This window comes from Pteropus medius, unplaced genomic scaffold (genome assembly GCF_902729225.1).
Source record: "Pteropus medius unplaced genomic scaffold, Ma_sr-lr_union100, whole genome shotgun sequence".
Taxonomy (NCBI): Eukaryota; Metazoa; Chordata; class Mammalia; order Chiroptera; family Pteropodidae; genus Pteropus; species Pteropus medius.
This window is the reverse complement of record NW_024351732.1, coordinates 698,477-770,391: the sequence shown is the minus strand read 5'-3', so window position 1 is coordinate 770,391 and position 71,915 is coordinate 698,477. Positions and strand designations below refer to the sequence as shown.

Sequence of the window (71,915 nt, the reverse complement as noted above, 5' to 3'; positions counted from 1 at the left end):
CAGCAGGTCACAGGCTCAGTTCTTTATTCAAGGCAGCATTTCTCATTCCTCAGACAAAGAAGGTGGGGGAGGTGGTAAGAAAAGGAGAAGGGAGGGGTCCGGTCAGGAGCCACCAGTGCTAATGCAAACATAAAGTGCCTAGTGTGTATCATATACTGCTCTCTGCCCAAAGTGCCTTAGGCTCATTAACTTAATACTCATAGTCAGTCCATGAGGTAGGCACTATTACCATTCTCTTTTACAGATGCTAACACGAGGCACAGAGAGGTTAAGTAACTTGCCCAAGGTCACACAGTTAGGTGTTCAGGGCAGAATTTGGACCCAGGTAGTCTGGCTCTCTGCTCTTGCTCTGTGACTTTCTTGTTTAAAAACCCTTCACCTACAAAATCAAGCTGAGGCTCCTCAGCAAGGCATTCAAAGCCTTTCTCAAGCTCCAAGCTCCCTCTGCAGCATCCCCTCTGCCTACACCTTGCTTGGAGCTTGAGGCTGAATCTCCTCTGCTAGTTCCCCAGTTGTGTGACCTTGAGTGAGTCACTCTTCCTTCCGGGGCCTCAGCTCCTCATTGCTGAAATGGGGAATAATGATACCTATTCTCAGGCAGAATGGATGAAGTCACCTGAGTAAAGCACCCACTAAGTGCCTGGCATTAGTAGGAGCCCATACAGAGCAGGAAGAAAACAGAGTTCTCAGACAGCGAGTCAAGGTGTCTGGGTTGTTGGGTGAGCATGGAGGGGAGGGGTCTATTGCCAGGAGTCAGGGTGAGGAGGGGGCTGTCCAGAGAAAAATGTGGTCTGGAATGGCCTGGCCAGTTGCCAGCAGGGGGCCACACTGGCACTCAGCTCCCAGGGTAAAATGGCACCAGATCCCATCTCCCACTCCAATCTTTCACCCACCCATGGAGGGGCAGGCCTGGCTTGAGCCAGACCAGGACCCCGTGTCTCTCGCCAGCCCCCAGTAAGCCCCAGAGCCCGGGTATACCCCACAAGATGCTGGCTGGGGCTGCCAGGCCCTGCCCCTGGTGGAGAGAGGGCAGATACCACTCTTCCACCCCAAGAGGAAGCCTGAGTGTAGAGGCTGCTGTGGCCTCAGCACTGAGGGGCTGACATCTGTGTTAGGATGGGAGAGGCCTGGACTCAGCCTGAGATGATCTCATCCATGCCTCAATGGCCCTGTCCCCTGATCTAAACCTGACACACAGCCTACCCACGAAGGACCCGAGGCTTTCCTGGCTCTGAAGACCAAAACAAATTATTTCTCAAATGTGATAAATAATAAGGCATAGTGGGAAAGAAGGAGCCTGGGGTCCCAGAACCTGGCACACTTCCTGAACTACAAGTGTTCTCACCTGCAAAATGGAGAGATACTTCACCACACTACTGCATGAGCCTCAGGATTGCCAGGGGCTCAAAATGAGATCAGGTATGTGAATGTGGAAAACTGTAAAGTGCTCACAAACTCAAGCAGTTCCTATTTGAGATGTGTCGTGTCCATCGATTGCAAATGTAGCTATTGGAGCCATCACTACAGAAGCCGGTTTGGGTCAGTTGAAGCTTTCAACACCCACCCGGCAGGGAGCTGGCCCCACTCTCGGCCCTATGAAACCTTGATCTTCCACCAAGGAGGGAACCAGACAAGCTACCGAGAGGATTAATTCCAGACTGGCTCTCCTTGCTCACACCTACCACTTCCCTCTTTCTTAAAGCTGGAACCAGTTAGATGGGGATACAAATAGGGAGAACCAACTTCTGGTTTTGGGATCCACCCCCTGCTCCCCCATCTGATTCCAAGACAAGGCACAGGGCACGGAGCAGGGCACAGGGTGGCACAGCAAGTCCCAGATGTGGAACTATCTGAGAGGGAGTGGCCTGGAACCTGCTTTCCACCCACCCACTCGCCTCTAGGGTTCTGAGCCTGATATTTGAGGCTGCAGCCAAGCAGGCTACCTGGGAATTAAGAGGTCCCAGACACCCCCAGGGGTTCCATCTTCCTGAGCTCCCCCACAGCAGCCTCTAGCCCAGCACCTGGGGCCTGGTGTCGAATGCAAGGAGACCTGGTGTCTCTCCCCACTACCATCCACCCCGCCTTGCACTCCTCCCTGTGCTGAGGACTGTGCTGGTGTCAGGGAGGAGACGGCCTGATGGGCTGTGATTTTCTGGATCTGGGGAGAGAGGGAGCCAGATGTTAAAAAGGTGGGGGCTCCTGGCTGGCCCACCCCCTGTCTCCCACTGCTAAGGGCCCTGCTTCCTCCTCAGAAGCTGAGTGAGCTCTCCTAGGAGGGACGAGGAAAGAGTCCCTTCTCTACAGTCCTCTGGGCAGCTGGGAAGGAGTCTCCCCAAAATATTAGTGGGAGGCTGAGACAAAAAGAGGAAGAAAGAGAGAACTAAGCAGGGACTCTTACAGGGGCTTGGCTCCAGGGTCCTGGAGAGGCCCCAGTGGTCAAAATAAATGCCAGAGGCCTCAAGTGTCCAGTTTCAGGGTGAAGTTCCTTGCATCTCAGTAGCTTTCAGGAAGCTTCCTAGAGCCTCACAGCTCAATTCCATCTGTCCCCTCTGTCCCCTCCAGCTCTGGTGTCCTCCCTTCTTCCTCCCCCATCCCTCCTTCCTTTTTTCTTTCCTGTCTTCTTTTTTTCTTTCATTTATTGAAAGAATTGAATGGCTACTTTCATCCCCACCTTGGTAAGTGCTGTGGATCTCATGGTTCTGTCTGGCTGGGAATTGCGTATTTATTTTGCTGTGTGAATCCAGCTCTCTGGGTTTCTAGTGTGTTTCATCTCTCCTATCAAGCTGAGGGGTCTCCAGGCCAGGACTGCTCCTCCCTCCTCAGATTGGGGCTCCCCAGAGCAAGGCTTGTGTGCCCCCCTCAGACAGCCACCCCAGGAGAAGGTGGCAGGAGGACCTGTCCTTCCCTGCAGCAGAGTTGTGCTCGGACAAGTCTGTCTGGGGTGAGCATGCCAACCTCAGCCCAAATCCCCAGTTTCTAAAGGCAAAAAATTTCCTCACTCCTCCAGGCCTCTCCCCAGCCAAGAACCTCAGACTGGAGGCCCTGCCAAGTTGGCAGAGCTCGGAAAACAGCCACGGTTCCTGGGGTAGGGGAGAGGGTGAGAACCAGGGAGCCAGATGTTAGAACTGGGAGAAGAAGCCTTCACAGGTGAGGAGCTAAGGCCATCAAGGCCTGGCCGCAAGGCAAAGCACAGGCTGGAGCTAGCACCTAGGCCACGGGAGCTGCCGCCCCGACCTGGCAGAGCCACACAGAGTGGGGACTCCGATGCAGACGCTGAACAATTCCTACACTGGGCCTTGAGATGGGAGGGAGAAAAGGGGACCTCAGAGACAGGCCACCCTGCCCCTCCTTCCTGAACCAACCACCTCCGCTGGGCTCTGGGGACCACCTTCCTGTCAGCAAAGGGAGGAAAGAGTATCCCCAGGGTGCCTCTGGAAGTGGGGAGTGGTCCTGGCACCTGGTCCCCAAAGGGTGGCTGAGCAGGGAAGGGAGAAAGAAGAAAAAAGAGGAGGGATAAGGGATAAGGGAGAGAAGGGCAGAGGAGGAAGGGAGGAGAAGCTGCTGCCCTTGAGGATGAGGAGGAAACCCCGGGCATACACACGCACTCACGCACAGGCACGCCCATGGGCACACACTCACGCACAGGCACGCCCATGGGCACACATGGGCACGCGCATGCCCGTTTTGTTCCCTCTCGCTCTCACTCTCCGTTACACACGTTCTCTCCCCATCAGAGACCTCAGTCAGTTCGTACATACACAGTCACACACCCACTCAGGACTCACACGCTGACACACTCACTCATTCACATTCAGAAACAGCCTCTCATGACTGCGTGCACTCACATAACCATACCCTCTGACACACTTATCTACACAGTCACGAACCCTCACTCACATGCACACTGACAGGCACGCCCACACATAGCACATCCCCCACAGTCACTCATGCTTGTATATACGCTTTCACACATGCACATACACACACTCACACACTGTCACACATCCTTGGGCTGCCAGGCCAAGGCCCCTGGGCCCAGGTCTGGCCAGCTCAGGGTGTGTTTCCCCGTCCTTTGAGCATTCCCTAGGCCTGGCCTCGCCTGGGGCCTATCCAGAAATATCCAATATTGGGGTTCCTGCTATAATCCCTTGATTCCTGAGCTCTCATCCACCCAGTGGGCACCCATCTTTACTTAGAACCGAGAAATGGCCAGAAACACGTGTCCTGCCTGCCCCTCCCTGTCTAGAGCTTGGACCCACATGGGGGCCCAAGCTCCCAGCCTATCCAGCTTCCCCTCCCCCCCAGGAGGGGCCCTGGAGAGAGCACCTAGGACTACCTGTGCCTCAGTGTCCTCATCTGTAAAAGGGATGTGGTCATCTCATTCCACGCCCATGATGGAGGCAATGAGGCTCCCACGTGACCGAGAAGGGCACTGTCAGCTGGAAAACATTGTGTCCAACGTGGGCATTAGTCATGGATTTCCTATTATCACCCCTCCTCACAGCGTCCTTGGGAACAGGCCCAGGGAGGTCACGTCAGAACTGTAGCATCAAGGGAGTACTCAAACTGGCTCTCTCATCCCTAGGGGGTCCATCCACATCCAGACCACTCACTGCCCAAGGCTTGCCCACAAGGCCAGTCTCTCCAAGAAAGGCTGAGTCTGTGGTACCAGGAGCACTCAGAGTAGGAGGGAAGGAAGTTCAAGACTCTTCTGGTTGGGATGAAACCCCTAAGCCTGGCTGGCAGATACTGGTAGAGGTACCTGTGCCTGAGCAGGGGTCAAGCTCCAGCCTGGGCCCCACTGCCTTGGAGGTTGGGGATCTGTAGGATTCTTGATCTCCTATTTCCCATATCAGGCCATGGAGAGGCTCCTGGCAAAGGCCCTGTTTCTCCTGGGAAAAAGAATGGACATGGCACTACTGGCCATGAGTCACAGAGGAAGCCCACTGGGTGAGAGGTCAGCCTGGCCAGAAAAACCAGACCCTAGAAGAGCCTGAAGGCAGCCCAGAAGGAGTGGGAGGCACCGAGGCTGTGCTGGGCCCACAGGGCACCGACCAAGGAGGAGGCAACAGCCTGGAGCTGGCTTAGCTGGCTGCCTATGGGCTGCCCCGGGTCAATCTCGACAGGGGCCGCGGGGTGGGGTGGAGGCCCTGGTCCCAGGTTCTGGGCAGAAAGGGCACCAATGAGGGCAGCTTTCAACGTAAGGAGCGGGTGTAGATCACATTAAAAAGAAGGGAGAAAGAAAAGGAGAGAGACAGAAACAGTGCTGGATAGAGATGGAAAGAAGATATGGCAATAAAGACAGAAAAGTCCACAGTTGGACTGAGAAGACAAACGGGAGAGAAGGGGAAGGAAACCACTGCCTGGGGGGCCCGGGGACCAGTCTGCGGCGGGTCCCTGATCTAGACAGGACGTGAGAGCGAGGCAGAGAGCCAGAGGACCGGGAACAGCGGGAAGAGAGAGATGGAGAGAAAGAGAGAAAGGGTGAAAAAGTAGAGATAAAGGCGAGCTGGATCCAGAGCAGGGAAGGGAGTGAGGGCATCGGCAGCCGGAGAAGCTCTAATTATGGGCTGGTGGCGGGTGGAAGCAGAGGGCAGCCTGTTTGAAGTCTGTGGTGAGAAGCATCAAAGAGAAAGGAGGGAGGCCAGCAGGGTGAGGGGAGACACAGGAAGGGCCACCCTCTGTTCAGGCCCACCTGGACCTCCCAGTCCCCACCCCACCCTGCCCCAGCACCCCGCCCTCCTCCACCCATCTGCTCAGGACTGGCCAGAGGTCTGAGCCACCTAGTCAGTCACAAGTCTGGGACTCGGTTGGGCCCTGGCCCCACAGCCCTCCCTCTGGGCATCCCCAGGGGCGTGGCAGGCTTCTGGCCTCAGGGACTCCTGGAGTTAGGGACAGGGGTGGGCTTCCCTCATAGTGCCTACAGCTACAACCTCCCCGTCTCCTAGAGAATATGGGCTGGAATCTCCCAGCCCCCACTTTCAGGGTCCTGAGGTGTGCTCCAGACAGCTTCAGCATTCCAGCACCAGCCCTCCCGATTTGTCTTTCCATGGATCCAGAAAACTCTGGCTCTTGAGATTCTAACTCCCACCCAGGCACCGGATTCCAAACTCTTTTGGCCACAAGGAGATGTCCCAAAATGGCCTCTGGCCACCCCCTGCCTTGGGTCAGCAAGGCAGCTGCGCTGGAACCACTACAGGATGGCTTCTGCAAAGCATCTGTCTTTACGCCCCTCCTCTTCTGCCCATTCCAGAGCACTCCACGCTTCTAGGCTAGAAAGTCCTTCTGGTGGTCTCGCCCGAATCCTGCGGGCTGCCTCGTATTTCAGGTAGATAAAGGCCAGTGGGCCTCTGCACAGTGGCCCTAAGAAAACTTGTAGGTCCTCACTGGGCTGCATCTCCTCCTTCTCGAGTCTCCTTCTCTGGAGGCCTCACCTACCTCTCTTTGATGTGTCCTTCTAGCTGCTGCTCCTTGGACCCATTCTCCTCAGCCGGAACCGACACTGCAGTGAGAGGGGTCGTCTCAGAAATGAGAGGTGGCAGTGGGCAGAGGAGCCAGGCCAACTTGAACAGGAATCCTGATTTTACAACCTCCTAGATAGGTAACACTGGACACATTTTTTAAAGCTTCCCAAGCCTTGGTTTCCTCATCTGTAAAACAGAAAGGATTCTCCCTACCTCGAAGGGAAATTGTGAGAATTTAAAGTGAAGATGTACGTGAGGCTCGTGGCATGCAGCAGGTACGCAACGCATGAAGTTCTTGTCATACTTGTCATCCAGAGTCCCACAGGGAAGATTTTTCCCAAGAAGAGAGCAAGAGAGAGAGTCCTCTTGGAGCCAAGAATAGGTCCAGCATCCGGGAAGGGACAGAGAAATCATTCCACAGCTCAACCCATCTACACCCCTCCCCGCACCAAGCACACTCCCTCCCTAACACCTCACCTCCACATGTCTCGTTACAGCGTGCACTTGCCCCCTCTCGTTTGGAGGACCAGGTTAGGGTGTTTTTGCCAGTGTCCACCCTCTATCGTCTAGCACCCTCTTGCATTGCCGCTGTCAAAGTCTTGCCAGCATCACACCACCTGGCAGGTGCCAAGCTAAACTCTGTGACTCTGGGTCCCTCTGGTGCTGACTAAATCTCAGGGGAACCTGCAGGGACAGCCCCAGACGTTTTGTAGCTCCAGATAGAGTCCCTGACCCTTGGGAAGGAGCAAGTCCACCAGAGAGATGCAAGAGATGCAGAGCGCTCTGTCTGCACTCTGTATCCATCTAGCAGGAGACACTGTCCTTCCCAGCATGGGAGGAAGGAAGATGATGGCAGGTCGAGAGGAGAGTCAGGGCTGCTCTCCCAAGAAGAGCCATGCCCATGTGTGTGACTGGCAAGTCACAAGTGCTCAGACCCTCAGACTTCAAAGGTGAGAGCCAAAACCAACCCTTGAATGTCACATAAATCAGTCTGCAACCAACTAGTATCTGCTAGACTTTGCTGTAACATGGTTTCTCTCCATCAGTCCAGACAACTGAGAACTGAACAAAACCATTCCCTACGTATGACCTGCCTTCTAAAGGTTCCTCCAGGCCTGCCACAAATCCACTCACACACCTATTCACCCACTCTCCCATCCATCCCTCCCTTCCTTCCTTCCTCCATTCGTTCTTCCATTCATCCATCCATCCATCCATTCATCCATCCATCTTCTATTCACCTTAAAATCTATTCGTTCAACTGCCCACCCATATATGTATCCATTTACCTACTCACTTACCCATTCATCCAAACACCGCCCACTCACCCATCCACACACACACCCTCTTCTATGTATTTATCCACCCTCTCACAGTAATACATCCATCTCCATGTATTGACCACCTCTGATATTGAAGGCACCAGTCAGATCCCTAACCTCCATGGCCTCTCCCAGTCACTGGGAAACTCCAGCTTTCTTCTTGACAGCATACTCCCATGGGATGGGTAAGGCTGGTGCCTCACTGCCTCCACTGAAGACCGAACCAAAGGAGGCAAGCCCCCCACTGCAGCAGGAAGGGACAAAACCTATAGAATAACATTTTGATAGAAAATATTAATATGGAGGGGTTTTAAGAACAACCCATTTGGCAGGAAGAGAAGGGAGTTTCCATACATGCCCCCAAAGCATGGGATGTACAGCAAGAACTGTCTATGGAATGGGGCCCCGATTGCTTAAGGATGGGGTGTGACTCGGGGAGGGGCAAGGTCATCTCACTCTGCTCCCACTGGCCTGTCTCCATTCCAGTTTCCCAAGACTGCAGACTCTTCAGGGGTGGAAGGACGGGGTACTGAGAAGGCAGAGGCCCAGCCATGGGAATCACAAGAGGTCCAAAGGGTCTCTCTTGACACTTACACAGTAGGACCCTGGGTTCCATCCTGGCTCTATTGCTTACCAGTTGTGTGACTTTGTGGAAATCCTTCTCAGAGAGCCTCAGTCTAAACACCTCTGAAATGGGAAAAGTGCCCTATCTGTTAAGAAAATTCAATTAATGTGAAAGAACTTTGAGAATCATTTCTAGTTTTGCACAATACAAAGAAAGCACTAGTCTTAAAGCCTCGAAGTCATGAGACAATGACTCTAACCTTACTAGTCATTCTCCCTGATGAAAGCGAAGCCACGGGTAGCTCTCCAGAAACACAATGAATAACCTAGACCGATGTCCTTCCCAAGTCTCCTCCATGAGCTCCTTCGACCCCACACTGAGACAGTGTTTCCCTCTCTAGGGTGGGCTGAGTCCTCACCAGAGGGGAGCCTACACCCCACTCTCTCTCAGTGCTCACTGGCCTGATCTCGTCGTCCTCCAGGAACGCAAAGGGAAAGCATGGAGGGTCGGAACTGCAGTCCACTGTGGGGTAGGGATGCAAGGGCCCAGAACGAGAGTCAAAGACACGGGTGCCAACAAAGATGATGGCCTGCCAAGTGTATGCTACAGTGACTGAGGGAAGACCTGGCCCCTGCCAGCAGCGGAAGGTGTGTGCCTCAGGGCCCACTTCTCTGCCTCCGCCACGGGTGCTGGGCGCGCGCGCGCACGCACACACACACACACACACACACACACACACACGCACACACACTGCAGGGAGGGCTCCGTGGGGAGGGCTCCGCCCCTGGGCTCTGAGGTGTTGGTGCCAGCCGGGTGGGCTGGCATGAGGTGGGGAGAGGGCGGCGCAGGGCGGTTAATCCCGCCAGCGTCTTCCAGACGCCCACAGAGACCAGGGTGAGCTCTTTGTCTGAGAAGAGACGACAGAAGGGTGGCGGGCAGGCAGGCAGGCTCCTTTCTCTTTCCAGCCTCCCGCCCCGGGGCAGGTAGAAGCCTGCCGTCTGTGGGGACGGTGGGTCTGTCGGAGGGAGTGGGGGTGAGAGGATTAGGGGAGAGACAGGAGCTTACGACTTGTAGGGTTCCCTCCCTCAGGCCCAGAGAACTTGTGGCTTTGGGGTGAGGGTCCCCAGAAGGGCAAGGGGGCACGACCCTCAGCGGGAGCAGGACTTGTTTGCAGTGGGAAGCTGGCGGGTGGCTGGGAGCCCAACTGCTCATTCGTATACCCGGTCACACCCAGAACGACTGTCCACACACACACACACACACACACACACACACACACACAATACAGCCCCAAATCAGACCATATGTGTGTTTACTCGCAGCCTCACACACACAACATCCAGGGGGATAATTATGCAACCTTGCAAGATCACAGTTATACAGTTTAAAACAGCTCTGGGCCCTCGTCTACCACCACACTCACAGGCTGCCCCCCAAAAATATCACCATGGGGTCACATACTCTCCAATTCACCCACGATGGGGCAATGCCACGGTCACTCATGGGTCGTCTCGCACCCACACACCACCCGCCACAGCCTGGCCACACGGTCTCCCCATGGCACAGGGTCCTGGCCCACCGGCCCCATCACACAGTGCCCAGTGAGTGCCCACTGCCCAGGAGCACATGGTGCTGAGTCACACCCACGTGTGCCTCTCGCACACCTGAACACACCACGTAGCACCGCTTGGCACCACATGGTTGCCTCTCTGTGTGCCCATTTCTTTTACTCTTTTCTGATGTACCTGCCCTGTAACCCTCCTGCCTTCTCCAAACATCGATGCCAAATATGTCCATCTTTTTAGAGGAAACAGAAAGGTCACCCCCTTTCTATCCCTTGAACTCTGCCCCCTGCCCACCCCTTCTGACTGAAAACAGGTACTCAGACTCCCAGGCTGGAGCCAAACCCCTGCCATGGATGTGCTAGGCCTAGGCCACGCCTGGGCAGGAGGAGGCAAGCAGCAGGTCTCCCCAACCCAGGCCTGCCCCTCAATACCTTGAGGACCCAACAAGCCTACAGAGGCACATCTTGAGCGTGGCACTCAGACTTGGTTGGCTGAGTTGGCATCACCACAGTTCCCCCCAGGCACAAAGATGGGCAGGGTCACCTTTGCCTCTCTTCTCCCTGACCCCACTCTCTGCCCCACAGCCCGTCTGTCTGCCTTGCAGCCCATGAGCCCCGCGTTGGCAAGCTGAGTCCCACTGTGGCCAGCGCCTCCAAGGATGAAAGACCTCTGGCTCCTCCAGAAACCAGGGCTAAATATACCCCTCGCCAGCTTTCTTGTGCCTAACTGGAACCAGCTGGACAAGACCCACCCTACTGCCTGCAGGACAGGCCGTGGACCGGCGGACGATGGATAGATTGTCGGCAGGCGGCTGCCTGGGACCCGTGCCTGACAGAGCACTGGGATCAGCGGAGTGGAGCCTGGAAGTAGATGGAAAAGAAAACCATGTCTCTCAGCGCCCCTCTCCTCAGCCCCGTCAGAGAGACAAGGATGCTCCCCGAAAGCATATGCCACATAAGACGGAGCCTAGCCCATGAAAAATGGGCTGCTTCAGAGCCTCGGTTTTCTTATCTGTAAAATAGGAATAAAATAGCACCAACGTTACAGCGTTGTTGTACACAGGGAAGGAATTAACACAGGCGGAGTACCAGGACAGGACCTGGCACACAGTAAGCACTCAATAAACGCTGGTCATTATTACGAACATCTTGAGCACCCCTCTCCGGGCCTACGTTGTCCTAAAATTGCTGTGGTTTCACAATCTTGGGCACACACAGAATTGGAGGCCCAGGGCAAGTATCCTCAAATCAGCGGAGCTGGGGGCACAGGGCAGAGGGATGGGCTGGCATGGGGCAGAGCAGTGAGGGGAGCAGGGAGGGGTCAGATGAGCCAAGTCACACCTCCAGCCCACCCTGCCTTAGGCCTGGCCACGTCTTGGCTCTCCTCCCCCACCAGGACTCCGCCCCAGGCTGTGGTCTGCACTGTGGCTGCAGCTCCCACGCTGCGGCCCAGTTTAGCGGCTCCAGCCGTGGCCCCAGGACAGCCCACTCTCCGGCCCAGTCCAGAGGCCTGAAATAGGAAGGAAGAGGGGCCTAAAAATAGCCCTAATTACAGAGGGGCCCAAGGGGGTGGGGGGCGGCGGCTCCTCTCTGGCTCCTGGGCACTGCCACAGCCGGCTCAGGATCCTGCTCAAGCCTTGGGGAAGGGACCCCACCCTAGGCCTCCTGTCCCCAGCCCACAGCCAGCCTCCCAGTGGGACAGGGAATAAGGGGGTGGGGCGGGGGGATGGGCCAGTAGGGGAGCTCAGCCCAAGTTAGGACTAAGCTGGTCCCGTCTGCCTTTAGGGCTGCAACAGCGCACCCCAACTGTTCCCCATACATGAGGGTCGCTGAGCAGCTCCTGACCAGAGAGTAGCCACAGAGGGCATTGCCCTCACTGAGCCTACGTCCTCCTAGTCCTGGCCCCAGACCCCTCCAGGAAGCCTGCCTTGACTACCTTCACCCAGCTCTGGCTCAACACTCGTGTGGGCTCCCGGAAGCTACACCTCTGTCTCTTCCATTCAGTTGGCTCCTGGGAAGAGTTGTGTTTCCCCATCAGCCCAGGGGCACCCAGAGGGCAGAGGAGCTGCCTTTTCTACATTTCAGCCTCATAAGAGACAGAACATGAAGTTACATAGAGAGACCACAGAGAAAGAGAGAACCTGGTCCCACATTAGGCAAGTGCCTTCACTTCTCTGGGTTTTAGTCTTTTCCTGTGTAAAGTAGGGATGCTAACCAGAACCTCACAGGGTTGAGGAGTAAATGCTGTAATGTGTGCAAACTCCTTTGCAAGGTGTCACCCCAAGGGGATATTAGAGCATCTGCAGGGAGCTGGGAGCTCCTGGACCCCACCCTGGGTCTGCCCATATTTTGCTGCTTGTTTGCCTCCATGTACAGTCCCAGGAAGGCACTGGGCAGGGTGTAGGTGTTGTGAAGGGTTAAGGGTAGTTAATCTTCCTGGGTTTGTTGGGGCTGGGGAGTGGAGGGGACACCCGCAGTATGGATGGGACACATGATGCACTGATGCCATCTGGTGGCCACAAATGGCAATGCCGGCCACTGGGTTGAGAGGAGAGGAGGAGGAAAGGGGCTGGGGTAGAGGGTATAAAAGGAAAGAGGGAGACAGAGAAAGGCATGAGGAAGAGAGGAAGGGAGGAGAGAATGAGGTGGAAGGAGAGAGGAGACCAGGGGCCCACGGCAGAAGGAACATGCTGAAGACCGGGCCCTCTCACATGCTGCCACGGGCCCAGGCAGACTGAGGCAATGGGCCAAGAACATTTGTCTATAGCCTCTAAGAGGCTCCCAGAGGCCATATGGGACCCCCAACCCCAGCACCTGGGTATGAGCCACGAGACCTGAAGGCTAGGAGGCCGAGATCCAGCAGGTCAAACCAGGTGTTACTCTGTGGGACCGGCCTTCAACTGTTGGCCCCCAGATTCTAGGGATGGGGTGAAATGGTCCCCGTGAGCACTGGCCAACTTGGTCTCTGGAAAAGGTTGGCCACAGCCCCCACTCCCAAAGACATGTGTGGAGGCGAACACACATCTGCACATGTCTTCTGCAGCACACACCCTGCAGACCCCACGGTGGACACCCATGACATGCACCTGCATTATGCAGATGGCTTGCGCTGGGTGGGTGGAGTGCTTTGGGGCCCCCACCTCACCCTCTTCCTTGCTTCCTCTCAGGAGAGGGAGGCAGAGGGTGAACTTGTTTACCACTTCTGCTCCAGGCAGTGGTGATGAGCTCAGACTGGCCCATTGCCTTCCACGGGCAGGGCTAGGCCTGAGTCACGGGGGTCAGATGACTGCGAAGGCTAAATAGGTCCCATCCTGTAGCCCCCAGGAGCTGCTGGACACCCCACCCTTCCCCTGATGGAGGGCCGCCCTTCCAAAGTCACCAGGCATTCCTAGGCACACAGGGCGTGGGGAGGGTCCCCAGGTTCAGGCCACCACTGGCCCTTCCCCTGACCAGAGGACAACGGGGCAGATGCCCACCCCTCCATCTCTGCCCAGCCAGGCCCACTCCCCTGAGTGTCCATCCGGGCACATTCCCTGTCCCCTGGGGCATCCTAGTTGAGGCCAACGCCCTCCCAGAATGCCAAGCACTTCTTCGGTCACATGCAAGGCCTCCAATATATCTTGGAAATAAACGAAACGTTGAAAAATGGCTGTGTTGGAGATTATGCTACTTCTTTCTGGGCCTCAGTCGGCTTCACTATAAAGTGAGGAGGAAAATCAATGTTGTCCAGGGCACTTCCCAGCCGGCCTCTGCCCTTGGCCTGCAGTACATGTTCCCAGGGCTGCAGCTGGTGGAGCTAAGAGAATCCTTGGTTCTGTCCCTCAACAGACCTACAGGTCTCAGGATCATCCGCTGATCAGAAGACCCACACCTTACCCGCTAGGACAGCGAGTAACCAAGGTCACTTTCAGACACATAGCAATAATGCCATCTTCATGATATATTTTTGTCTTTCAAAGTTTCTTCTAACACTGTGGGACATTTGATTTCCACTGAAAAGAAATTCTCAGTGGATTTAAATTCTCCCTACTTATTTGAGCTCTGCCAAAGCTACAGCTCCCATGGAACCCTGTCCCCTAAAGGTCCCAACCCATAGAGGACCCACTCCACTGCTGTCCCAGAACGCTTCCCCAGTGGCACATGTGGCTTCCCACTGCTGGCTGGGTTTAGATGTGTTTGGCCTTATCTCCCTAACAGGACCCCCGGCCCTTCCCTCGGTATGCCCCTCACCTCCCAGCTCTCCACCTTGCACCCCCAGGTGTGACATAGACCTATACACACAGGCACTTTCAGTCCCTATCCTGTCACTAGACTCACTGGTAGCTTTGGAAAGGCCAGTCCTCCACTGTGGGCATCACTGTCCCCATTCGTACTAAGAAGGGATTGGAAAAATAACCCCAGAGGGCCCTCTGAACCTGAAACTCTTTTTACAACTTACCAACAGAGGCGTCTGTTTTTGTTGCAAAACCAAACTAGATCTGGGAAAGAATAGAACGAGAGCTCCCTCCCCCCGTCCCCCCAGCCCAAGCTGGCAATGACTCTTTCCCATCGCTCCTCTGACACTGCCCACTTCCTCCCAATCACCCCCTGGCTTCGTTGATCCCCCACACCCTGCCTCACCGCCTCCCTGCCTCCAGTGGCCTCCTGCTTCAAGCCCTGACACTGCCTGTCCCTCCCCCATCCGCTCCTCTGATCTCCAGCCCTGGCATCCCCTCTCCCCAGCTTGGCACTGCATCTTTCAGCCTGCCTTCTGTCTGCCAAGTCTGGGCATCGCCCACTCTCCTTGCCTGGCCGCTGGGGTTTGGCTTTTGCCTCCTCAAACCTTCAAGCCTCAACACTGTCCTCGCCCACCTGCCTCCTGGGTGCCAGAGACTCACTGACTCCTGTCAAAGTCGGCATGGTCATCTCCCCGCCCCAGGGCTGATCTACGCCCCCAGCAGCACTGACTGGTGGGGCCACTGTCACCCCTGTGGGTCCTCAAGCAGTCCCTCCCAGGGTGATGACTCCGTTTACTCTCTGGTGAGAGACAAGACGCTGTCACTGTATCATCAGCAACATCAAAGACCTTTGGTGCTTCCTCCTGAGTCCCAGAGGCCCCGGGTGGGAAGGCCCCAGGAGGACCACTGGCTGATGATGGAGTGCAGGGCTCTCTTGTCAGGACTGAGCAGGAAAACTGAAGGCAGATCCTCTGCCTGTGGGGCCCCAAACACTACTGGGCGCTCTCCCGCCCCAGGGCAAGCCGGCCTCTGCCCCCAGCCCCTCCTTCACTGCAGGACCCGCTACTTTATTTCATACTGCTAACCCTTCTCTCTTTCTTAAAACCTCTCTTCCCCAAGGTTTTCCATATTTCTCTTCTAGTCTTTTTTTTTTTAAATGTATTAATTATATCAGGCACATGAATAAGTATAGATAATGGTATAGCAAACCTGGATGCTAACTACCCAACTTAAGAAATAAATTATTACAGAGAAAACTGAAGCAACCTGTATCCCCAACCTCATCCTCTCCCCTGTCCCATAGGTAGGCTCTCTCTTGAATTTATCGATGAGTATTTTATATGTTCACTATATGTAAATGTATCCATCTATAATATGGATATATGTTTTTTATGTTTTTAAATTCTACACAGATGGAATCATTCTATAGGTATCCTGCTGCAACTTGCTTTTTTTGTTCAACATTTTATGAGTTTTATCTATGTTCATTAATACACTCACTCTAATGCATTCATTTTCACCACTGTATAGTATTCCACTGCCGCAATGGATCTGTCCATTTTCCTGCTAATGGACCATTAGATTACTCTTTATCTTATTTTAAAATGTGAAAGTAATACAAGCACCATAAACTATTCAAATATAAGACAGCCAGTAGATGATGGAACCCTCCTTTTACCTACCACCCATGTCAGAAGTAACCCCACCAAACACCTATGTGTACTTTACCAGTCCCTTTTCTAGGCACTAACATATACATGTTTGTTCATAAACATATGTATCTTTATAAGCATCTCTAGCCTTGATATCTACACCCCTCCTCTCTCCTGAGGCAAACATCCTCTAATTTCTTCTTTTCAGTCTCTCTCACCCCACTCCCTTGTCCATCACCTGCCTCTTAAATATTGAGGCTGCTCAGACCTGCGGCATCAGCTCTTTTATTCTCAATTTCCCTGGGTTATCTTGATCCAGCCCAGCTTTATCATCTGGGTACAATGACCTCCTTAAAGCTCCATGACCTTATCCCCTGAGCTGCAAGCACCCCCTGGTCTGCCCCTTAAATAGTCACAGACCTTTCGAACTGTCAGATTGTCCATATGGATCCTTACCAGCTCTTCATTCCCCCGCCTCCTCCCAGCCTGTCTCCTTCCTTTTCATGATTCCAGTGCCTCCCTGTCCCCGCCTCTCCAGATCTCAGACCTGTTGACACCCTCTGCAATGACACTGAGGCAGCCTTCTTCTCCCCAGCCCCAGGCCAGCCATGTCTTCTCCAGACTATCACTACTACCTCCTAAAAGGCTTCCCTGGCCCTAGCTCCTCCCTACTTCAGCACCCCCTCCTCATCACCTCTTTGAGGGGAGGAGGGTTTGGGAATCTATGAAGGGAAAAAGAAATAAAATCTCACATAACTCCCTTGTTCTAAAACCGTCAGTGACTCCTCAGTGTCTGCTGGCTAAAATCCACACTCCCCAGCCTGCCCTACCAGGCCTCATTTCTTCCCTCCCCCATTCCTACGCAGCCTGCACAGGGTCCTACTGAGCTCAGTATTCCTCCGGGAGCTCCATCAGCTCAGGTGTCCCAGACAGTGTTTAGGGAGCGCAGGACACAGATCAATCCTACATCTCATACCCAGCCCAGCCAGCAAGAGACCCAGTCTGTGGGTGCTATCTCCACATGGCTGGCTCCAGAATCCTCCCTACATGAAAAACAAACTATTCTGCAGACAGCAAGGTCTGGAAACTCCACTTGGTAGACAAAGGACAGTGCATTATAATTATATATTCAATTAGGCATTCACTCTTCTCCCACACTCGCTAACCAAGATCCAGGAAGAAAAGACCAATTTTCACGATGAGCTTTTCCTCTCCCATTAATGGGGTCAGACTCTGGGTGGCTTGATTGCACAGAGGCCCCTGGAGAAGCAAGCACTCAGGAAAGAGACTTCTTCACAGCCACATCTGAGGCAGGAGCAGGACCAGAACCCACACCCCCCAGCAAGGGGGGGCCTCACGCACCTCCCTCAGCCCTCAGGCCTGAAGTTTCTGAGCCCAGCACCTTTGAGATCCGGCACACTGAGCCTCGTCTGAGACCTGGCTGCAGGGACCTCCTGATGGGAGAGACCAGCTCCTGACCTTAGGAAATTCTCAGTTTTGGTGACAAAATATCAGGGAATGCTTAAAATGACTTTCCTTAATCTGGCCTTTCCTGTAAAATATGGATAAGTGTTATTGTTTAACTATACTATGAGTAGCAATAATATTTGTTATATCTTATGAAGTGCCTACAATGTGCCAGATGCTGCCTGAAGTTCTTTTATGCATTATCTCATTTAAACTTCTCAACAGACTTTCGAAGTGAGTATGTAATTATTCCCATCTTCTGGATGAGGTAAGTGAAGTTCAAAAACTCTGAGGTCACACAGATAGTAAATGGCGGGGTCAGAATTCTAGAGTCTTACTCTTAGCTGCTATGCTGTACTTCGCTTCTACTCTTGACTTAAATCTTTCTGGCAGACAAATTCCACCCCTCCCAACACACACACACACACACACACACACACACACACACACACACACACAGTGTGCACATTGGGTCTTTCCTTATAGAGCCTAATTGCAAAAAGGACGTGTATGGGTAGGTTCCAGGACCCTATGGAGAAAGGTGACAGAGAAGGAAGGGAGGAAAGCTGAGTAGCTCCCAGGGCCCTAGGCCCAGCCAGAATTCCCTTTTACCATGGGGGAGGTGTCCGGTGATAAGGGTGAGGTCAGGGACTGCTTTGAATCATTCTCAAGACTCAGAGAATTTCTTTCTGAAACTGGGCGATAGCTTCAGGCCCTTCCAGAGATACGACAGGCATAACTGAGGGGCTAGAAATGCCCAAAGCAAAGCCCAGTCATCTGTCCTAACTCTGGGCACGAAGGGCAACAGCTCTGTACTCTCCACTTACACTCTGGATGTAGGGATCCACTTTTCCAAACTCAAAGTATGTGTTTAGGAAAAGCGTCTGAAGTGTACTCACACTGTAAATGTGGGTAAAAGGGGGTCCAGAATTCTTTGTTTCTCCCCAAATGCACCAACCACAGCACTTTCCACCCTGTGTCGAAATTGTTATAACGCTTGTCTGTTTCTTTCGTCTCTGTTCCGAGGAATCTCCTAAATCCAGAATCAGTGAATGAATGCATGAATGTAACCTCAAAGATTTGGGGGGGAGTTGCCTTTTTCAGAGGTCTTAAGTCATTGCAGCTAGAAGGTTCCAAGCATAGAATGCAAACACTATTGCCCCAATCACGCACTCTGGGCCACTTTTATCCAACACCTTCTCCTTCCATTGGAGGGGAGGACCCCGCTGCCGCCCGGAGGAGGCTCCCCTACCCCCGCACTGATGGCCCAGCCTCTCCTGTCCCTCTATCCAAGGGACAGACGGTCGAATCCACTGCCCAGCTCCGACCCCTCTTGGATCCGCCAACTGAGTTCTGGGAGGGGAGATCAGGCTTCAGGTGAAGCTTCCACATGGGGGCGCTAAAAGGGCGCGGGAAAGATTGAAGCAGGGCCCCTGTAGCGTCATCTGGGGTGATGGAACCCAGATCTTCAGGCAAACGGCTGTCCCCTACCCCCCAAAGGGCCCCCGTGAGGCAGTCGCGACCCCTCACTAGCGTCCCCTGCCTTCTGCGTCCTCGCCCAACTCCCTTTCTTCTCGGTTCTGCCCCCCGCCACTCCCCTCTCGCTCCGGTTCGCGTTTCTCAGTTAAGGTGAAAGAGCACACGGTGGGAGGTCCATTAGGTTCGTATCCCGACTCTGCCACTTGGTAGCTGGACCGCCTCGTCCGACGCGCGCAGCCTCCCCATGGCCGGCCGGGGAAATGGGCCAGTCATCCCACCTACTTTGGGCAGAGTAGGCGCTCAGGAAACGTCAGCTTCCTGCCCGCAGCCCGCCCTCGGCTCTTCGTGTTTCCCTCTTCTCTGTTCTTCCTCGGCTTTTAAAAAAGATCCCTCTCTCCTGCGCCCCTTCTCCTCTCAGCTCCGCGATCGTAGCCAAACCGCAGCCTCTAGCAATCCTACGCGCCCACCCGGCGCCCTGGGCGCCCCGCCACGGCCGCGACCCACCCCACGGCCAGACTGCCCCCCGGGGCCAGCGCACCCGGGGTCTCGCCCGGGCCCGAGCCCGCCCGCAGCCAGCCGAGGGTCGCGCCCAGCCCTGGCTGCGGGGCCCCAAGCCACCCGCTGCCAGGGCCGCGAGGACGGGGCGAGGCGGGGCGCGCCGGCCAGGGCCATGCCCGGGTGGCCGAGGGCACCGGGCGGGGCGGCGGGCTCCAACGCCAGGGCTGCGAGCGCCAGCCCGACCGCAACCCGAGGGCAACGCTGCAAATAGCCGCGGTTTCCAGGCCCGGCTCTGCCTCCCTCCCAGCCTTCCGGACTTTGGGGATTTTCTCTCCCTTCTTCCCCCGCCTTCTCCTCTGCCCCTGCCACCTCCCCGCTGTGCACCCACCACATCCTGTCCCCACGCGGGACGCTTTCTGCGCTGGTGGGGTGGAAAGCGCAGCTGGGGCCGGGAGACCGACGACGAGATCCGGGGTCCCAGAGGTTGAATAATTACAAAAATGAAGTCAGGATTAAGTGCCCTGTGCTGAGCTCTTTAAGGGTGGAAATTCATGAAACCGTTACCACCACCCAATGAGGGGCAGCTGCAATTTGCAGATGGAGAAACTATGGTTCAGAGAGACGCCTTAGGTTCTAAGGTCACCCCCTTTGGACCTGCGGAATGGGAAATCGGCTCCCTGACTCAGAGGCTGTTGTTATTGTTACTACTCTGCCTCCAGTCCTGCGTTGCTTGCCCTCCTGGGCTGAGGCCCCACTGGGAGGTGGGAAGCAGCCGACTGGAGGTCGCAAATACTAGTCTACCACCAATTCTCAGTGTAACCTAGAGCCAGCGCAACCAGCTTCAGTTGCCATATCCTTAAAATGAAGGGGATGAAAAGCAAAACGGTTCTCTGTAAGGAAGAACTTGTTAACAACAGTGGAGACCCCAAAGTGGAATGCGAGGTATTAAACATCCTGCCTTTGGGAAAGTTCAATGGGAAGCTGAGAGATTGCTACCTACAGCGCTGAGACAGACTCACAGACCAGGGCTGGCTGTGTCAGAATACAGCCAAATCCAGGAATCTGCATTTTAGCAAATGCAGGGATTCTGAAGCTATCAAATTTGGGATCCACCAAAGAGATTCCTGGGAGGGGTGGAGGGTGTGTGGCGGGGCATTGTCCTCCACACTTGCCCTTATTCATCTCTGCCTTTACTGGCCTAAACCCAGAGTGACTGCATGGTTCTTGAAGACCTCCCTCGGTAGTCACCTCTGTGCAGGACACAATCTGCACAAATCCTCACTGTAGCCTATGCAGAGCTGCAACAGATAAGTGGAAAATATTGGGAAAGCCCAGGCAATTCTTGCTGGAGTTAGGAATAGAGATTTAAAAAAAAATCTACCGAGGAGGGGACCATTAAGTTGGAACTTTAAGGATGGGTGGGACTTTACCAGGTATAAAGGAAGGTCCAGGCAGAGGCACCAGCCAAGGCCAAAGTGTGAGAGGGAGAAATCTCAGCCTGTACTGGGAGCAGGTGGTACAGTGTGTCCAGGGTCAGGGAATGGCTGTGGGGTAGACTGGGAAAGAGGCACACCTTTCCCTGCTCCCATCTCTATACCTAACTGAACATAGCTTACCTGCCAAACAGAGGTCTCCTCTCCTGGACTGTGAGATACTGTAGGATAGAGACAGTGTCTTATTCATCTTCTGTGGCCTCACCCAGTATCAAGAATAAGAGTAATAACAGTTAACAGGTATTAAATATTTACTGTCACACATTGTGCTAAGTGCACCACATGCATTATCTCAGTTCATCTTCAAACAACTTTGGAAATAAGTGCTATTATTAATCCTGTTTTACAAATGAGGATTCTAAGGTTTGGAAGGGCTAAGAAATGTGCCTACGGTCACACAGCTCTTTAGTGATGGAGCTAGGACTGGGATTTGGGTCTCTCTGACCGCAGGGCCCTGGTTCTACAAGGATGGATGGATGGATGGATGGATGGATGGATGGATGGATGAGTGGGTGGGTGGATGGATGAGTGGATGGAAGAATGGGAGAAGCAGGGAGGAACTAAGCAAAGAAGGGCCTTGAATGACATGTTAGGGAGATAGAAATTTATGCCAAGGCAATGGGGAGACAGATGTTGGAATGTTGCAAGCAAGGAGAAACAGGTCAGGTTAGGTCTTCAGAAAGATGGTTTCAACAACAGTAGGAAGGCAGTTTAGAGCCGATGACACTTGAGCAGGAAGCCATTTTTCTGGCAAATCCCAATTCCCACTTGTGAGGAGCCTCATTTTGCTAAGTACTGTGCTATTCCTCCTAGGGCAAGCCCTGTGTTTCTATGCACATTTGGGGACCACTGATGGAAGGCAATGCTGAGGAAGGGGGCTGAGTGACAGGAAGGGGAGATAAGTGGTGGAATACTAGCTAAGTTCTGGGGAGCGGCCTCTCTTACAGGGGAGCAGAGCACCAGGAAAAGAGGAGCCATTCAGTCCCCCTCCCCATTTCCATGATAAGTGCCCCTGGGGCTTCCAGCCAGGAAGCTGAGAGCACCAGGTCCCACACAATGTCCCATTGTGCACCTGCCACCAGAGGGAATGAAGCCAAAGGTGAGGTGCCTGTTGCATCAGAGTGCTAAACCCTGGGATTAAGTGCTGGGGGACAGGGTGTGTGAGGGGGGTGGGCCTATGGTCCCTCCTCCGAGCATCCTGATATTATTGGCATTTCCAGCCAGGGTGGGAGGAGTGTCACAGGAAATGTCCAAGGGAGGGGGGTAGATAAGCAGGGTAGATGGAAGGACAGAGCACAGGTGGAGCTTCCCATACCTTCAAGAAAGGAGCCAGAGAGGACTGGGCCTGCTGGAGACTGCCTCTGCAGGCTGAGAAGGATGCCCAGAGGGTCCTGGCACAGAGCAGCGCTCGTCATGCTGCTCTGCCTCACCCTGCTTCTCTTGATGGAGCTGTCTGCGTGCACCGTGGCAGGTGACAAGGAACTGGCACTCAGCACTGAAGCAGGGTCTTGGGTAACCATGACTCGGGAGGTAAGTTTGAGGAGAGGCAAGGGATGGTCCATGATCAAGGGGGCAGAAGATCCCCTCATGGCTGCCAGCAGAGCAGGCTGGACACTTGAGGTAGATTGTTTGACTCCCCTCAAGGCCACAGCCCCTGGCCTGACTGAGGCCAAAAGGGCAGAGAGTGAGAGGCAGAGAGAGGCAGAGAGAGACAGAGAGAGACAGAGACAGAGGGAGACAGACAGTTTTAACACTTACATACATTTAACATATAATATGTCCTAAATGCGTCATAAACATTAACCCATTTAATCCTCATATCAGCCTTATGGGGAAGGTGCCATTACTATCTGCATTTCACAGATAAGGAAACTGAGGCACAGGAAGGTCAATTGGTTCATTCAAGGTTTACGCAGCTTCAAAAGCACAACTGTACATTGTCCAAGGTCTGATTCTCTGTATCTGTGCATCAGAGGACATTTTCCAGAATTTCAAGGGGGTCAGCTTGAAGCAGGATCGGTTTTGTCTCACATGGAGAAACTCTCATTTCCTGACTAGTACTGGTTTGATTGTCAATCTCTTCTACTCGACTGACCTGAGTGCTGTCACTGGGGAGAAATCTAGAGACACAGCATCTGTGCTCCACCCCATCTAATTGGGAAGACAAAGATCTTGACCTTGGGGAACCCCTAATCAGAGGGGAGAGGGAAAAAGACCAGAGACAGCAGGACCAGTGCTTACGGAAGGCTTCCGGGAGGGCAGACAGTGGGACAAGGCTAAACCTGGTTCCTCCTAGTCCCAGGATAGTGAGGACACTGGGGTCACAGGAATAACCATCGAATGAACTGCCATCTGAGGTGGTTTTCCTTCCTGGTTTGTCCGAACATAGAAGTGTGGGCAATTGAGAAGACGGCAGGATAGGGAGACCCAGGTTCAAGTCTCGGCTTCTCCACAGACTCTGTGCAACCTTGGGAAGGTCACAGCTGCTCTCTAGATATCAGTCTCACCTTTAAAATCGGGTGGGAGTAGAGTGGGGGAAATGATCCCCAGGGTATTTTTCAAGCTTTACAGAGGCTGTGCCAAACATCAGAGGACCTGGCCCAGGCACAGGGAAGCCCATCTGTGAGGGGGAGCTCTCTACACACTCACACTGGAAAATCATCTTCAACTGGTGTTGCTGGGCTTTTCACCTGCGAGTACCTCACCTTGCAGCCAGGTCTACTGCTTATTCTCTTTTCACTCTCGTTTAATACCCTTCTGCTTCCCGAGACACAAGGCTTGGACTATAAGAACGATTCTTATGAGTGACGTGACAGAAGGAATGGTGGCGCTCTCCGGGATGGTCTGATCCTCTACCCACCTCTCAGGGCTCCCCTCACCTACAGTTATCCCTGGAGCTGGCGATTTGGGTTACATGGATAAAGAGAGGGCTTCAGGTGGGGCAGGAGTCCTTCTTGAGTGAAAGGGAAGAATGCCTCCTAATGGAGTCCCAGAAACCCGGCGGGTGGAAACAGGGGGAGTCTTATTTTATAAATAGCCATTCTCTTCAGCTTGCATTTGAAGATTGCCTTTTACCAATGCAAAGTGGTCTTCATGAGCTTTTCATAAATGAGTCCAAATCTCCAAAGAGACTTTGCTGGTTCCTGGCCAGGCTAGGCAACTCCAGCCCAAGACAGCTAGCTATCCTAGCCACTGATGTCCCAGGGAGGAGACAGATTAGAAGTGACCGAATTAGTCTAAGGCTTAGAAAACAGTCCACTCTGGTCCCAAAAGTTGGGATGGGACAAACTATGAGATGCATAGGGGTTTCCTCTGCACCCCAGCCAGGTTCCTGCTGGTCCCCAGCATTCCAGTGTTACCCCTGGGGAAATTGGAGATGAAAGAGTAAGCCCCTGATCCCACCCCAGCTCCCAGCCTCCTGGTAGGTGGCTTTGTTACTCTGGGGCTCTTCGCATGTCTTCAGCCTTCCTGGAAAATGAGATGCCATCCTCTTCACTCTTCCCAGACTATCAGAGAAAGGGTTCCTTGTTCAGTGTTCTATATCCTACACGTGCTGAACTCCCGTGTGTACCAGACAATGTACCAGGTAGTGAGGATGCAGAGACGTGAGGACAGTCTAATGCATGTCACCCACAGTCACTCTCTCTACTAGCAAGTCTCTTTCCTCTCAGCAGAACTGAGTAGGCCATTCCTTAGGGGCTCCAATTAAAGCCTGAGAGGGAGAGTACTTTGGCCAAGGATACAAAGGCTAATGGAGGAATGAGAACTTAAATCCAAAGCCCTTGGTCCAGAACTTTCATCCCATCAACTCAAGGATGAAAATGTCTTTGCCCAGGGTAGTGGCCTCCACCCGAGGACACATGCCCTGTTCCTCATGGGAGGCCCAGGCTCTGGGGCAGGGTAAATCTGGGACAAGAGGGGAATGCAGAGTCAGAGTGGGGTTGGAGGGGAAGTAGTCTCACCCTGCCTACTGGGTGCCCACCCTGAGTCTATCAGCTGCCCCCTCCTCATTCATATTGGAGACATTTCCCCAGATGGAGCAGAATTCAGGCTCTGGAGTCAGGCTTCCTAACTCTAAACTCTGGTCCTACCACTTTCTGCGTGACCTTTAACCTCCTTAAGGCTTTAACCTCCATAAGGCTTGGTTTCCCCATCTATAAAGTAGGGCTAAATCATACTCCCTATTTCATATGGTAGTTGTGAAGAGTAAAGGAGGCTATGACTGTTGTGTTTGAGCCTTTTTGAGCCAGATGACCTGGGTTCAAACTTCTAGCTCCATCTCTCATTTTCTAGCTGGTGACACTGGACAAATTACTCTATGCCTGTGTTTTCATCTATAAAATGATGACAGTAACAGTACTTACTTTATGGTGAGGATTAAGTGAATAAATTAAAGTGCTAAGAATAATGTCAGGAACATAGGTGTTATGTTAGTTATTACTACTATGCAGAATATTGTGTAAAACATGCAAAAGAGCCGAGTGCCAGCACAGAGCAAGTGTTACTGAGACTGTTATTGCTCAGGCTGCCTTCCCTATCTCTTTGCCAGCCTCCCCCCAGCTCTAGCTTTCTGCTTCTTCAGGAAGATGTCGGCCCCAGAATTCACCTCCAGATTCAGGTGAAAAGAGGCAAAGAGAGCCGGTTCTTTGGGCTGATGGGGAAGCAGATACGAGGTGAGTGACAAAGGTGGGTGAGTGCCCAGCAAGGGGTTGAGTGGGTTCTGTTACAACAAGCAGGGGCCCTAGCTTAAAGCCCAGGACTCCATTACTCCACACCAGTAGGGATCACTCACTCAATGGGGTGGGATGGTGTCCATAGAAATTATCAACCACACCAGAACACTGTAGAGAGTGTTAATTATGCCAGGCAACAGGTGTTAACCAGGGCTGTCTCTGACATATAAGGAGTATGCTCACCCTAAGGGTGGGGCAAATGCTTTGCACCTGCTGGTGCCCTTACCTTCTGTATTACGGATGACTTTGGAGAGTGGTGGTGGAGCTACAGATCAGTGCCTAGATGTGAGCAAAGCCACAGGCCAAGCTTTCTAGTCAATTCTGTTTGTTTCAAGTAGAGTTATCAAAATGATCCCGCATTCCCTGAGAGTACCCTCAATGTGGGAGTCATGTCCTGGAGGGACATGTTGACAGTGGCCACCAAAATTGGAATGTGCATACCTTTCGACCAAGTCTCATTTCAGGGAATCTATCAAATGGAAATGTGATTGCTACATGAGCCCTGAGATAGTTGTACAAGATTGTTCATTGCCAACTTCTCTTAATAGCAAGAATTTGAAAATAATGTAAAAACCATCAGTAGGAAAATGAATGGTCAAAATATATTAGGCACATCCATAGTCTTTACGGCCATTACAAAGGATGAGGCAGATCTGTGGAGAGATATGGAAAGATATGCAGGATATTGGTTAAGTGGAAAAAGGAAGTTATATAGCAATATATATGATAGCAGCCTACTTGTTTTAAAAAATGACATACTTACAAATATAAATAAAAATGCATAGGGAAAGTTCTAGAAGAATATTAAACTGTCAACAGTGGTTATATATCTAGGATAGGAAGTGGAGGTGAGAAAGCGTAAAGAGGGAGTTTAATTTTTACTGTACAAGCCTCCACATTACTTGATTCTTTTTATAGTGGGCATGTACTCAAAGACTGCTTTTAAAATAAAAAACATGCATGTAAAAATAGAGAAAACCAACTTGTGACTAAACATTTTTGGCCTTATTTCCTCCTCAACAAAATGAGTTTTGGACTGGGCCATTTTAGAATTCTCTTCCAAATCCAACAACCCATAAGTAGGGGATGAGGATATAAGAGAAATATTATATTGAGTACCTACTATGCTCACATGTGATTTAAATCTCACTATATCCCCTTCACCACTAGCAGGGAAACTAAGGTTCAGATAAGTTAAATGCTTTTCTAAGGATGCCCAGCTGGTGCCAGGTGCCAATGACTTCCCATTCCTCCACACCGCCTCCTAGCAGGAGCAGCCAAGTGGCTCAGCCACACAAAGACAATGGGAAGTGCCTGGAATTCCACTGAAGACCTACAACAGGCACCAAGCTCCAAAGAGCCCTTCCTACCTCACCCAGCCCCCAGGGAAGCGGTACAGCCCTCATTCCTTCTTTCTTTTTCCCCTAGGAATACCTCCTATCCAGCCTGAGAGAAAAACAGGTAAGTGTTGTCCAGACCTTACCCCTGGCATGCTCCCTGGGGAGGGCCCAGTTGTCCTGGCCACTAACAAGTCAGGCAAGTGGGGGAGAAGCTCTGGCCAGGGGCACACAAACCAGGCTGGCATTGCCGAGGGTGGGGCCAGCATGGCTTGGCCACATGCTTGGCTTCCTGGTGTGTCCTCGGAGGGGGTGGTCTATGCATGCCCAGGGAGTAGGTGCAGGGGTAAGGAAGAGACAGGGATGAATCCAGTTCTGCCAAATGTTCAAAATTACCTTGGGTCTAAAGCCTGGAATTGGAAAAAAATCAATCTCTTCCCCAACTTGTATCTTCAAGGATCTTAAAAGTACAAATCTGAGCAGCCAGTACCCTGTCTAAAATCCTTTGGTGAAAAGGGAAAAACAAAACCAAAAGAAAATCAACTAACCTTTGCCCCCACCCCCAATGCTCTCAGGATCAAGTCTAATACCCTAAGGACTTACCGTATCCTCCGGTGCTGCCCTCACTGACTTGACTCCTAGCCCAATCTCTCCTTCCTCAACCACCTGCCCTACTCAAGCTTGTCTCCATGGCCCAGGCATACCTGCCTTGGTACATTGCACCACACTATCCTGCTGGGTCACATAGCTGAGGTCCCCAGAGTGGAAACCTCCCCCATGGTCAGGTAGCAGGCCTACCATCTCCTTTCTATCCACAATACCCAGCAGTTTCCCTAAGAAACACCCACTAGGTGTTTGTGGAAGGAAGGGCAGAAGGGAAGGATGGAAGAGAAAGAGGAAAGAATTAATCAGGGAATGAATGAACCAATCCCGTTTTTCAACTCCCAGGACGATTGAAAAATGACTCCATTTATGAGGCCCTCGTTCTGGCCTCATCCCTTCCCTTCTTGGTTCCCAAGACAGCCTTCCTCTACTGCACTTTCTTTCTTTGCTATTTCTTCTCTCTCCACCACTGGGGCATCAGTGAAAACAGATGAACCAGGACCTCTTGGGCAGGGGAGGACCACATACAGAAGGAAGGTGAGAGCCTCTAGTGGACTGCAAGGGCATCATGAGAAAGTAACGGATACTTTGCTGAAAGTCTCCAAGTGGGAGCCTGGCAGCTAGACAGGCAGAACAGCCTCCCCACAAGCCATTAGGCAGAGCGCCTCTCTCCCCGCAAGAAAGAGCAGTCAAGGTGCAGGGAGGTGATCCCAATGATGATTTAGGCTTTACACAGCTATAGCCCTGAAGTTGCACCTTCTCCTCCCCCAACACATCCACCCAAGTACTCTGCTCGCCCCATCAAGGCCAGCTGAAGCCACAGAGAACGATGTGGTTTTTCGGATCCCGGAACATCCCCCCTTATTCCCTAATCATCAGAAAGTTGTGTCTTTAGTCTTAAGATATTTTCTTCTTCAGAAAATAAATGCAATTCACCCTGGGAGGGGTAACATCCTAAGCAGTTAGCAACTATCATCACATCCCAAATGGGACCAAAGGTATGCTTAGTAAGTCAAAGTAGATAAGGGAATCAGGCTGGGGAAAATGTCAAAAGCTCAAGCCAGCCAACATGAGAGGAAGAGCAGAGGGTATCCCAGCCAGCCAGAGATCCTGAGCTCCAGTATGTCCTTCCCCAGAGCTGCAATTTCTGGACCCCGCTCTCGCTTTCCCGATAGAACACCTACACCTTCCAATGCAGGCTCTTGGGAATAAAGGAGAAGACCTCTATTTTCCCTCAAGATTTTTCCTACGTCTTTGAGCCATTCCATTTGAAGGGCTATGGAAATCATCCCAGTTATCAAAATGGAAATGAAGGCAGAGTGTGAGCAGGAATCTTAGAAGTCATTTTTGGGGGATGGAAAGTAACTTACCCAATGTCATACCATGAGCTGATAACAGAGCCAGGACTAAAAGCTGTGTCTCCTATCTCCTAGTCCACAGCACTTTCCATGTCCCCTGGAGGGCCTTTGGGATTTTGAATACTGGCTTACCACTTTCCTTCCTTTAGAGAGGATACTGAGGGTTGGCTCTGCCCATGCTCGAGGTGAATAATGGAAAATGTAGCAGATGAGCGAGCAATTTGACTGTCCTAGATATCTACAGCCAAAGAAACCTGAATTAGGGAAATGGAAGGCCTTGAGTGAGTGACCAGGGAAAACCTCCAAGGGTGGAGCCAGGCAAGACTTCCCTAACCACTGTCCATGTACAGAATTCTCCCTAGGCAGAAAGGATGAGGACCACGGGTCAGAGTGAGAGGCCTCACTGCACACTTCCTAGAAGATGAAACCTGTTTCTCCATACCTGGACGTTACAGCTGACCAGCCCGCCAGGCCAACTCTCTTCTCTGCATGTGTCCTGTGCTCAACATTGGCGTGTCCCACCAGGCCCGCACTGAACTCAATGGGGTTCCTTCCAGGACACAGTCTCAAGAAGCAGTCATATATAAATGTGCACTGTTGTCACAATCACAAGCTGGAGTGACCTTGCCCTCCCTCAGCACTCAGAGCTGTTGTTTCAGGATTGAGTCTCACTCCCTTCTCTATCACCTGTGCCCAGAACACAGTAGAGGCTCAATAAATGAATAAATGGTGAATAGCTTCTTCTCTGATACAGGGCAGAGGGCAGGACATGCTAGTGGCTTGCACATCAGCAGATCAGGAACCTTCTCCAGAACTGCAAAGGGAAATACTAAACAGCCCTAGTCCCTACTCTTGGGTGGGAAAACAGGCTTGGGACATAGTAAGGGCGATAGCCACACCCTGAAAGCAGACACCCTCTCCCTATCCACAATTATGATCTCAAAGACCCAAATCCATGTATCTTCTGACTTGGAAAACTGGGTCCCAGATCCTTCATCAATTCTCACGTATGAGGTTAACTGCTTTGCTTCTAGGACACAGGCAGTCACCAAATATTTAGTGAGTTTACATGCCAGCACTTCACTAAGAATTCAGATGGGACAGGGAATATGAAACATGAAGCTAGAATTTGTCCTTGAAGAAGTAACAACTTTATAGGAGAGTTGAGCTGGACTCACTGTGTGCAAAGGCCATTCCCTGCTCTCCAATCATCTTTTGAAAACTTACCATGTTCATTCAAGCTTCTGGTTTCTGCACAAGCTTCTGGCATTCTCTTCACATTCTGGTGAATTCTTACTCAGAGGTCAATGTCTCTGTAAAGCTTCTCCAAGCCCAGAAATTAACCATTGGCTTCCTCCTGAGTTCCCGAAGTACCTTGTACATTCTGCCATTACAGCACTTAATGTATGATGCCGTTATCACAGTTTATCTCTTCAAAAGGGTTTCTCAAGTACATCAATCAGATCTTACTTATCTTTACCCCAGTGCCAACAATAGTGCTTGGCACTGGGGTAAAGATAAGTAAGAGTGTTTTGACAAAAAACTCACACTTCCTGTCCAAAAGGAATCTCTCTCTAGAGAACCATGAAGGAGCCAAACTCAATACAACTGAAATAGCAGCTACTGCTTATTTAACACGTCCTGTAGTTCTTAAACATGTCCAAACACTGAACTCTTGACCTCTGCCTCAAAGCTCACTGCCGTCAGCATCTTTACAAATGGCACCTCCATGTATCCAGCTGCCCAAGCTAGAAACCTGGGAATTACCCCTCTACTCCTCACTTCCCACATTCAGTACATCCTCTAGTTGTTGGTTCTTCCAAGATCTATCTTGAATTCATCTTCTTGCCACTTTCATTATTACTGAGTTAATACAAGCCACTGTCATCCTTTCCCTGAAGGGCAGCAGCTTCCTGACAGACTTCCTAGCTTCCCATCATACTGCCAGACCCATCTCAATCCATTGTCCACCCAGAGCATGACCTTTTCAAATGGGAAATCAGACCATATCCATTCCATCTCCCACTGGCCACAGATCACAGTTTCCTCGTTGAGAACTCCAAGGCCCTGTGCTCTCTGGCCCTTCCCCCTGACCTGCCTCAGTCATCACCAGGCTCTCTTAGGCCCTCAGGCACATCTCATAGTGCCAGCCTTAGGATCTCTATTCAGGTTGTCTAAGCACTGCCCAAGTCCCTTCATCCCTTAGCCAACATTTCAGGTCCCAGGATAAAGGCCCTTCCTCAGATAAGGTTTCCTGGACAACCAAGCTTAACTAGTTCCGTTGTTATGTTTATACACCTTATCCTTTTCCATTCATAGCACTGAACATAGAAATCATATGTCTCTTCCAGGAGATTGCAAGTTCCATATTTTGTGTACCACTAAATATCCAGTTTCCAAATCCACAATGAAAAAAAATATACACATCAGGCATTCTTCAAGGCCACTTACCTTCACAATTACTATCCTCATTCTGCAGATGCTTGAAGATGCACAGAAAATGGCAGCCAGGACTTGAGCCCAGGTGCCTCACTGCAAACGCATCCAAACTCTACACTAACTTGGTCTATGCCATAATCGTACAGACAAGTCCCAAGTGGAATTACAGGACTTTACTGGAATTCCTTTTTAGCTGGGTCTATTTGGATAGGAAAGAAGCTTCCAAATGTCTGTACCCCCAGCACACTAGTCTCTCAAGAGACTCCTTCCAGGTCAAATCACTTTAGAAATCATTACATTCTGTCTCTCCATCTCCCAAGAGGGAGGTTTTGAAAAATTCTGAAGTAGAGAAACATACTGATACTCAGCTTAAATTCAGTGTTTTCAAACAGAGACTTATGGACATGGAAAATGGACTAGTGGTTACCAGAGGGTAGGGGGAGAAGAGGGGAGAGGTAGATAGGCGGGAAAAAGAATAAAAAGGGGGGAAAAGGAAAAAAAAAAAATTTTAAATCACTTCAATTAAAAAAATAAAGTTAAAAAAAACAAAACAAAACAAAACTGTGTTTTCCAAGTACCATTTTTGCCCGTACTACTTCAGTGGGACATACTTCGGGGAATGATGGAAGTGGAGGCTTTCCCAGAAGAAACAGGAAAGGGGCTAGAGAATCCAGTTGCAGTGAGGCTGTATGTAGGGAAATAATGAAAGCTATGTAGGTTCTGTCAGTTCATGGAAAGACTTACAAGCCAATAATAAATGTCAATTTAATCCATTGAATGATGGGAAGCCATATGAATTCTTGAGCAGAAAAGGGATGAGCCATGTCTTAATAGTATAATTCACTTTTCCAGATCCACTTCCATAAAGAGGTAGCTAAGAATTCCAAGGCCAGTTAGGGACCTCAGAAACAACAAACTGAGATATGCCAAATGACCAAACAAGGGTTAAACTGGCTCTGAGGGTGCCATCATATGGAATAGGAATGGTGCCTCCTGGAGTCACACGAGGTGGTGGCCCTCTTCTGGGCACATCTGGCTTCCAATCACAGACAGTTAGTTAATGGAACCTACAAGGCTAAACTGAATCCCTGCCCTTTAGTTTCTGAAGTCCTCTTCCTTCATTTACCCATTGCTGTGGGTCAAACCATCCTAAAACAATTAATGGTGTAACATAATTATTTCTCTAGGTTGGCTGGACTCAGCTGGATGTTTCTTTAGTTATGGGTGGCATCAGCAGGGATCACTCAGGAGGCGGCTGCATTCTGCTGGGAGTATGGCATTTGGGTTTTTGGTGCTACTGGCTGCAGCATCTTGGCTCTCCTAAACATGGGCTTATACAGTCCCTCAAAGTAAATATTCAGTTTAGCTCAAGCTTCCGGTTTAGAAACATGTCAGATGGTTTTCCAGAACAAAAGTGGAAGGTGCCAGAATATTAAGTGTCACATTTAATTAGTCAAAAGTCCAGCCCACACGAGAGAATGAAAAACAGATCTCTTATTGGAAAGAGCAGCACACACACCCAGATATGGGACAAATCGCTGGTGGGGCCACCTCTCTAGATCATCTACCACACTTTTTTTGAGGTAAGAATGTAGGTTCCTAATAACTTTGGAATAGAGTAAATATAAGATGAGCTATTCCCAGAAACAAATACCCAGTTAAGACTGCTTCTTGGAATGAACATGACTCGTCTAGAATAAAGGTGTTTATACTTCACATAGAACATCTAGGAGGAACAATGGAGCCAAAGTTGTGCAATAGCACAGGTTATTTTCTCCACTCTTGGGCGCAAATAAACAAACCCCCAGAGCCCTGAAATGCTAGCGGCGTGACCTGCAGCTACAGGTATTGCACAAGACTGGAGATAAACTGATATTTCAGCACCAGGGGCATTATTCACCACTGGCCAGTCCTTTGTTTCCTTCTTAGTGACACTTATTGGCACTTTGTTGAAGATACCACAAAGGAAGTGGGTAATTACACTGCCCCCAAGAGCAGGAAACAGTCTGGAAGAGGCTGTCATACAAGTTTGTAGCAGAAAGTACTGAGGTAAAACCAGTGGAGACCCAATTCTGTAATTCCATGATCCCAATGCATAGCTAAAGGTAATTTCTAGAATTCCTAGCACACGTCACGCATTATTTAGCAAAGAAATTTTCACTCTTCTCAAGAATACTGAGAAACTCTGTACCGAATTTTGCACATATGTGCACCTGTGAGGACATGAGGAAGAAAACATTGACAGCCACAGTGAGAAAGACATTCTCCCCAACTGTCATTTTCCCTCACTTAATGGGACCTGTTATTTGAGCCTGAACACACAAATAACTAGCATAGGGCCTTGCGGTGAGTGAAGGCAGGCGGAAAGCAGGATTCCTGCTTTCTCATACTAGGGTTTCTTAACCCCCGTCCAGGAATGAACTACAAGGGCTCAACTTTTCAACTACAGACAAATGTGTATACATTTGCATTATGTACATTAAAAAAAATGAGCCAATGCTTAGATTCTCAAAAGGTCAGAAGAAAAAAAACATTAAGGATCCCTGCTGAGCTATACTACTTGATCCTAGCACTAATAAAAACCACGCTTCTTTAACGTCATTTGGTTTATCAATTGCTCTTCAAAGGAGAAAAAGGAAGGCATGTTTATAACTACCATTGAAAAGTTACTAATATACATCCAAGAAGTTGCTTTTCATTCATTTTATATTCCAGAAGTAATATCTACTGCAAACAAGCTGTAGTCTGTTTTTCTATACTGGCTTTTCACATGTAGTTCCAATCTTGATCTGAACCAACTGGCTTCACGTGAACTCCATTTGAGGCCATTCCTAACCCCAGCCAGGCAACCTGCCCAGAACTAGAGGGACAAACCAAAGCTGAGGACAAGTCAAAAGTATCATCTTGCTATATAAAGGACACACCATATTGTTAAAAATTACTTAATGACTCACTATTCCCTGGTAAGAAATGGGAAACCAGGCAGAGGCATCAGATGACTCACAATAGCACTGTCAAAAAAGTATGGGATTTGGAATTAAGCAGGGCTTTCTGTTTCTATAACCAGCAGCAAGACCTCTTGAGCCTCAAACTTTTCTCATGTGGAAAAGGGATATACTATCCACCTTTCAGTGGTGTTGTGGTGAGGACCTGAAGGAAACCGCATGAGGAACAGCACTCACTAAACAGTTTATTCCTAAATCAGAAGAGCCAGAATGCAACACATCTTTTAATTCCTGGTTTAGGTCTCTGGCCCCCAAGTGCTGCTTATAGAATCAACTAAAATCAATTCTTTCATCTGAAAGTTTTCACCAGCTGTTATTTTTCTTGTGATGGAAGCCGCTGGAAGCATGGGAGCCTGTGGCTGAAGCGAGGATATCTAACTAGAAGAGGATGATTAATCATTAAGGAATCAAAAAAGTTACAAGTGGTAGGGGGGCAGGGTGTGGGTTTTCATGTTAGACCAAAACGAGATTTCTGGCTGCATTGTTTACTGTTTCCTTCCGCAAATCCAGTGTGAATTTCTACTGCACAGGACTAACATGGGGGTCAAAGGAGACAGTGAGAAGGTACCCAGCACAGGGCCAACTACATTGAAAGCAACCAGCACATGCTAGGGCCCTCTTCTTCCTCCAGACAGAGTAAGTGCTTTCATTTAGAGGCTTTCAGGAGCTAGACTCAGGATTATCTCCAGATTTTTGCTCTTCTAATGAAGGAGCCTGACAGCTGAGCTTCTTTGTGCAGTCACAGAGAATAACTTTTTTTTTTTATTGAAAGTTGCTAAGAAAGTGTTTAACTTACTATTCCTATATCTGTGATTTAAATCAGAGAATTCTTCCTTTCTCAGCAGGCCCTCAAATAACATTTCATTCAATGTCATTTTGTTATGTCGAGACACCTAAAGAATTTAATTCTTGTTTATATCAATTAGCCTATGGTACAAATGGTTTCGTTAAACATCATTTCACTTAAAGTCACAGAACATATTGACGATGTTAAGTGAGGACTTAACTGCATTTTTAGGGGAAGAAAGGAGGGTGTGATAATCAGTAGAGGCTTGGGACCCAGACTGCACAAAACTTACAGTGCCTTGACCTCTCAGCATTCCATTCCCACGGTCAATATTACCTACTTTAATTTTTTCAAAATGTGAGAGCAGAATTTCCCTTTGGTACAAATATCTAGAACAGGAAGATTTGGGAACACATCATTCTAGATAAATGTTGAAAGATCTTTATATATAAGCCTAGGTTTGTCTTCATGCTACCCCCCACCACCCCCCATAGCGACACACAGGACTCTGACCTTGCAAAGGAGGACCCTTAGTTTGTCCGCTGGGAGAGGTTACCACTACTGGTGATGGTGAACAAAACCACCCCAGCAAATGCAATTCCCACTCTCCTCTTTCCGCCACACACAAATGCCTGACCTCCCTTTTCCTGCACTGAGTAAATGCTACAGAAAAATGCAGCTACTTTCAGAAACCACTCAACTTGAGAGTCAATCAGAGGTGGTACTGCTATTTGGCAAATGAGCCTGGAGATGAAAAGGGATACACCTGTTCCCACCTTTCCAAAAGCATCAATTGTACCTCACCTATCCTAACTTCCTGCTGGTTTCTTTGCCCCTAAAAGTAGAGGAAAATGAACTTCAAGAACAAATAATACTGACTAGTCACTGCTATGTATACCTATCAGTTGAAACCAAAGTGAGGCAGAGAGAATTGATTCCACCACCTAGACAAGTTCAGAGTAAGCACTCCCTCTATAGATAGCATGTATCACAGAAAAAGAAATTTCCACAGCCACAAACCACATCCTTCAACAGTCAGTTTACTGCTAGGGAAAACAGATCCTGAGTGCATTTACTATTAGCAGGTCAGCTGCATCATTTTCATACATCAAAGAGAGCTCCTGGATGAAACAGACTTGAGCAGAGAACATGCTTTATTGAGGAGTAGATATAGAACAGCACATTCTACCACATGTGGGGAAGGGTTAGCTTCTGTAAAAGGCCTTTACCCCTCAAGAAAACCCCCAGTGAAGTTGCTTTTGGATAAATTTTAACAGTGACACTGAATCTGACAGGGAGCTGCCATTGAACATGCTTAAAATTAGCTCCCCCCAACCCACAGTGAATATAAGTAGTGTACAGAGATGACAAGAGAAAGGCACAAATGACCAGAGTTGGGATTGTGGTGAGGGCTCCACATGAAGACAGCAGTGTTGTAGACAACCAAGTTGGGAAGGGTGACATGTCATACATCAAAAGCTGCCCCAAGATAGCAGGTTATAATGGGCCAGGGAGAAATTAGAGGGAGCATTTCTTCCTTCACTTAAACAACACCAAAAATAGGAGACCGGAGAATAGGAGGATAATGGCAAATCCCAAAAAGGAAATGGAGGAGGAGTTCTTGGAAGGGCATAAGCACTTCAGTCCTAGAGGGAGGGTGAGGCACTGTTGAAAAAAGATGCAAACCTTGGCGGGGTGGCCATTCTGCCTTGTTGAGTCATGGGCTGAGACACAGAAGTCATTTTCAATCAGTTTCTACTTCTCCAAGGATGTCCAGAAAAAAAATCAATGCAACTTATGTGGAAGTATAGGTGTGCTATATCACACTGGTACTGGTGAAAAGGTTTTGCAGTTAATGAACCAGTTAACATGCAGCATAAAAGGGAGAACTGGAAATTATTTTGGCACCTGCAAACGTAAAAAGGGGCAGGGAGTTAAAAGAGAAGAAAACATTTACTACTGGGCACTTTCTGGTGAAGCAAAAAGTATTCATTCCCTTCCACCAAGACACTGCCCACTGCCCACTGGTGACCTCAATGCAAAATATAGAATCACCATCTCTTATTTCTCTCCATCTCATTCAGATAGATTATGTGCTGTTACCAAGACTAATCCCTGGGAGAGGCTTCAAAAGTATTTGGCTCTGGCCAGCCTGATATGATCAAAACAGGTCTTTCAATAAAAATGGAGGAAGAAATTTTAAGTGGGATGAAATCCAAAGGGAATGGACCCCTCCCAGTATACACACTCAGAAGTGTTACACCTCTTCCCTGCCCCTCCAAAACACATACGTAAGGAAAAACTGGAAAGGTCCCAGCAGTGGCAACCATATTTGGAGGTCTGGCAACCAGATGGCAAAAAGCACTATTACAAAGTTTAGAAGACACAACATAACCTCACAGGGCTAGAGAACATGAGGAGAGAACCAGTGACTGGACAGGTACAGTACCAAACAGAACACCATGGGTCAGTGCTACGAGGGACCGTCAATCAAGTCTAATATAGATCCCATCCAGGCAACCTCACTGAGGCCGAAACAACAGTTCCTCAGAACCAGCGTCTGCAGTGTACACAAAGGTCGGAGCCAGGATAGTCCTGAGGGGGATGGCCTTCCCAAAGGATACTGTACTTGCCAATCACAAGAGCGACAGAAATGACAGACAGATCCCTAGGGTACGGATTCCTACTGCTGGGGTTCGCTGGCTCAGAGTAACAGGTCACTTTAAGTGCCCTTGGGAGGGGTCCATTTTAAACAGCTGGGATCCATGGTTTTATTGGAGTTGGATCTCTTGGCCTCTTTGGCTATCCACTCATCAATCAGGTCCTGGGGAAGAACAATGGGAAAAATTATCATATACATTCAACTAAAATGCCTTTATATATGGTTTCTAAACAGATTGTTAGCAAAGGAATCACCAAAGGTTTAATAATATACAAAGGTGTAAAACAGGTGTAAAAAGTTATCTTTAGATTCATAAAATGCTTTCCTACCTAATCCATTTCTTCCTACTATGCCCTTAGCAAGACCTGAAAATCATCACTCATCTTCTCTTATGATATGTATGAGTCCACTAAAAACAATTAAAACTGGGCATGAGTTGAGATGACATTTGTTAAAGGAATTTCAAATCACTTCCACAAGCCCTGGAGTTTACAAATTCCCCTCTACAGATGGGCGATTTTCTCCAGTCTAAGAAAATCATGAAGCAACAGAAGTGCCGTGCAACATAAAGCTGCTTAACTAGAGCTGCTTAACTATGTCATCCAAATTTGAGACAGGAGCTTACCAAAAGCTTCTGATAAGGATAAGGTAGGAGATAAGCCTAAGGAAGGCATCACTGCACACTAAAGAAATGAGACCAAGTAAAAGGTACACTAGCCAACACCTTTAAAAAGGGAAAGTTATCTTTAAGAGTGTTAAGGACCTACTTTGCTCTGCTAGGCCTCAAGGGACATTCAGCAATGAGCATGCAGCTGATTAAAACCTTTACCTGTCTCTTTAAAACTAGGTGTTTTCCTTTCCAATACTTGAGCATCTGAAGAGCTTGCAGAGTGCTGACAATGTCCACAGGATTCACAGCTGTCTCCTGGCTAATTTCTGAAATAAAAGAGCTACTGAGAACCTGGCCAAAGTGCAAACACCCTCATCATCAAGGCCCCCCGCACCTTCCCTTGTAGGAAATCTAAATGGACTCCAAATGGTTGGAATATCCAATACTCAACCCGACCTGTTCAGAAAAAGTCTAAGCATTCATTTGACCAGTCCAAATAAACTACAGGAGAGGGCTATTATAGAAAGAAACCACTCTTGGTCCCTATGGAAATCAAGGTCAAAGACAGACCACTAAATTCTTATACTCTTGCATAAATATACAGGGATGTTTTAGAAGCTCCTGTGTGTCCCAAAGACTTGAAGATTTTCTTCATTTTTGACTTTTGTTAAGAATTAAAATGTCAGTGACCTGAGATTTGAGAAACCAAATCTTATATAACCAGTCCCAAGAGCCAAATGCTCTGGAATCCTTAGGCACCTTTAGTGAGGGTCTCTGCAGTGGCCCACATCCAGGGGACCTTCTGTTCTCATATTCAGGTAAAACAGAATAGGGCATTACCCTTTGCAGGTTATAAAGTGTGAACGAGGTTGTAAAGTGAAAGTCAAAATATTCAGTGCAGCTAACATCTTGGGTAACAACCACTCTAGAGTGTCAAAAACCAACCTTTGATAGAAATCTCTTTGCCCTGGAAATTATGCAGATAACGAAGAAGCACTTCTTTCCAGTAACTGCGATAGCTTATGAGACCCAAATCTGAGAGTGGACGCTCTGGGGAGCCAACTTTTTCTTCCACTTTAGAAAGCAAATAACCTGCCAGGGAACAAATACAGACTTTTTCCAGCAACACTATATCTCATCCTAATAGAAAAGAACAATATGCCAATATAGAAGAAGGTATAAAAAAGTACAGTCTGCTTTGCAGTATCAGTCAGGGTTTTCGGTCAATTCCATTCATTCAACGGAACATTGTGTGGCTGTTGTAGAGTAAGTTGACTTTGTATAAGCAAAAAGGAGAAAATGTGTATTTGTATTTACTTATAACAGACATTAAAAAAACTCTGGAAGGCTTTACTAGAAACTTTAATAACGACGGTCATCTGCCAGTGTGTTGGCCACAGGGAGACGGGAACTGTGATGGGAAATCATTTCATTATATAGCTTTTTATATTTTTCAAACTCTTCTACTTTAAGAATCGATTAAAGTAGTGGTGGTGGTAGTGGTGGCTGGGGGACCCAAAGCTCATGAAGTCTCTAGTTCTAACATCTAAACATCTACCATTCAACATGATGGGAATACAGTCAGCAAAATCCAAACTCTGAGAAACTCTACTGGAAAACTAACCTTTCTTCAACAAATAAATAGCAATGCAAAAAAGAGAGAAATGGAATGGGAACTTTCAGCTTAAGAGTGATTTACAAGCCACATCTATCAATTCCAACATATCAATTCTATCTGGCTCTGAGTAAAAATAATTTTCTTTTTAAAGAACAATCAGGGAATTTTGAATATTACAATTTATGATATTACAGAATTTTGTTGGTGCTTTATAAGTGTAATAGGCCTTTTCTTTTAGAGATATCAAAATAAGTGAGGGTAGGAATACAGAATAAGGTAAAAGCATTTCATAAAAGTATTTCATGAGATTCGGGTCCCCTCCAACTACCACCACCACCACCACCACTACGTCATAGGTGGTACCGAGATAATCGATTCTTAAAGTTGAAAAATTTGAAAAATATAAAGCTTTATCACGGAATGGCTTCCCACCACAGTTCCCGTCTACCCAGTTCCCATCTACCTTTGTTCCCAACATAACTTCAGATAACCATCATTATTAAAGTCTCTAGTGAAGCCTTCCAGAGTTTTCAAATGTCTAAGTAAAGTTTGGCCATAAAATGGTAAAAATTACAGGGGTTTTATTATACTTTTATTCTACTTTTGTATGTTTGAAAATTTCCACAAAATCAAGTTTATAAAATAAGTGTTACTATTAGAGATTAACAATCTCCTCTTCTTTAGCGAGTTATGCTACTTCCTGATTCAGCTCTTGCCTGGTGGCTTAAAAATGGCTTAATAATAAAAGGATTGGAAAGCTAATTCTAAGTTTTCTAATTTTGACTAAAATATATGTCATCCAACAGTGAACAATGAATAAAATACACAAGTGCAGTTGATTTTCCTTATTTACAGTAGTTATGTTCTATAAAGTCACCGTAAACACTGAAATAGCAAACATTAAACCATTTCTCCTAGAGAAATTCCTGCAAGCCTCTAGTCACATCTTCGTCAATGAATTAATACATAATTTTATGTATTTCTGTTTAACAACACCTTGTTTAATACATATTGTTGATTCGGTAGCACTGAGCTCATGGCCAACAGCACAATAACCTGTGACTGAATGAAGCTTGTCTAACACACATATTTTTTCTGTAAGGAATATCAAAGCCTTTCTAGACATTATTTCAGCACTACACTTAGGGGCCATTTAAAATCATCACCAAAAAGCACAAAAATATGGGAAAAGTGGCACTAATAGACCATGAAAAGGAAGCTTATCTACAACAAGAGAGCTGAAACAGGTACCTTGTTTGACCTCAGCTGGGAATGTGTGGTGATGACTTATTTTTTGCTGCTGTGCACATGTCCACAAATGACCACAAAAGTGCCAAGAGTACCGATTTGGGGGTTACAAACAAATTCTAGTGAATCAGCAAATTCCCAAATACAGAATCCACAATTAACAAGGACCAAAGCCTCTATCAGGTATACTGGTTGCTTCTAGAAGAGTCCTTACAAAACTGAAATCCCTAACATCCAGGAACAAATTTGAAGCCTTATGTACCTATGTGTTATTCTTAAGTCTCAAGCTGGGATAATCCTAAAGAGCTTACTTTACTCCCCTCTATTATTTCCTACTATCAGGTACCAAACTCAGAGCCCTGTATTCATTGAGTATTCAGTGTGTATCAGGCCAACCATCCGTGTTCAGGTTTTTTCCACTTGCTCAGTTACTTAATAAATGTCAGTATACATCCGTTACATGCCAGGAATTGTAGAGACCATAGGACAAAAATACAAACAATATTCACACAGTCCCTACCATGTGGAGCTTAGCAGTTTTACTTACTGAAATCAATGAGCATCTTGCCATAGCCCTGCCTCATGTACTGAGGCATGGTAAGGATACAGGATACATTGTAGTTGAGGAATGAGTTCTTCTCCTAAAATCAAGAACAAATGGATGAGAAGGTCATAAGGGTTTAGAACCATAAGTGTCAGCAGTCCCAAATACAAAATAAGGCTGCTTTCAAAATATCTAGCTAACCAGTCCTGAGAGTGGCTGTCAGGCTCACAGCTGTTACACACCCTTTATAACGGCCAAAGCCATTAATCCCAGTTTCCCTAGCTCTGAGACTTCCAGTCTCATTTTAAGGAGGCTGACTCTGGATTCTTTAGTCACAGAGCAGGACAAGGTTTAGATTGCAGTTAGTCTAGAACAGCACTCTTTAAAAGCAATTTTTCGAAAGGGGGACTGCCAAATGGATAAGAAAGGAATCACAGAAAGTTAAGTCCCCATTCTGGAAGGGCGTCATAAACAATCAAATCATATATTATATGATTCCATTTATGTGAAATGCTCAGAACAGGCACGTTTATAGAGACATGAGGGCTGGAAGGGGTTGAACGGAAATGAGAAGTGTTGCTTATGGGTATTTTATTTCCTTACTGAGGTAATGAAAACTGATTGTGTTGACTGTACAGTGGTTACGCAGTTCTGCGAATATACTAAAAACACTTTAAATGAGTGAATTGTATGGTATGTGAATTATATTTCAATAAAGTTGTTTTGTTAAAAGGCATAAACAAAATTTGACCTTGAGTCTTTAAAGGCACAGTGGCATAATCACTGAAAGAATCCAGCTAGAAAACCAGGCAAAAGAAATATATTCCTGGTTTTGAGCAAATAGAATAGAGGAAGACAAAGCCAGGAGAGTTGGCTTGACTACAAAATATGGTCCTGTGGGTTAGTAGGCAGGGCCCTGGCCCTTAATTAATAGGCAGCTCCAATCCACAAGTCCAGAAATGAATAAACCAGAAGCTTTTTAAATAAAGAATGGCACATTTTTCATTAAGTAATCTTTAATATGGATTTTTTTCTTTCTTTTTTTCTAAAAGAGAAATGCTGTCATTGCCCAGAGTACTGCCTCTTCCTGTGTCCCCATGGGCCAACATCAATCACCCTGTTCTAGCCATTAGCTTCTTAATCTCCAGATCCTGCTGACCTTGGAAAAATATCCAATCAGGTGACAGCCAGTGTTGTCCGCTTCTGTCATAACATAGAACAGGAAGGGTTCCACATCATAATATAATGTCTTGTGGTCCAGAAAAAGCTTGGCCAACAGGCATAGGTTCTGGCAGTAGATCTGGAAGTAGAGAAAGAGTTCACATGTGGACCAGTGATTCTTGAACTTATTAGATAAAGTCTAAAATTGGAGATCATAACTATTATTGATAATGAAGCAGAAATTATATATTTTGGCCAATAGAAGAGTTCTATCTTCTTTATAAGGTGAAACGGAGACAAAGTAAATTCCTCTGAAACCTGTGAGTGTACAACACAACCACCCCTTCTTCTTACGTCCCCACTCTTTACCTTGTTTTTCTTGCCATCCACTTCAAACACGGATATTGAACCTTTGCGATATATCTCATCACCGGGGGGGTGTTTCCATACACATTTAGCCTGCAAGGAAATGGAATTCACATCAGTTTGGGAAACAAACCTTCCCAACAAGACTGCTACTCAAAAGGGAAAAAGAATCAATTTAGTTAGCTGAGAACATCCAGCAAAGCAAATATTTTTTCAGTAAAACAAAGGCTTCTAAATCACTGTAATATATTTACGGTATTTTTATAGTAGTTTAGAACAAGTGTTCTGGATTACATTCTGGCATCATTTCAACCCAGGAGATTAAAACCATCTACTACGTAAAAGCCAGAAAAATAAAATACCCTTGCTTATTATAAAATGCCTTGCGACAACAGGAAATTCTTAAGCAGCTTATTTCCAGCAGCTTAGAGTTGCTAAGTAAAGGTAAGAAAGACTACTTTACTCTCACCTTTACCAGTAACTTCTCTAGTTGCCTCCAAATGTCCCCTCTGTTATATAAGTAAATAGGAGCAATTCCTTCTGTGGCTGGGAAAAAAAAGGCAGGATGGGATGGGGTGGGGCGGCAAGGCAGTCTGGTGGAAAAGCAGGAAGCTGGGGGAGGGCAGCTGGCCACAAGGGGGCATTAACGTACCCCTTTCCTTACCTTTACTTACAAATAGATTTACTACAGCAAGTCAGCCATGCTGTAAATAGGTGAATTCTTAAAAGGTTTTATGTAAATGCATTTAAAAAGCACATGTATATATTCGGATTTTCTATTAAATGTTATTGTGACTTTTGGTCAACTCAAGAATCATGTCCCAATTTGTCACATGTAAACCCAAATATTTATTAACTGGAATTGCTTCAAGAAAACTCTCACTACAGTTTGTTCCCATCTCCACACCTTTACACGTAGCTGGCTCTTTAGAACAATAATCAAACTAAAACAACAAATATTTGTTCAGAAACATAAGTCAAACCTGTTGGCAAAACAGACAAAGAAGGTCCATTTAAGTGATTATGCCCAAAGCAACGGAAATCAGAAGTATGGATTAAAACTTTCATTTCCTGAAATTCTATTTTTGTAACTCATATAATACAGTAGATCCTCAAAAATTCTGAATGTTTACTTGACCCTCAGATTTATCCAGACCCTCTGTTTTCTCCACCTACTATTTCTTGCCCTTTTTCGCTGGATAGTGCCACTAAATAACCAGAAACAGAAAGAAAAAAAGGCATAAATGGTAAGCAGTTCACATCAATAAAAACACCAGCCTAACCATCACACAACAAAACCATATTTTAGTTTATTTCTATGGTCTAAATCATAGAGACTAGTCCTGATACCATCATCTCCTGTGCTCTAGCCTAGTGTCCCATCAGTCCTCACCCATCACCTCCAAGTCAAAGTGTGCCAGAGTCTGGAGAGTTTAATTCATAGGAGTAGTTTGGGGCCAGAACACTATAGACTGTGCTCCGGAGTTGGAAACACAAAAAAGCAGTATCACCAAACTGGGGAGAAGAGTATAGTAAGACAGAAATCATGGGAAGCCTAGGTTGTAGATGTTCAGTATATGGAAATCCTGGGAAATAAAGATGAAAGGCGACAGAATAATAGACACCCTAAAAGGCCATTGAGCCAAATTATATTACTATAAGAAAAAAGAAAGGATTCCCTGTCTGAAAATCTAACCTCTGCCCCTTACCCTTTCTCCATCCCTACTCCATGGCAAGACAAGACCCTTCATTCCACAAATGGAGAAAAGTGGCTTAAAGCTGCAAAATATCTAGTAAGCATATCAACAACATAATCACATTCAAGCCTTTACTTCTGTAGGAAGAAGTATGTTCAGAAGTTGGAAAGCACTAATCAACTTGAGAAGGCATCAAAGGACCCATTCTGTTAATTTCATAATTTCTCTCCCTTAAATTCAGTGTTCGATCAACACGTATTTATTGGAAATATACAGCCTACGATAGTTGCTAGGGATACAAAGGTGAGTCACATTGTCCCTGCTCTGGCTAATAAAGTTAATGTATTTTCATCTAGCCTGGGACACATAAAAACTGTCAGCAGAGGTAATCCATATCCCAAGGAAGAAATGGAAAAGAACAGGCAGCAAGAAAAAAGACAGGGAGATGTATATGACAGGATGTGGTTAAGGGTTATCAGCTGCTTTGGGTACCGCCAAGCACCAGCAATGCCACAGGCGGTATACCCCTACTCTAAAATGTGGTTTTCAATTTCCTATGTCTTCACCACATTATTGTGGACCACTGAGAGATGCTTAGATAAATGTCATCTAGACAGATGTCAAAATCTAGAAATTTATAGCTTATCGTAATATGGTCATGGAATCCCAGACAACTTACCATGTGTCGGCGGAGTATTGTTTGGCTCTTCATGTATTTTAAACAGAATTCACACATGTAGAGACGTCCCAGCCGTGCATATTCTTCAGGATAGGGAGAATGGTACCAAGTATCGAGCTCGTAGCGACCAAAAGCAATTGTTTTAATCATGTTGCTCCCCTCTGTGATTTGGCCTTGGAGCCTTAACTTCTCCTATTGTAAAGAAATCAAAAGTCAAAAGATCAGACTTACATTTGATCCTTGAACAACTTGGAGATTAAAGATGCTGACCACCACCCACCCACCCCCAGTCAAAAATCTGCATATAACTTTTGACTCTTCCCAAAACTTAACTTCTTATAGCCTATAGTTGACTGGAAGCTTACTGCTAATACAAACAGTCGATTTAACACATACTTGGTGTGTTACATGCATTAGATACTGCATTCTTACAATAAAGTAAGCTAGAGAAAAAAATTGTTATTCAGAAAATCATAAGGAAAATACATTTATAGTATTCACTGAAAGCAACCATATATAAGTGGACCCGTGCAGTTCAAAAACATGTGTCTGAAGGTCAATTGTAATCATTTGTATTTTTTGTAAGCTTGTGTGCATGCCACCAGGCTCGGCTATGAAAAAAATCAAACACATTTGGCTTCTAACTCATGCGAAACTTGTGCTGAAGGGGGCTACATGGGATAATCAGGAAGGCTTATGGAAAACTTACTATCTGCATTGCTCAGGGTACAGAAGAGTGGCTCTTCTCTGCTCCCTACCATACTTTGAGCCTCATCACTTGAACATGAGAACAAGTTCCTGGTAAAATTTTTTTATCAGCCTGAATTGAATTATAAAAGGCAATGTACCACAAATACAAATTCCTCACCTTTACGAAACATTCTAAAATATTCTAAACAAAAAAGATCAGCCAGAATGTGCTTTACATATCTCCGGAAGCTTTTATAAAGCTCTGTCGATCTGCATGACATACACCCACAGTGGTCACCCATTCGACTTAAGTACTTTCAAAAATATTTCTGAAACATGGACAATGCTTTAATTTTGGAATCTAAAGTCTAGAAAGCAGAACATGTTTGGATATCTATCTCCACGCAGTGGCTATGACTTAGATATAGAAATAATCTTTAAGCATAATCAGGTAGAGCATTGAGAAAGGCCAGCCTAGGAAATGCTCTTTTTCAGAGGAGGACAGAGAAAAACAGCAGTAGCAGCCCATCCCAGCCATGGGCAGCTAGCAAACTGCCTCCTGCAAAACTTTTAACAAGTCTATTCTAGGATTTTTAAACAAATTATTCGATACAATTTTTTTAAAAAGTCATTCACTTTACAAACTGAGTTTCCCTGAACATATTTAATCTATTAAATCAGAAGTAAACTCAATCACAATTTTCTTAAAGCAAAATTGTTGAAAATGCTGTCTAGGATATCAAAACTAAATGTTAACTATAGATAAAAGTTGCAACAGAAAACCATCAAATATGTAAAACTTGGCAATATCAAAGATTAATTCTAAAATATCTAACAACAGCCTTTTTCATTATTCCCCTTCACTGTTCTTTTTATTATTTTATTGCTGTATTGAAGGGCTGAGGCAACCCTGCAAAGGGGAGTTCCGGTTTGGGTTAAGTGAACAACAGGGAGTATATCTCCCTGTCTCAAGGTTCTCAGAATTGCAAATTACCCAACTGAGACATGGAGGCACCTACTGTTTTATCCAGATAATCACCTCCATAAAAGAGGTCCTTCCAGGAACTGAGGTGGAGAGAAAAAAACTCTATGGGACAAGGGAAGGGAGGAAAGGATAATTAATTTTAAATATGAATAGGAAGGAAGACAGTCCCAAATAAGGATAGCTGGGGGGAGAAGAAAGAGATTCAAACAGCAAGGTACATTTAATTCCCATCAAACTGATTGCTAACCATTCTTCTTGGCAGTTCTTAAGTGCCGGTCACAAGTGGTCCTCAGCTTAGAGGTTTTAATACTCACCAAATCCTCTGAAGCTCGGGCTTGTGCTCTTCGGAAAAGATCCAAGTCATACTCGCTAGTCAGGTTTTCTAATAGAGGTTCCCGCGTGTTCCCATAGGTCTGCCTGTGTTCCTAGGAAAATAACCAGAGTATAATACTCTGTGCTTCTAAGAACATCTATTTCATTTCAATCGATGCCAACAAAAGAGCCAAGCACTAACATAAGCTATTTATTGCCTACTACTTGCCAGGCATTATACTGGGCACCATGGATCTGGCACAGACATACGTACTATTTATTTACCAGGCAGGTTAATGCCAGAGGACACCCAGTACCCATCCTGGTGAATCTGGAAAGGAAATGCTCTTACAACCTCTCCAAAAGGAAGTTTCATTCTTCTATCTTTAAATGAGCACCTCAAGGATCAGAACGCTATGCCTCCATTTTTCCCTCTGAAAAATGAGCATGACAGTACAAATAAATAAAACACAACAAACCTAAAAGCACTACGAATTCCTAGAATCCTAAGATCTGGAAGGAATTTTGGGGGATACTCACTCATTTACAAACTAAACAAAAAACCAAATCTCTAAGCCTTAGAGTCTAAGATTTTTAGACTGAAAGGAAAATTTTAGACTGCAGGTTCAAAGGAGTACTTAGACAAAAGTCTTTTGTAAATTCCTTCAATTGAATTGCTGCATCTACCATTCCACTGTCCACAAAAGGCACTGTAATGCTCTCACTTTAGAACTCCAGTCCAAGTGCATTTGAAAAATATGCTGGACTCTAAAAAATATTTTACTAGATATTAATAACAAAAGGCAGAAAATTAGAAACATAAAAATAATCCAGTTTTAAATAAGTATCAAATCTTACCATTGCAGTCACTACAAACATCCTTACACAGAAAAGAAAATCCACAAAGGAAACGAACCTTTTAAATCTTTGATTCTAGCCCTTCCCACTTTGTCCCAGACTCCACCCCCAACAAGAATGAAAGATAATGGTAATTAGGTGGAGTGGGTGGCTCATCGCAAGGAGAACATTACAGATTTCACACATTATTAGCATACGAAGAAACCATTCAGTAGTACCTTTATTCCTAGTAAAATTTCTTCCAGTTAATCTGGGCTCATCTAAAGGATATCTTTTTGAATTTGGACTCATCATTTAAGACTTAGGTTTTAAGTATTAGCTATTTTTTCTAGTTTTACGAACTTTTTTTTTTTAAAGCTTAAAAAAAAAATCCTATCCGGCATTTTTACCAGGAAGGTTGGGTCCAAATAACCTAGCCCAAACTACTGAAAAGCAGATGTTTGCAAGGTAAATTTTGGAGGGTTTTACATCGGATACTCTTTCTACCTGTATGATTCTGGGTGAAATTTCCTCTCTAAATCTCTGTTTCCCAGCTATAAAATAGGTGAAACATTATTTTTGCCACAAGATTATGAGAGCAATATAACCACAGTGCCTAGCACAAACACTAAATAAATGTATTACACTATCATTTCTCCTCTACCCAATTTGTAGATAAAAATACTGAACAAGACAGAAGAATACAACAGTGCACCCCAGAGCCTACTACTCGAGCCCTTCCTCTACAAACCCAACAGTCTGGTGTGAGTATTTAGTTACAAATTCACCCCACAATCAACCACCCATCTCACATTGGCTCATCTCTATTTATTTATAAGGTCATTTTCAAGACTGATGACAACCAAAAAAGTAAATACATGGTTTGGCAAACTTTTGTCTTATTGAAGCCATACTGACTGCCTAAGTAGTCACTAATCAAATGTTTAATAATCAAGTCTAATGACTAAATAAGTAAATATTCCAACTCTGTGAAAAAAAAAATATGAATCGGAAAAAGACTGAGCGATCACAGGCCAAAATGTTAAGTGGTTTATATCCTGGAGGGTAATTTTTATTGGAATTTTTTTCTCTATTTTTTTGGTATTTTCAATAGTAAGCATTTATTAACAGGTACATAATAATATAAATCTTTACTTAAAAATTAAATTTTATACAAAAGTTTTCTGAAGAACTTTTAACAAAATGAAGAAATTAGTCTAAGATATTAAAGTGAAAACACAGTAATTACTAAGATAGTAAAGTCAAAGTGGTACTTGCAGTAATATCTAAATTACATAAATAAGGCACCATGTATAAAGCGAAAAGGACATATCCTAACATGCCAATTGTGGTTACCTTTAGGTAGTAGGATTAACATTTATTTCTATACGCTTTTCTTAGTTCTATTACAAATGTGCATTACTTTCAAAACTTGAAAAAAAAATGTTAACCTACTATAAAAAGTTCTATTAAAAACTATATCACTGAATTAATACCTTTTATCATGTAGGAATTTTATTTTTTCCATTAAAATAAGTGAACCATAACTTAGCTTGAATATTTTTCCTTATACAGATATCTATCTCCATTATCACAGGCATTTGTTTGAGTGGGCAAATTTAACACTTTAAAGCTAAAGTAAGGTTTACAAGCAACTAGAAAATTGAACTTTTTTTCATGTAAATTCTAACAGTATTTTGTTTTTGGAAGACCTCCCATTCCCACTCTTAAGAGACCGGTTTGGGGGGATTATAGTAAACACTAACCGCCAGAGAACAGTCCTACTTACAGAGAATATCAAATGCAAATCTGAAAAGCAGACACTTAGAAATCAAAAAGAATCAAATGTGATGGCAAGAGTTCATGCTAATTAAATATTTAACTACTTCTCACCATATATTTCTCTTTCTGTTCTTTGCTTAGCCCAGAATTTCTTTTCTTCCTGAGTTCAGCAACCTTTTCCTTATAGCGCAGTTGCCTCTCTGTTGGTGCCTAAAAGGTAAAGGAGAAAATTAAGAAGCTAGCTGGAAAACTCATTATGTGATTAGTTTCAAGATGACAGTAATAACAACAACGACAAAATCAATGAGGGGGTAGGAATGCCAGATGTGTGACAGCCACCCTGTAAATACTATTGGCAATTTAAAAATTCCAAATTGAGTTCCCTCATCACCTAGACCACTACCCTTACTGTTAGTTAATACGAGTTCAGGAATGTACTTATTTTAATATTAACCCAAACAGAACATAAATTAAGGATGGAAGTCTCCATCAAAGCAATAGGAATAAAATAAAGATCATTTCAATTCAATAAGCATTTACTGAATGCTACTGTTTTCCAAGTACTGATACAAAAATGAATAAAAATTTAAAAACTGAATAAGAATAGAACCCAAGACAGACAACGAAGAAAAGTATAGGTACCACTTATAGAGTGTTTATTACCTACTCAGCATTAAGGATAGGTACCTTATATACATAATTCAGCTGACTACCCTGCCAGGTAGGTATTACTAGCTCCTTTTTATTAATAAGGAAATAAAGTTTAGGAAAATTAGCTGACCTGCCCAAGAGTAACAGAATCCCAGTATTCAAATCCAGATCTGTTTGACTCCAAAGCCAAACTTCTCCCTCACTGCTATGCTTCTGCTATCCACCTATAATCTCACCACAAAAACTGACATCCATATGATGAGCTTTGTATATTAATACATGACAAGGTCTAAACTAACATTCTGAGAACATTACAATGGGAATGGCATGAAGAAGAAATTCGTTAATGGTAAGAGAAGTTTCGGGAAGAATTCTACAATAGCTGAGAGTTGCACAAGGCCTTGAAGGATAAATACAATTTCTTCTTGGGATAGGCATAGAGTTCAAGGCAGAAAAACAAAGAGTAAAGACCAAAGGCATTCAGAGAAGACTAAGGAAGTAAGTGTAATCAACGGGTAGGAATGTTCAGAGAGGCAGAAGGATTAGGGCAAAGCAGCATCAAGGGAAGAGAGAAGAAAAATGACAATCAACAAATGTCAGATGCTAAGGAAAAGTCACTGGTGACCTTGGAAACACGCCAGCAGAGTACTGGGGCTTAAAGGTAAGTTATAATGGGTTAAAAAGTAGATGCAAAATGAGGAAATAGAGCAGCAAGTACAATCTTTCAAATAATCATGATTATCTTTCACTACTATCATTATATTATTATTGTGATTATTATTATAGATAGCATGATTCCTTCATTTATGAGATGTGTTTGTTTTATGAAAATTGACTATTTGGAAAACAAATATTCTGACTTTGACTAAAGACCAGTTATTTAAACATACCATAGGAAATAAGAGACATGGATATACCTAAAGACAGTCATGGGGCAGAGGATATCCAAGACTTGGCTCTCAAACTGAACGGCCAGAGCTTTAACAAGGCCCATACCTGGTGCCTGGTTGAATGCCTGTTGTTGTCATCTTGCCTGTGGGACAGCATCCTTTCTTCTATCTGCTTATCCCGGCTCTGTGCTCTCACCTGCAACCATCAACAACGTCAATAAATCCACCTGCTTCTAAGGCTATGTTCACTTAAAGCATAAGAATACAAGAATAAATCCTCTGAACTGATGTGGTACTTTTATTTTCAAAGGGTTTTCACATTAACATAAAATCTGTAAGATACAGATAAGGCAAGCTTCACATTCTGTTCTCTCAGCCATCAACTGAGAATCAGAGAACTGAAATAACTGCAGCTAAATCATAGTGAAGCTAAGATTTTAATTAAGTCTGATGACTCTGAGCCTGTATTCTTTCCACTGTACAATGAATAAGAAACAGTGTGAGGAAGTTCAGGAACAGAGTGAAGTACAAACAAAATGTTAGTTAGGTTGGGTCTATAGGGAAACAACTCGGTAGTTACGTGATCTTACACAAATCACATTAGCTCTCCAATAGTTTCATCTCTTGGGAGGACTCATCCACCTACCTATTCAACTTCGACATTAAAACTCAGCATGGTGAAAAGAAAAGACTGACATTCTCCCACAGATCTGCTCCTCCCCCAAATCTTCCCTACAGTAATAAAGAGCAATACTTTCTAAGCAAGTGATCAGGTCAAAAACTTGATCACTGTGCTTGATTCTTCTCTTTCTTTCATACCTCACATTGAATCCATCAGCAAGTCTATTAGGCTGCTCCCCTCCAAAATATATCCTGAATCCAACCAATTCTTACCATCTCCATAGTCCGGGTCACTATCTACTGCCTGAACTTTGGAACAGCCTTCCAACTAGTCTACCCTGAGTGAACTCTTGCCCCCTCCCGTCCATTCTCCACACATCGGCCAGTTGTGATTTTTAAAAATCGTTTATGACATTATATCATACCTCTGCTAAAGCCTTCCAGATGCTTCCCACTGCCATCAGAATGCAAACATCCTCTTTGTGCCAAGGCCTATAGGTCCTTCATGATCTGGATCCTGCTTCCTCATTTCTCATTATGAATCAGCCACACTGGCCAACTTTCCCTCAAACCCAACAATATTCAAAGTTTATTCCCCACCTCATAACCTTTGTACTTGCTCATCCTTCTACTTATAGTTCTCCTCCTCAATCTTGACACAACTGCCTCTTTGTTGTCAGCCATGACTCAGATCAAATGCCAATGCCTCTGGAAGGTCTTCCTTAATGACCCAAGCAAAAACAGTGCTATACCCTCGTTACTTTCAAAAATGTTGCTCTCTGTATCTTTAGCCATTTTTGTTCCTCACAACATTTATCACTATACAGAATTCTTATTTACTTAATTTACGTATTGATATCGCCTCCCTTCATGAGAACATAAACTCCTTGAATGAAGTAGCTTTTTTATCTCATTTACGGAATCCTCGGATACCTGTAACAGCGCTTGGCACATGAAGTCACCAAAATCTAGGACTGAATAAAAATGTTCATATTACTGATAGCAATAGCTTACTGGGGAAGTCAGCATGATCATGTATATGTAAGTACTTAAAATACTCTAGAGCTTTTAATAAATATGGAGGATTAGTCTAATCTTTCCATTTGGGATTTTAAATATAATTTAAAAATGCATCTTTCAGAAATTCTCCTGATCCTCCAAGCACATGTTCCAGTAGTAAAGATGGATTATGCTGAACCTGATTCCCCTTGTAAAGAAGAGAGCATGAAAGAAAAAATTCAAAAAATGCTTTGCTTTTTTCAGAATTTTCTTCCCCAAACTGAAATTTTTTTTTTCTTCTTTAAAAATAAATTGCTTATGGTAACATGTTAATATTGCTACAAGTCAACAATTTTAAAAGTTATACCTTGGGAAGACTTTTATGTAAAACCATTGACAGTATTGGATAGTTCCATTTAAAGACAGGTGGTAGAGGACAACGTTCAGAAAACAGAGATCACAGCTATTCAGAGAAAGAAGATCCTAACACCTTATCAGCTTTGATACAGATGTTAGCAGAACTGTTCCTGTTTTGATCAGGTCTCAGACTGATGGGAAGATAATGGGAAGACCTACTACTTACTCTTACACAGAGCAGAAGTAACAGCCTTCTTATGCAAGAGATTTGGGATGAAGAAGATAAGAGTAAATGTTCTCAATCTTAAAGCCATATAAGCATGGAAAGTACAGTACTTTGCTGAAAGACTAAACATAAAGAAACAGTTTATCCTCTAGTCAACTTGTAAATAAGAGAACAAATTCCTGAATCAGACAGAAGTTAGCTAGGGAATCTAATTTTTCTCACAATGAAACTGCCTCAGACAGGAATAAACCTGTGACCTCCGCATTATTAGTAAAATAACAATCACAAAAAAATTAATACTTTGGTCTAACCAGCTTGGATAACTTGTCCAAATACTACCCAAGCAATCCATTTAATTAATAACATTTTCAACTCTTGCTTCCTCACAGTGTGATTGAGAGTCAGAAAAAAGAAAAAGTATTCCATAGAAGTAGACGGAGAAAAAGAATCATGAAAAACTTTTTAAAAGTAAAATGTCTTCATAGATTTACAAGAGAACCTAATGCATAAATATTAAGACCACATACTGATGCAAATTAGTCCTTAGCAGTGGAAAGGTCCCTAGCAGTCTTTGAAGTTAATTTCCAATGAAAAACAATGCGCTAGAGGGTGATGTTCCAAATATTCTGTAAATAATCTCCTTAACTGTTTTCAAAGCACTCATTATATAATTATTTTATCTATCTAATTATTTTTTATGATGTTTCCTCTACTAGAATTTAAAAGCCTACTGTTCAAACTGGATCCCCACTGTTTAGCAAAGTGACTGACAAATGGTAAGCACTCAATAAATACACATTGAATAAATGACAACACAATTACCTTGCATTCGTCAGCTGAGAGGTTATGATATAGCGGACATCCTGAGATAGAGAAATGTCTCTCATGTTTTCCTGTAAGGTGTCCTGGTAAAGAAGGGGAAAACTTAATGTCAAGATAGAAGATTAAAGTTTAAAAAGCAATATTTCTCCACAACAAACATGTTTTTTTGCTCTATCATTTTCATCAAATATATGTCTGATCAAACAGATTGAATCAGAGTCTATCAAAGGTAAGTGCAGTTAGGGCCATAACTCGTACCCACAATCAATTTTTTTCTTCCACAGACTGGATCTGGCAGCTTGTGTATGTTCAATATAAACTATAGTTTCTTCTGTTCTGATGATGTATTTCTCAAATTCCAAAATGTCATAAAGCCATACATTTATAATAAAGGCACAAAATTACAAGCTGAAATATTCTTTTTTGTGGAATTTAACTTTCCTATGCTAAATTGATCAAGTCATATATATAACAAGTATATTTTCCTTTCTATAATGCAATCCTATACAATCTGAATTGAACTTTCAATAATCAACAGAAACTTTATGAAAAATGAAGAAGAAAATGACCTTTTCTATCATATAAGTAAACATATTTTGATAATGCTAATGAGATAAAAAGATAAGTTGGCTAAGCTAAACTGCAAGTCTACAAATATCTTCACCTTTCTTTCACGAAAAAGACATTTAATTCAGGGTAAAGGAGACACTGGGATTTAAAAAAATTATACATGATTGATAGAGTAAGCTTTAAAGGGCAAAAATAGTCCAAGATCAGGGCGGGGAGGGGAATTAACATATGATATACAGACTACCATTTCTCTGGGACTATATTATTTAAAATATAATTTTAGAAATCCGTACAATTTATCTTGGACACAAAAACTACCCTCAATGATCAAACAGCATGTAAAAAATGTAAAATGTCACTGCTACAGCAACCTTTTTTAACTATTAGGCATCTATAACTTGAGTAAATTATTCAAATCATGTTTTATTTTATAATACGTAAACTAAAACTGATCTAATGTTATCTATACTGAAAGTTTAAAAAATGATAGATGCTCTATTGACCCAACAATTTAGGCTTCTTCTATAATCAAATTCCACTGCTATGAATTTATCTAAAAAGTCACCAAAATATGTACATACAAGGCATCCATTACAGTATTGTTCAAAATAGCTAAGAATGAGAAACAGTCTAAATGTCAATCGATATGGGACAATTTAAATAATTCATGAATTATCAATACAATGGAATTCTAGGTATCCTTTAGACGGATGGACCTCTAAGTGCTAATAATGTAAAAGAGCCAAGATGTCAAACCAACCACTGTTTATTTTCTTTTTTATGAATAACAACAAAAAAGAAATATATAGTGTATGTGTGCATGCGCAGGCATAACCTCCTACCGTCTCTATACTCTCTTTATTTTCCTTCATAGTATATATCACTATTTGATGTACCAACCTGGTTTGTCTTCCTCAGTTAAGACTATAAGCTTCATGAGGGTAGGGACTTTGACATGTTCACAACTATATCCCCCTAAACTTAAAAAAGTATCCAGTTCATGGCAAACATTCAATAAGTATTTATTAAATGACTGATTAAACACAGTACAGAAAATAAAAGTAACAATTTAGGGATAGTGACTAGCAGAGCTGAGGAAAGTTCCTTTCCTTGCTGCGGGGCAGGTGAATCCCCTTACCTTCTTAGCACATTAGCTATCTCTTGTACTAGCATTTATATGATGTCTATTCTTAGTTTTTCATTACTTATCACAAGGAAATTGACTTAGGCCTGAAACAAGTTATCCTGAGTAATAATTAGTATGGCATTCAGAGAAACTTTTACTCTACTTTATGCATTTTGATGGACTGAATTTGAGAAACTGCCGCTAAGACCAGGAAAGGATCCAAACTAATAAAATACTAGGGAAAATATACTGCAAAGCATCAATATACTGTTTTACCTTTTTTCTGAACCTGTGACCACATTCAAAGGCTAAGTTTGAGATGTAGACCAAGTAGTGAAAGGCCCCTTATCTCTGAGTCAGCACCTTCCAATTCTAGATAGCTTAAGCCCAACATATGCACCTAAGCTCACCTGGGGAGCACAAATAAGGTTTAAACCATTATAAGAATCCCTCAGGGGTAAAAGTTTGTCATAAGAAAATAATGAAATACTCATTTATCTTAGAAGAAATATTTATCTAGTTTATACTAAGTACACAAAGTCACAAGACCTAAAACTACTGAAGTTGCAAAAGGCCAAGGTCTCACCTATACTCTTTTAGCTTCACTGTCTCTTGATAAGTATGTAATGTTTTTCTCATTTCCTTAACAGTTATGGCCATACAACTACTATTCTGCACTATCTTACACTCTATTAATCTTTAGTAAGCTTGAACTATGCACCATACGATGAGATATTTAAAGATAACTGGTCTTCTTTCATTTTTGCTAGAAAAAGGAGAGAATTTTTCACTGGGAAAAGCTCTCAAGAAACTAAATGGTGCATCACACTTAATTTCCTTGCAACCAGATCTATTATTATAGACAACAGGCCAAGCAGCAGAAATGCTTTTATTCAAGTGGGCCATTCATTGTTACCCTGAGCATGTGATCACTGAAGAGCCTAAGAAGGTGAGTCACAACAGAACACTAAACATTTCTGTGATCCTAATTCCAGAGGGAGAGAGAACCACAGAATACAGGGTGTCATAAAGCTGGGGCACACTCACCTAGAGAGTTACAGCCTGGTGTAGGACACTTCATGTTAAAATTGTAGCTTTCATGGAAGCGACGGCGCTTGGGGCGATGAGAAAGATCACTGCCTGAGTCCTTCAGGGACATGTCCTTGGCAATGCTCTCATCGTGAGACACATTGGGGCTGGAGATGTCTATATCAGACTCAGAAGAAGGTGCATTTCCAGTTGGAGTTCGAGGGGGAGACTCATCATGATCAGCTGTATTTTTAGTTTCTAAAACAAAAGCAATTGGTAGAACTCGTAAATGGGGTTCATTTATTTAGACGTTTACTATTTGGAAGAGTTTATGGGCTTCCCAGATCCTCTTTCTATGATTTAACTAGTAACTTTTTGTCATTTATCTACTATAAGGCTAAATGTAAAATGAAGAGAATCGAACACTATTTTGGGCAACTTTAAATTCTGACTAAAATTAAATTGGGTTTTACCCAATACATTTCACTTACCTGTTTCTCCTAAGCCCCCACTCATAGGTAATCAAAACAGAATAGAAATAAATTTTTAAAAACATCACCATCCCACTCTCTTTCCAGGAGATAGAAGATGAAAGACAAATGAAAATGTTCAGGTTTTGTGTGAGAGTGTAAATAAACTTGACTTCTGAGTTAGCTATTGGGAATCTAACAATTACAGACTCAAAACCATGGGTTGCAAACCAAATGCCTACAGAGGCTGAGCAAGGCCAAATAGAGAGCTGATTGTCCACCTCAAGGGACAGCTCCAACCAATTATCACTGTGGGTAAATGGCTACCTAATGTTCCCAGAACTTTCTATTTTTTAAAAGAAACTAGTAACCCAGGTTTTTACATGAAATCTCTGTATTTTCAAATATTGGCAACAAAAATTTTTTAATGTAAGTAATCTGCAAGCGAACCAACCAACCACATTTGTAGGCTAGAAGCTCATCAGTCTGCAACCTCTGCTCAAAGGCCTCTGATTTGAGCTAGGGAATTACAATCTCAATTGTTTACCATTCCCCATCACTGAAGGATGCCTCTTCTCAGAAAATCAGAGGTAACTGGACTAATGAGCATGGCTATAAGAAAATCGAGTCCAAACCTTCTTGATCTGTGCATAAGAGGTACCTATACCCTTTTGCCCACTGCAGATCTAATCTAATCTATTTGGCTACTCTGAACGTCTGGAATACTCTAATACCAAACTGTCATCAGCAAGATCTAAGAAAGGAGTCAGGCAAGCAGCATTCACCTATCTGAAATGTTGTCAATGTTAGACATCTAACTGCAATGGCCCCAAGCCTTCCTTAAGGGGAAATTTACCAGACCCTCTCTGTAATGGGTCCAAATCAGATCATATCACTTACCTCTATCTGAAAAGTCAACCACTTGCTCAGTTTCTGAGCCAGACGAACGAGTCTGCCGAAGCGGGTATTTTTTCGGAGTCACTGGGGTAGGCTGCTGCTGGCTTCGGGTCACTCTCCTGGTAGAATAAGCAGGCTCCTCAGTGCCAAAAGACTGTAAATTTCGAACAGGACTGGAATCTGTTCCCAATTTTAAAAGGTAATAAAATATTTTTTAAAAAAAGGAAATTGGTTTTATTTCCCACGCATATGATTTATAGCATGTAGGCTATCCTGACTTCACAAAATCCAACAAATCTTTAAAATACCTCTTTTATTAAATGAAATATAAGCAAAAGAGCCTAGATCAGATATATAGATATAATATAGTACAGAATACAGTTTATGTTCTGGAATCAAGGCTGAACATGATTCAATTCCACTCCACCATACCAACTAGCTGTAGCATCTTAAACAAGTTAATCTCTCCAAGCCTATTTCATGATCTATAGAAAGGGGAAGATAGTAGTAGCATGTTACTCGTGTTTGTTGTGAGGAATAAGTGAGATAACACATGTAAAGCACTTAACGTGATGCCTGGTACACAGATCTAATACTTTATAAACACTAGGTGCATCTTCTCTTCCTTCCATTATTTTAACACATCATAAAATAGATATTCTATTACTAAAGGTAGAACAATATACAAATATTTCCTTAGGGATATCTCTTTTCCTTCCTTATTACCTTCTCTGATACCCTGAAGCAAAATAATAATAGACTCATAAAGGGTAAGGCAAGAAAACAGCTTCTAAAATTCTCTTGGATGGCAAAACATATTCTAAAGCACCTGGCAGCCTTTCTACATCTCCATGCTGATGATGCTTAAAAAAACATAAAAGAAATTTAAAGCTGAAATTAAAGCATATTTTAAACAAGGAGAAAAACAAATTCTCAAATTTTTGTGTAAAAGCACACAGCTAGGTTATCAGTTTGCACACACTGGAAGCTCCATTTACAACGTAGTCTATATTTTGCTTTAGAGAGGGCTACCATACATAGACTACACTGTGAATGGTGTCCTCAGGAGTTGTAATTCTGTAGTCATGAAGTATAATAACTAGAGACCCAGAGCTCATGTATTTCCTAGCTGTTTTGAATATTTAAAAAACTTTTAGGTGCTCAGGGCATGGCTTTCTAAAAACATTATGCCACTTCCTTTGAATACATTGTTCCTTCTGCTTATAACAACACCTTCCCATCTTTCAACTTGTAAATTCATACTAGATCCTTTAAGATTTCTATATGAGAAATCTAGTCCCACCCTCATTTGGCTGCCCCATCTCTAGGCTTCCATAGTACTCCATGCAAACATCTCTCAGAGCCCTTACCACGATAAATTGCAATGATCAGCATAGTGCCTGAATAATAGTAGTCATTTATCAACATTTCTACTGTGCTAAAAATAAAACTTAAAAATTGAGAAATCAAGAGACAACAGCTATTCTTCGGTTGAAATGTTAAATTCAAACATAAAGTTAGGAAGTTATTGAAAGAGAATATTCTCACTTTCTTCCTTGAAAAACTGATGTTTTTCTCTCATTTTGTAACATGCTCCCACAGCAGTAACCAAATCAGCAATATTTAAGTGTTCAGAGTATATTACATGTTTCCCCCTTAATCTATTATCACTTATTGATCATCCGCTTTCTGATTAACTGCACTCTTCTTTCATCCCCAGGGAATCCCAGAGCAGACCCAGGAGGGGTCAGGGTACCCTCCAAATCTAAGCCCAGATGGGTATTTACAATTAATAACTGGGCTAACTATTTCTATCTATTAATTGTGTATCTGACAATATTACGGAAATAAACATGGTTTTAGAAGCATTGGGTCCCCTCCAAAAACAAGTTCAAGAGACTATTTTATGTCCCTAAGTCTAAATCATTCTAAGAGAAGTGAAAAGATATAATCTAAAAAAAATTAAATGACTCAAGACATACATGTGTCATATATCCATTATACCAGACATAGTTCCTTTGGATCTACAAATTGGACAGCACCCCCAATAGAACCATTTTAAATAACTTGACAACTCTGTAGTCATTTATTCTGTATTTTACCAGATTCTGTCATCTACATCAAACAAAGGGATCAGTTTCTACATTAACTAGCACAGTAGTAATATGATGACCAGTCAGTTGTGAGGCGTGGTCAGGAAGATGAAGCCTTTTACCTTGGGAACTCTGGCTCAGCCGGGCTGAGGAACGGGTGACTCGGGCAGATCGCCGTGATGTGCCATCACTCTCTGAACTGTCTGTGTGCTCGAGATCTGTAGAAAAATCGGAATCTTCGGTTCCATCTGAACTACTGCCTGCATTCCTCTGTAACACCATAGATCCAGACATTAGCACAGCAGCATTTATTCTGTGGATTTGTATTAACACTAGAAATTAAACGATGAACCACGATGCTGAAATCACCAAGTTCAAATCTAAGAAAGGATTCCACAGCCAACTTCTCTTTATTTAGAGCATTTAAATAGAACAGCTTATAAATAATGTACCTTTATTAAATAAATGAAGGAGAATTAATTCTTGCTGTATTAAGATTAATTCTCAAACAAGCCCATTTGAAGGTCAGTATTACAAACTGGAATTAAAAGTATCCAACTCAAAAAGGTCTGACTGACATAACTATGCACTTACAGAAAGTCCAAGGTAGTGAGAAAAATGTTAGTGCTAGACCCCATTTAATTTTAGGGTAGCTTTTATTAAAGTCTCCATGAACAGCTATCATATTTTAAAAAGCCAAACACTAATTCAAAATATCATGGTCCACAACTCTGATCCCAAAAGAACTTAAGCAGAAAAAGAGTAAAATTCTTCTACCTTTCAAGTTTCTCCACATGAACACTAATGAACACTAAAAGTGCTTAAAAAAAAAAAAAAGGCAGCTTGAACACAAAGACTTATGGGTATTCAGAAACACAGGGGTTTTTTAAATCATTCTTTTCAATTAATAATTATTTGTCAATTATTAGCCTCCTGAGGAATGACTGGCCATAAGGATAACTTTTATTAATTGAGCATTAACACTATAACATTTACTAAACCAGAAAGGGAAGAATATGTGCTTAAAAAGAAAAAAAAAAATACAAAGCTTCAAACTACAAGTTCCCTATTTTTTATTTAAAACCCTTAGGGCCAATTGTGTTTAGAATTCATAATTTTTTTAGATTTTTGTAAGGGAATCTTTGCATATATCCTGGAAATAACACCCCACAATCAAACATTAATATTTCTGCAGCAAAATATATAAACAATCACACTAAAGGAGACACACAAAAGCTATAAGTGGCCTCAGGACAGTTTAGGACAGGTTTTGCCACCAAAAACAAAGAGCTCATTTTCAAGAGCTCTTTGTATTCAGAGGACTGTGGACCTATTCCAAGGCACCAACACTATTCCCACATTTTGTGAGTCTTAACATAAACACCACCTACCAATGTAGGTCATTTTAGGAGACATTAAAAAGTGTAAATATTTTATTTGAAAGCGTTTGTGAAGAGAAATATTTCCACAGAAATGAGCAAGAATAACTCCCAGCTTTCCAAATAGATCAAAGGTAATCTGCCCGCAAATAGCAGAGGCCCCAGAAAGAGTCACAGAAAATCAATAAGATGAAGGGAGCGAGGGTGGTTTAAAGGTCATCTAGTCAATCACCCAGATATTTGAATTCCTGATCATCTCTAACCATTCCATCCTGTCTTGACCCTGGAACTCAGCTCTCCTCTCCATATTTCACCAACTTCTCATCTTACTCCAGAGCAGATTTACTTGCTCCCTCATTTCCCTCTCATAATGCTTTGCATGTATACTTCTAAGTAGAGAATTTATTAGCTCCTTCTACAGTTATTTATATGTCTGTTTTCCCCATCAGACTGTGATTTCCTTAAGCCAGGGATCATATCTAATTAATTTCGGAATCCCCAGCAATCAGAACATAGCAAGTAGTCAATAAACATTTGTTGAATTAGATTAGATTTGTTATGTAGTGCAGGCTCTGCCATTGCCTGAGTGGCTGGGGGCACTCCGTTAGGCCTGTTTGTTCAGCTGCAAAGAGAACGGATGGGGGTGTCCCAAAATGATCTCATAAGTCTCGTCTAATTTTAGAAAGTTTCTGATTTTATTAACTGCATTTTCTAGGCGCTGTCTAACTAAGCAAATAGGAAAAATTACGGCTTAGATACAATAGGCCAATGTGCGATTTCTTGGGAGGGGGCGCTGGTTCTCAATCCCCCAGTCTTCTGCTTTGTTGTGCCCCCCGCCCGGTAAGAAAGGATGCTCTAAAATCCCGCCTCCTCACCTATCAGCATTGCCAGCCGGGAGGGCGGGGACTCGTGCCACCCAATCGTGGTCCCACTAAACCGCGCCCCCACGGGACAGACTGCCAAGCCCAGCCAATCAAGAGAGGAAGGATCGTTTCCTACAGCCAGTCCGAGTGCGGTAGGGTCAGGCCCAGACACCGCCCTCGCACGCGGGGAGGTGACCGTTGGGCCCAAATGGGCGGTGTCACCAGCCAATCAATATGCTGCTAAATGTTTCGGCGACCAATTAACAAGAAGAACGCCTCCGAGCCAGGCAAGCAGAGGGCGGGAATAGTTGCAAGCATAGGCCGAGAGGCCAGGGTCGGGCCCACATTTTCTGTGGGGTACGGACAGGAGAGAGGGTTGCCGAGCTAGGTTCCGGGCAGCGAGAAGTTGGAACCCAGGGACTGTGAGGCGTGGCCAACTGCGTCACGTTGTTGAATCGACTGTCCTTAGAAACCCGCCATCTCTCCTGTCCCGTTCCTCTTACCTTCCTTCGCGGCATTGCCGGCGGCTGCGGCCCGACGGTTCCGATTCGGGCACCGGCAGCAGCAGCAGGAACGGTGGCTCCGGCGGGCTCCGTGGCGGCCTCTGTAGCGGTCCCAATCCTGCGGACGATCCCAAGTGCCTCCTGCTTCACAGCGTCTAAAGCCTTCTGCGCAGGCGCCGCGGGCTGAGGCGCTTTTTCCTTCACTTCCGGCTAGGGCTCGCGTCATCTGACGTTACGGGCCAGATGGGGTGCTGGGAAGTTTGCTCCTTCTAATGAAGCTAATCAGCGCCATTTTGGAGTCGGGCACAGAGTAGAAACGGGGACCAGCCATTTTTAGTTAGGGGAATGGCACCCTATGTAGGCGCGGGTAGCCATTATTGTTTGGGGCAGAAGTCCGACAGTTGAAGTTAAAGGTGCTCATCTTTACCTTGGGCAAAATTTCCCTTACCGGTCGTTTTAATTTCTGAAGTCGAGAGAGGAAACCCCCAGAATTCATCAGGTTGTGGAGATTTAACCCCTTTGTTGCCCAGTTGGCTAAAGGACGTTTCCGTTTGTCATATAAACTCAAAGTTGAGAAGGGATACTTTGTACAATAAGCTACTTTTAGGGCCATCCTGTGTCTCAAAGTGGTGCGAATGGGGGCTTTTAAAGGGAACAAAAGGGTAGCGTCCACCGTCAGGAAGTTTCTTGTTTGGTAGAGGAGACATTGTCCTTGCCCGTAGCGAACAGCAAGTAAGTTAGTCGTTCACGTCGCGGAAGGAGGCAGACCATTCTCCAGAAGCTGTAGCTCCAAAGAATTCCCAATTTAGCTCTGTGGTGAGCGCCCAACACCTTCCCCTATTCCTACAGGTTTGAGAGCCTTGGGTGGCCCGCGGGAGGTGGGGGGTGGGTGAGGTGCTATACCAGATTCGAAGTAGCAAATGAATCCCATTTAGCTCAAGGGACCTCTGGAAATCCCGATGCTTGAGCCAGGAGTTGGGGGAGGGACGAAGAGGAAAGAATATTTTCAGTGAAGCTGGAGCTAAAAAAAATGGATATTTAAATAATAATAGGGCCATCTTCGAGGGGGCCTAGGAAAAAGTTGGTTAGGATATAAGGCTGGAAGAAGAGCCATAAGAAAAGGCTGGGAAGTGGAGAGCAGGCGTTGAGGATTTAAATTCCTTGGAGAAAAAGTATTGGGAGGACCAGATCTTGGCCAAGAGTGACTCTGAGGAATCCAGGCAAGCTCAGTCATTAAGTTAGGATCCTGGGCCCCAGTATCACCTAAGGCCAACTAAGATGGAGATTTCCCCCAGGCGCAGAGCTAAAGAACAAAGCAACAGAAAGTAAACATCTGATTGATGTGCTAAACAGAGAGCTCTAAAGAGTTAAAGTTCCACTGAGCCTGCGCTCTCCTTGGGGATATCCTGGGCTGGTATTAACACAGGCAGCTTTTAGTATTTAGTTTTTAGTGTTTAATATAAATACCTTTGAATAACCTACTTACGTTGAACTGCACATAAGAACTTATTAGAAATGGGCTCGAGTTTCTTCGCACATACCCCCAGCACTTAAGCATTTAATTTCACACTATTACTGTTATTTTTCACTTACTGGTGTGTTCTTGAGGTCACTCTTGGATGTCTGGCTCCCCGACTAGTGGAAAGGAGCTCTTAAGAGCATATCTCAATTCATACCATCCTTAATAGTGCTCAGACCATGCTCTACCCACAGCAAATACTTGCTCATGGATCAGAGTGTGTTTACCGTTTCAGTCTCTGAATGTATAGCACCCAAAGATGGTGAAATTAATATTTTAGAATAAGATCTTATCCTGACTTAACCATTCATCATCGTACAAATACCAACATTACAAATGTTCAACATTAGTTAATCTCTTACACTGAGTTTTCAAACACTGCAGCTAACACTATAAGAATTTAGTTTCATTTAAACATAATTCTTATCCTTGGAAAGTGTACACTCTGGCAGAGAGAGATGAAAAAACTAACACCAATAGGATAGAAATATCATAAGAAAAATGTGTACTCAAGATGAAAGTAGAATAGCCCTGTATATTTAGAATGGGGAAAGGAGAATCCTGAAAGGTTTTTCTTTCTTCCTTTCTTTTTTTGAACCAAACAATTTTTACTTTGGGTATCATTTTTGTTATGACACAATTCTTGAAGCGGGAACTGACCATTGCCCTTTTGCCCTCCCTCATCTGCCAGACTTCAAATAGGTATAGCTCTGCTGTTCTTCCTGCCTTGATACATCTCCCAACCTTCTTTAAAATTTACTTTCTTCAGAAAGTCCGTGTTTGTTCTATCTTAGGTCGTAGGGCATAGTGATATGTTATTTTGCTCTTACTTCTATATTTATACTTTTCCTTATACAGTTTGGTAGCTGTTCTATTCCTTTCTCTCCTAAACAAATAATAGGAACATATAACTCGTATTTATTTTATTCATCAGCTTTACTGGTGTCCAGTACAGGGCTTTGATGTCAGAACCGGATTTGAATTTCAACTCTGCCACTTTCTTTCTGCATTGCTCTTGAACAAATTTTTAAATTTATCTGTGCCTCAGTTTTCTCATTCATGAAGTGGAGACACTAATAGCCACCTCACAGAGTTGTTGTAAGGATTAAAAGAGATGATCATTAGCACGGTTCCTGATAAGAGTACAAGTGCTCAGTAAATGGCCATTGTTATTGATATAATTCCAGTCACCCTAGTCATGGCTATAACATCTTAATTAATGCTTGTGACTGTATCTTTATATGGTCTCAGTGGTTGTTTGCTTTTGTCTGTTCAATCTCATTTCAGCTCAAGAGCCACAGAATGATTATATACAGGCATTGAGTCGTGTCAATGTGGACGAAACAGTGTTTCCCCAGACCAGTATGTTCATTCTTCTAAAACATTGTAGAGTTTTAATGGGGAAACAGAAAGATGAGCAAGGTGCAGAAGTGGTACAGAGGAGGAAGTGGAGTGTTTTGTCTAGAGGGTTTAGGAAAGAATTTATAGAAGAGGTGAAATAAAAGTGGAATTTCATAGGGCAAATAAGTTTGCCCGTGGACAAGAACAACAGGGGCTTTCCATGCAAAGGGAGCAGCATGTGCAGAGGTGTGGAGCAGCATTGTGTATGGGGGTGACTAATGGCCTGGTGGAGTTGGGGTGGTTGCCAAAAGAAGAGGCAGGAATGGTTTAGGGAACCAGTTAATGTAGAGCCTTGAATGCCCTGCTAAGGAGCTTGCACTGGAGGCAATGGGGAATCCCTGAAGGACTTTAAGCAGAGGAGTCCCACGATCAGACTTGCACTTTAAAAGTCTCTTTCCAGAAGCTATGAGGGGTACTGAACAGAGTGGCAGGGAGACCAGTTACAACGCTGCTGCAATAACCTCACCCAGAGTTGAGGAAGAACCAAACAGGACAGGGGTAGTGGCCTCAATCTTTAGTGTATGTCCTCGTGCATTTCCTTTTTTTTAACTGTATCTTGTCTCCTCAGGTACATTTATGAACTCCCTAAAAGATCCCTCAATTTCTTTTTAAATGCTCCCTTTGCCAATAAAATGATAGGTACCATATTTCAAATACAAAGTGTAGCTGTTCATCGTTTACTTCAAAGGCCTCAGAGCTCCCGGAGGCTGGAAGCCTTGCCTGGCTGGCCACACTGTCTCCAGCTTCTCCCTTTCTGCCTGGCATCTACAAGGACTCAGTAAATGGGGTGGCCGCTACCAGGTGCTGGCTCAGTTAGGAAAGCCTTGCACAAAACCAGCCATCTCCTCTAAGCCTATGTTTTGACCAGTGACATGCCTAGGAGGGGTTAGGAGCAACAGTTTCTTCTGTGGACAGATAACTGTCCTGTAAGGTGGGCAAGCATGCCTCGACCTTTTTAAGACAGTGCCAGGGCAATCTCATAACTTCCGAGTATAAGTACTGGCCTAGTCTTAATCCCTTTGGGAGAATCTCAGAGTTTGCTGATGTGACCATAATTCATATTAAAATCTTTTCATTTGCGGCTGCTGTAAAAATAGTCAGCACGGTCACTAATGGTCCTTTTTTTACTCTTGCTTGATATGGACTGGAATTCTCTTACCTTCTTGGCCACTTGTTAATTTTGTTCTTGTATCACCCTTATCCACCACCCACCCCCAGCCCCACCCTGGCGGAGGAAGGTGTTGGACAGATCCCAGCAGGCTCAGACTCAGCTCCCCTGCCTCTGCAGCTGGGGTTATAAATAACCACCAAAACTAAACAGTCAAATAACTGCATTTTGAAAATTACTAAAAAAAGAAAAATCACTCTGATCCTGATTCGGTAGCAGTTCCAGTCTTGCCCTTCATTTCCTCCTTTCCTTCACTTCTGCCTGCCTTCCCTGATCCACGCTCCCTTGGGAAGTCAATCTGAGTACGAGGCCGTGGTATGATGAAGACATCTTTTTCCATATTTGACAGGGCCAAAGCCCTCCAGGGCTGTAGTTATAGTTACACGATGTTGTTATGGCAGCAGAGGCCTCAGGGCAACATATGTTCCTGAGTGGTAATTGGGTTTGCTTTAACAGACTGTCTCTCCCTGGGTTCTCCATGCCCAAATTCACTTATCAAGAAGATCGGGATATTGCCGTTGTGGATGGGCCTGCGTTTGTTTTTATTCCAGCAAAAACAAATTCCTCTTAATTCTCCAGGATGGAATGAACCCAGTCATCATGGGTTGAGACTTTTTAGACTTCAAGCATTTTCAACAAATATTTATTGAGCACCTGATAAGTTCTGGGCATTGGTCTGGGAGCTGAGTGTACACTGTGAATAAACAGATGTGGCCCTTCCCCTCCTAGAACTGATGATATAGGACAAAGAATGCATAGGAGGAAGTTGGGGGAGTATGACTTTCACCTGCCCCAACCCCCTCCACTTTTTCAAAAATTACTAACCCAATATAATAGCACTAAATAAAATTTTAAGGAAATAAAATACATTCTTAATCTCGCTTCTGCCACAAAATTTATATATATATATATTGCCTTCCACTTTTTCTCCACATGCATGTGGTTTCATTACATGGTTATGTTTTTGTATAGGCGCATTCATTGTTTACATGAAATTTCATATTTTTTACACATTTTCAACATTTCCAGTGTTTCTCTAATAGTCTTCATAATTGTAATTGTAATCACTGTGTGATATTACCTTGTGGTACTATGACATAATGTGCTCTCATTCCCCTATGTGGAGTTTTTTAGGGTCTTTTATGTCAGATAGTGTAGTGAGTGTACAAGTCTCTCTTGCTTTTATGTCTACCTCTTATATATATATTGCTTGCTTGCTTTCCCCAAAGACTTGCCCACATTTAAAGTGTCACTATTATTGTGTAAGGGTGCCAATTTTAAGACGTCCCCAGAACTGACTATTACCACTTAATAAAATCTTGAAATTTTACTGGAAATGAAAACAACCTGGGCTTTAAGTTAAGATATACTTAACTTAAAGTAAATTTCATGTAAACAATGAATGCGCCTATACAAAAACATAACCATGGGCTCTAGTTAAGATATACTTCAATCTTAAATGTGTGTATTTATCAGTTCTGTTTCCTCTTCCATGAAATCTTGTTCATTATTCATTTCTCTTCTTGGGGGTCTAAATGATTTCCTTTTAAGTTTGAATGATAGATACTCTGAGCCATGTTCAGTTACAGAGTCAATGTTCTTAAGAAGGCAGAACATTTGCTTCAGGATTATTTCTCTAGTATTTTCTCTTCACTTTTGCTCTGGCTTTCCAGTTACCTGTAGTGGTAAACTCTGTCAAGTATGCATGGTATTGAGAAAGAGAATGAGACTGTGAAAAGAATGTGCGGATGACGTGTGTGATACATGAGGAGGCAGGTTATGTCTGACCTCAGCAAGAGTTGAGGAGTCATTTAAAAAGCTGTAGTCACTGTTGCCCACTATAGAAACCTGGAAGATGGTTCTGTAGACACTTATTTTCTCCCTGGAGAAACTGAGTCCCAGAAAAATAAATTCCCAAGCCAGTCAACTTTAGGAGGACGAAAAATGATTCTGCTATTTGTAAACTGTAGGTCATTTTATTTGTTGGGAGATGCTTTCCCAGGAATGGGGGGTCTGGGCATAGGTCTCTCTGAGTCATTTATACCTGTTTATCCAGTCTCCCTTGTGATTAACTGTACTCAGATGTGAATCAACTGGCTGAGTTGAGGGATGCAAGCTATAACTAGGAAAATTTTTTCTCTGTTTAAGGCGAACCAGCAGTCTACAACCTTGGACTTCTTAGTCTTGCTCTAACCAACTGAGGTTACTGACCTCAACCCAGTCTCAGGGGTTAAGAATGACTGACTTTCTCACTAGTCTGGAAATTACTTGAGGGTGAGTAGGCATCTGGTCCTTTTCCTACCTGCCTAACATTGCCAGTAGATGTCACTACACCAAACCACATTCTCCAAAGAGGACTGGAAGGAAAAAGCGGGCTTCAGAAAGGCTGAGTCCAACCATTATGGCCCTCTTCTCCCATGGCTTCCATTTATACTTCTGAAGAATTATCAAAGATATCTAAGTATACATAGTTCTAGACAGTACAGAGTCCTGAACTCTACAGGTCATGACTCCAGGTTCTGGGCAGTATTACAGTTCTTATCCAAGAACCTTCCCCAGACTGGGTGGGGAGCACAGCTGCTGTAAGAAGGGCGGCAGGGTGAATAGGCCATTTAAATGGGGGTACACATGATAGAGTTATCTAGGAACAAGAGCCATAGTCTTGGGACTGTTCCAACCATCACTGCAGAGCTGATACCTCAGGCAAAGCACTCCACCCACCTTCCACCCCGCCCCTCCGTCCACACTGGCGTGGGCTATCCCTCGCCTGAGGGCTGTCAGGCTGGGGCTGGCAGTTTTGGGCCTCTCCAGTGCACCTAGACATAACCACACCATGCCAGGACACTGGGGAAGTTCCTAGCAGTTTAGACCATTGTTACTGTTCTTCAAAACACGTATAAGCAGCATTAGTAATCTGGGATAAAGAGCTATTGTTGGCTCTTCTATAAAGACATTTGTTTCATGTGCTATAGGATAAAGACTGAAATCCTTACTGGCCTGCAGTGTCCTGCATGGTCTGTCCTCTGGTTAACTCTCCATCCTGTCCCACACAACCTCATTCTTTGTTCTGCCGCCTGATTGGCCATCTTGCAATTCCTCAAGAGTGCACTGGTTCCTTCCACCTCAGGGACCTTTGCACATACTCTTTACTCTGCCTGGAATGTTCTTTCCCGTACTCTTCACCTATTTTTCCTAATCTTTCAGATCTCAGGTCAAATTTCATTTCTTCAGGGAACGCTTTCCTGAAGCTTCCAGTCTAGATCCAAGCCCCCATTTCTGCACTCTTATAGCACTCTGTACTTTTTTTCATAGCTCTTTTCTTAGTTTGTAATTACACGTTTATTTGTGTGACTGTTCGATTCTTTACCTTCAATCTCCCAACACCTACCCCACACTGTAGGTCTCATGAGGGCAGTGTCATTTTACTTACCATTGCATCTTTAGCACCTAGCACAGTGCATGGTACTTAGTAGGCACTCAGTACCCAGTGGATGTACCAAAGAAATGGCAAATGAGTAAGTGAAGGAAGTTAGGAAACATAATGTTACTCTTGTGCATGCATTGATATGAAATACTCGTATATGAAATATAGTGTCTAATTCTGGTCACTCAGCTCCTGAAGCAGACATATTAAGAGTCCAGAGAGCCATCTAAATCAGTTCAAGGGAAAAGTGGAGATTACCATATGAGGCACAATTTAAAAGACCGTGGAAAGATGAAGTCTTGAGGATATGATTCATTCACATGAAAACATAAAGGGGATAGATGCAGATTTGTTTACGAAATCCCCAAAGGTCAGCACAAAAGAAAATCTTTTGAAAACCAGACTGTATGTTATTCATCTCTATATCCCTAGCATGATACCTGGCACATAGTAAGAGCTCAGGAAATGTATGTTGAACTATTTTGTTGCTGAAGCTTAGAGGAGATTGACTTGGTTCTGGGGATAAGTAGTATGTAATTATTCACTTGGGAAACCCCAGAGGCAAAAAAAGAAAAGTATGAATAGGGTCAAGAAGGGTTCCTTTACATGTATAGACAATAGCTATACAATAGACTGTTTCAGGAACATTAGGGCTATTCAAGGCCTATCCCTTGACCTTTTGAGATCATCCTTATGAAGGGCTATTACCATGCATGCTCACAAAATGCATCTC

At 44.8% G+C, this 71,915-nt stretch overlaps 2 protein-coding genes across 3 annotated transcripts; one reads left to right on the top strand and one right to left on the bottom strand.

The window, feature by feature from the left end:
* The first annotated feature begins 21,876 nt into the window (after nucleotides 1–21,876).
* Nucleotides 21,877–25,612, top strand: TAC4 (tachykinin precursor 4). The gene is made up of 2 exons (XM_039846282.1): nucleotides 21,877–22,233; nucleotides 25,304–25,612. The coding sequence occupies exons 1-2, from the start codon at nucleotides 22,099–22,101 to the stop codon at nucleotides 25,400–25,402; spliced, it is 234 nt and encodes a 77-aa protein (XP_039702216.1). The 5' UTR covers nucleotides 21,877–22,098; the 3' UTR covers nucleotides 25,403–25,612.
* Nucleotides 25,613–36,119: 10,507 nt separating this feature from the next.
* Nucleotides 36,120–63,873, bottom strand: KAT7 (lysine acetyltransferase 7). 2 transcript variants are annotated; one of them, XM_039846279.1, is made up of 15 exons: nucleotides 63,671–63,873; nucleotides 61,048–61,195; nucleotides 58,836–59,012; nucleotides 57,484–57,723; nucleotides 54,741–54,823; nucleotides 51,822–51,911; nucleotides 50,286–50,384; nucleotides 47,558–47,668; nucleotides 45,569–45,760; nucleotides 43,196–43,285; nucleotides 42,825–42,965; nucleotides 41,669–41,762; nucleotides 39,201–39,347; nucleotides 38,475–38,581; nucleotides 36,120–37,807 (listed from the first exon to the last, which is right to left on the bottom strand). In XM_039846279.1, the coding sequence occupies exons 1-15, from the start codon at nucleotides 63,683–63,685 to the stop codon at nucleotides 37,706–37,708; spliced, it is 1,836 nt and encodes a 611-aa protein (XP_039702213.1). In that variant the 5' UTR covers nucleotides 63,686–63,873; the 3' UTR covers nucleotides 36,120–37,705. The 2 variants fall into 2 exon arrangements, with proteins under 2 accessions (XP_039702213.1, XP_039702214.1); XM_039846280.1 differs by lacking the exon at nucleotides 51,822–51,911 and having other exon boundaries at nucleotides 63,671–63,857.
* Between the last annotated feature and the right edge of the window lie 8,042 nt (nucleotides 63,874–71,915).

Bases quoted from the DNA above. Each gene is read 5' to 3' on its own strand.
- TAC4 (XM_039846282.1), top strand. From the start codon at position 22,099: ATGCCCAGAGGGTCCTGGCACAGAGCAGCGCTCGTCATGCTGCTCTGC. The intron at 22,234-25,303 runs GTAACCATGACT...CTGCTTCTTCAG, and splicing joins GCACTGAAGCAGGGTCTTGG to GAAGATGTCGGCCCCAGAAT.
- KAT7 (XM_039846279.1), bottom strand. The intron at 50,385-51,821 runs GTATGGGCCTTG...TTTACCTTTTAG, and splicing joins GGCATTCAACCAGGCACCAG to GCACCAACAGAGAGGCAACT. The intron at 47,669-50,285 runs GTGAGAAGTAGT...TTATTTTCCTAG, and splicing joins AACAGAAAGAGAAATATATG to GAACACAGGCAGACCTATGG.